This window comes from Arachis hypogaea, chromosome 4 (genome assembly GCF_003086295.3).
Source record: "Arachis hypogaea cultivar Tifrunner chromosome 4, arahy.Tifrunner.gnm2.J5K5, whole genome shotgun sequence".
Taxonomy (NCBI): Eukaryota; Viridiplantae; Streptophyta; class Magnoliopsida; order Fabales; family Fabaceae; genus Arachis; species Arachis hypogaea.
In genome coordinates this window covers 51,908,378-51,980,466 of record NC_092039.1, presented here as the reverse complement: position 1 = coordinate 51,980,466, position 72,089 = coordinate 51,908,378, and the positions used below count along the sequence as shown (strand labels likewise).

Genomic DNA, 72,089 nt, shown 5'->3' with positions numbered 1-72,089 from the left:
CCTTCCATGCGGCCGCATGCATGTTTTTCCTTTTGGAAAAAAAGGAGAGAGAGCCACACGTGTGAACGCACACTTCTTGTGCGTCCGCACAGCCTTGAACCACCCTTCTTGTAGCAGTGCACGCACAAGCTATGCGTGTGCACCCAATTCCTTTCCTTCCTTATGTGTGCACCCGCACCCCCTGTGCACCCGCACAGGTTGCACACACCTTCTATTCACAGCATCCGCACAATGCTGTGCGTGCGCACACTCTCTTCTTTCCCCCTTGTGTGCGTCCACACAGGTCCCTTTTCGAACGTTAATTTGAAAAGAGGGAGGGTCGCACTTCAGTTCCCCCAACCCTTTCCTTTTCTTATCTCTGAAGCAACACCACCACCCGTCCCCTCTCAACCCTTCTTCCTCCACTCCGCGACCGAACTCGACCGGCGACCACCACACCACCGTTGCCTCTCTCTCTCTATCTCTCTCTCTCTCTCTCTCTCTCTCTCTCTCTCTCTCTTCCATTTTTTTCCTCTTTCTCTCACCTACATTTCACCCTTATCCTTCTATCTCTTCCCTGTCTCTGCTGCCACATCGCCACCGCACCTGCCCTAGGCCGCTTCTGTTTGCTCCAGCGATCCCACCAGCAGTAGCAGAGCCTTCCACTGTTACTCCCCTCTCTGTTTCGCTCAACCTTCCCTCCTCATTCCCTCTCTATCTACTTTCAGGTTTCATTTTGTGCTCTGTTTCATTTCTTTCCTGCTTTCATTTTTTTCTTCTTTTCACTGCTTCCTTTCACTTCTGCTTTTAATTTTCTTTTAGTTACTAAATAATTTTAGGTTAGATGACTTATGATTTCTGGATTGAATATGTGATGCTGGCTGATATTGTGAGTATTGCTGAGACTAAGTACTATTGTTGTTCCTAACTGGACTATGACTACTGCTATCTAGATTGAACTGTGATTTCCGTTGCTGATTTCTGCACACATTGTGCTTGGTGAAATGCCTGAATGAAGTTTTTGTCTGATCAGCATAAACGATTGGATTTTGCTTTTATTTGGAATTTTACTTTCATGTTGTGCAAATTTTCTGATTTTGAATACTGCCTGATTTGGTTAATGCACTTGGTGTTCATTTAGCTGAAGCATCAATCTGGACTTGACCTTCCTTTGTGATTATCCTGTCTGATGCCAATTTGGCTGTGCATATCACCCTTTAACCTACCAACTATACACTCATGATTTTGCTCTTAAATCCAAACCGGATTGAAAATCATAGCTTTCATCATTCTTTTTGGTACTTTTACGTGAATAGCATGCCGAATTACTGCAATATGTGCTAACTACCCATTACTCTTTGCTCACACACCAAACGAGAATTAAACTTCAAATCTTAAAATTTGTTTGGTGCCTTTTGCAGCAGTACACATCATGTTATTTTGTGAATTGATCAAATACTTATTCATGTATCTTATACATCAATGACCATATACATAATAACTTGTTCCTTATTATTTTTGAGCAATGCTCATTGGTTTTCAATCGAGCATTGCTTTGGACACGGGGCTATATATATGTGCTCATTCCTTACTTCTCAACATGAATATATGCATTCTTTCACTATGACTTTGATTTTTGCATATTGTGCTAATTTTTGCATACTCTTTTAAATTTCCAAAGCACAATTGGAATAATCAATTCCTTTTCAAATCAATTCACTTACGTAAAGCACCTAAATCACACATATGCTTGATTTGGGGAAACACATTTCATTTTTGACCATTTCACTGCTGCATACATGTTTCTCATTTGATTTAGTATCTGTTTACCTCACTGGCTCTTAATTAATTGTTTGATTATCTCCTCTGAATTTCTGTGACTTTTATCTGTTCTCCAGAATCATATTCTATTTTTCCTTCTTCGGGATGACTCGCAAGGGGAAGGAAAAAGCCAACCATTTGGCTCGTCCTCCTCCCGCGCCCCAAGTGACCAATCAGACATGTTCATTAACTCTGAAGCCCAAGAGCAATATAAGAAATTAGAAAAATGTGCCTTTTATTATGAGAGAAAGCTAAACCTGCCTGAGAAATATGCGGATGCAATCCTTAATCGACTTGATTTTTATCATTGGGGATTCGTAAAATCCGACCTGGTGGAAGTAAATGAACACCAGGGCAAGGAATTTTATGCAAATCTCCTAAAGAGGGATGCCAAAACTATTTTTCTAAGAGGTGTCACCTTGGACAACTCTGATACTGCTTTAGAGGCCCTCTTAGATATTCGACATATTCCTCCGGCTCGCGACGCTTACACTCAAGTAATGAGGGACGTCTCAACGGGCACGATTTCTTTGGATGTGGTCCTGGAGAATATAGGCCAGCCTGAAGCTAGATGGGAGTACAGTAAAGGGGATAATGCGGTTTCGTTGAGCATTGTGTGCACTGACCTCAACCCAGAGGCAAGGATCTAACAACAGATCATCGCCGACTATATTCTTCCAAGCACGCATGCCACGCATATTAGAGTCCGAGTGGCAGTGTTACTTTGGGTTATTCGGAAGGGGAAGCAAATCTCTGTTCTTTCCCTTATTAGAGAGCCGATGATGAAGGTGAACCAACAGCTGAAATTCAACGTTCCCTTTCCATCATTGATCACCAGATTTGTAGCCTTATCTGGTGTAGAATGACATCCAATGGACCGGACGTCTGTCTACAATAGTAAGCAGCCCTTTCTGCCATACGGAGACAACGAAAGACCACTTCTGAAGAAGAGGAAGAACTCTGAGCCTACATCAGCAGCAGCAAAGCCTTCAGTACCTCCTTCAGCACCCGCACCCGTACCCTGACTCCAGACACCTTATGAGTGAGGTCGGGAGATCTTGCAGACTCTGCACCGTATTAAGCGCTACAACGCTCGCCGCTTCCAGTGGATAGTGGCGAAGTTTGACGGTCGCGATCCTGTGCCACCTCCTCCAGATATACCAGAGCCTGAGGTCGAGGAGCCTGCATTTGAGGAGCCAGCAGCTGAAGCTGGCCAGGCAGTCCAGACACCTGAGCCTAGAGTTGAGGAGCCGGCAGCTGGAGCCGAGTTGATAGTTGAGCAGCCGAGAGATGAGACCACCACACAGCCATCTAGCGCCATCATTGTTTACCAGCGTCACCACAACCCACCACCATCTTACGGTGGAGCTTCTCATGGTTGATTCCCCCCCCCCCCCGATTGACTGTTGTGGGCACTGAGGACAGTGAATGACTTAAGTGTGGGAGAGGATCTACGATATTTTGGGTGTAAACATTCTCTCCTGAACACTTTCAATTAGTTATTTTTAGTTTTTACTATGCTTTTGTAGATACTTTTAGTACTTTGACTTATGCACTTTTGCTTGGGTATATATATCAGTTACTTATAGTTATATCTAATATTGCACTTTTATGTTGGTATATATTTACATATTGCATTTGATATTGCATGTTACATATTATAGATATGGATTGTGATTGGATGTTGTGAATAGATTATGCCTAGCTCATTTTGATCCTAATTGTTCATATTACTTTTTGCTCGTTGAAAATTAGGAGAAAAACTAAGAAATTTTGAAAAATTTTGCATCCATCACAATATACATACATACATATATAGGAATAATTTTGGTGAAAAACAACATGACTTTCCAACAATTTTGGGCTTTCTATTGAATTGATTAGAAAACTATTTTTAAACTTGCTTGAATGAATTTTTATGGAACATAGAAGAGTAAAGAACAATTACCTTGTGAGATTTGAGCCATAATGAGTGGTTACACATTTTTAACCACTAATTTTGTTCATTGTGTGATATACCTCTTCTATGATTGTGATCTTGATTTTGCTTGATTCTTTATTTCCAATGATTGATGTTTTGAATTGCATTGAGCATGATTAAGGCCATCTTTTTTTAAAGCTTACTTTTCCCATATAGCCTACCCTTTGCATATATCATTGTTAAACCCTTTTGAGCTTTATCTACCCCATTGTTCTTAATATCACCACATCACAACCATAAGCGGAAAACCATGAATAATCTTGGATTGTATCCTTGATTAGTTTAGGTTGGAGAAGTGTGTTTCATTTAAGTATGGGGGAATATTGCGAAACATTGGTAGTGATTGAAAATATTACTTTTGGGTATTTATTGAAAATCTTGGAAAATGGGTGCATTCATATATGAGCTACTAGAACCATATGCATTTTCACTTTTATTTCAAAAAAAAAAACATTATCATCACAAAGAGGGGATGAAAGTTACCCCTAAGTAAAGGAAAATGAGTAAGAAATGCATATGTGATGTGAATGATGAGCCATACATGTGTGATTGTGAAAAAGAATTGATGGAAGGTTAGGATTGCCTTTTGTTTTGATTTGGTTGATAAAGGTTGATGTGGAGACTTAAACAAATCAAGGATTCAACCATTTTAGTCCACTTAGCCATATCTATCCCACCTTTACCCTAACCCCATTACAACCGTATGAAGTCCTCATGATAATTGCAGTCATGCATCACTTGATTGTTGATTGTTAGACGAAAAGCAATTCCTTGAAAGCATGATTAGAAGAGATTTGAGTGATTGAAACCCTGAACACCGAGTGATCAGAGTCTATACACACCTAGTGAGGGTTCAATTACTCAACTCTATGTTTCTGTGCTTCTTATCATGCATTCTTGCAAGTTGCTTCGCTTTAATAAAGTGGATCAATTTTTTAGATTTTGGTTGCATTGGATTATTCCCTTGCTTTGCCCTAATCGTCTATACTTGCTTGGGAATTTGATTGTCTGTTTTCACCATTTTCATATAGATACTATAGATAGATACATAGGTATAGATAGTATTTACATACTTGCATGCATATAGATAGTTGCATTCAATAAATTGATTACCCCTTTTGGATTATTTTCCTTGTTAGTTTAGCATGAGGACATGCTATTGTTTAAGTGTGCGAGAATTGATGAGTCCATATTTGATGTTATATTTTGACTCAATTTGGATGGATTCTAGCACATGAACTCACACTTAAGCACCCAAATAGAATACTTTTATGTTTGATCCCTAATTTGAACATAAATGAGAAAACATGCAATTTTGTGCTTTAATAGAGCGAATTAATTCCACTCTTATGTCATTCGATGCCGTGATATAGTTTGTGAGTGATTTCAGGCCTTGAAGGCAAGAATGGATGGCCAAAAATGGAAGAAAGCATGTACAAGAGAGAAAACATGAAGAAAACAAGGAAAAGCACAAACAGCAACGTGTGCGTGCGCACAAGAAGCGTGCGTACGCACAAGACCGCATCAGCCCAGTGTACGTGCACACAAGCCAGCATGCATACGCACAAGAGAGAATCTGCATGCGTGCGTACGCACAAGTACCCGTGCGTACGCACAGGAGCCAAAACAGCAAAGTGTGCGGATGCACACATCTGTGCGTCCGCACAGGACCCAACACGTGATTTCATTAATGAAACACGTGCAGTGCATATTTTGAGGGCTTTTGGCCCATTTTGGAAGGCTGAATTACTGAATTGAAGTGCTATATAAGGGGAGATTCAACACATAACAAAAGAGCTCACTTTTATTTAGGTAGTAGTATTATAGGAAGCTTCCGTAGGAGTAGGAGTAGTGTAGCATTGCTCTCTTAGGGTTTATGCAATCTCAATTGTAGCATTTTATAGCAAGCTTTAATTTTAGATGTTGATCAACTCTTTTGTGAGTACTCTTAATTTCCTCTTTAATTACATTGTCTTTATTTTCATTTCCTCTTAGTTCAAGTGCTTTGTTTATATTTGTAATTTTGAGTTCTTGAAGTTTTAATTGATGAATTTAGTGTTTTATGCTTCCTTTATGCTTGATTGTTTGTTTATATTTGGTTTTGTTGATAGTTGGTTATAGCTTTCCAATTTCCTTCGCAATTTTCCATACTTTACTTTTATGCACACAAGGTGTTTGTGAAAATGCCAACTTTAAGTTTTGAATAGATTTTCACACCTTGGCTTGTGGTTTGAGTTCCTAGGGTACTAGAGTCATAATGTCCAACATTTAGTGGTGATTCTTAGGTAGTTAGTTGACTCTTGTTTCCATTGACGCTAGCTTTTTATCAACTAGTTTGATAAGCTGGTTAAGACTTATGGATTAAGGTCAATTATGCTTGCTTGACTTACTCCTCGATGGTTGGGGTTGACTAGGCGAGATTGACTCATGACAATTACCATAGTTGTGGTTATTGAAATGATAGGACACCTTGGATCCTCATTCCCGAGTCAATGTCTCTTTTATGCATTAACTCACAATTTTGATCATTACTTAGTTCTTTGATTTCTTAGTTCTTTTAATCTTTAATTTCTTCCTCGAAAACCCCTTTTTTGCCTTAACAACCAAGGAAGTAACACTTCAATTGCGTTCCTAGGGAGAACGACCCGGGAGTCTAAACACTCTCAGTTTAAATAGAAATTGTAAACTCTGATCGAGCATCACTTGTCAGTTGAGAGCTATACTTGCAATGACGTTATATGTCTCCTTTACCAAGAAGGAATTCTTAATCAATGGTTTTTCTCGCGTCAATTATCTTCACATAGGGAGCACGTCAAACAAGACTAATCAATCATTTCACAATAACAAACAAGAATTTATCTTATTACGTCATCCCCGACGATGGAGGAAGGTATCATGTTATCCTCGCACTCGGAGAAAATCTAATAAGACTAGCTAATCTCAGTCCAAAAGTCCTAATCAACTTACTAATTGAATTAAAAAGACACAGCTAAAACAGAAAAGGATATATAAAGGTTTCCCTACTAGACCTCTAAGAAACCTGTTCTTAGCAATCTAGGTCACCCGAAGGGATTCGTTGCTAGACCTTCAAAGAACCTGTCCCTGACAACCTAGATTAGAGGGATGAAGTTGAGAAACCACCACACAGAATCACCATAGTGTTGGATCCTTCAATCTTCTTCATGCAACAAGCAAAGCAAATCACTCACCTCACTTAATCACAATAAAGGTTATGTAAATTGTCTCACCAAAGGTGTTTAAATAGGTCCCTAACAAACTAGCTAAAAGATAAGATAACTTAATTTAAATCTCCTGAGGATAAGATTACTAATTTAAATCAGATTTGATATTACTGGATTAGATCAGATTTTATTTAAATTTTAAAATCCTATGGATATGATAACTAATTTAAATCATATTTGATCTTATTAGATTAGATCATATTTGATTTAAATTTAAAATCTCAATAAATACTACTAAGCAAATCAGAAGTAAATCAAATCTTCCAACAATCTCTATCAGCAAAACAAATTAAAATAAATGCCATAAAAAATTCAAAAATTAATAATAATTTATGCTTCCCACTGAATTTGAAAAGAATTATTTGGCTTCTTGCTGTCTTGACTTATCCCAATAGGCCTTGTGAGTTGTCACCATTTTAGTACCACTGTTTTTGAGACGGACTCTTGGTCTTCTTGATGTCCAAGACCGGCATGGTATAATTCTTCTAGTGTTCAAATCCTTAAACATGACGAGATTACTATTCTGTCCCTTAGCTCTAAAATGATGAAAATGACCTCCTGACCACGTATCATCCCAAAAAGATTCGTCCTCGAATCTTGAATGAGAATCTCTTCTTCCCTCCAAGGAATCCAAACCCAATCTCTTGGTTCAAATACCATGGTTTGACGGCTCTTCTCTACCCATTGAATTGTGGCTATGTCCCTCATGTATGCAAGCTCAATCTTTCCAACCATACTATCACCATCTTGTCTAAGTGTGCAATTTGTCTTTCTTCCTTTTCATCCATATTAATGCCTCTATAATTGACCAGTAAATCTACAAAGCCTAGGAAAGTTGATACAAAAACACTAGGAATTTCATGGTTAGATGTATGAGAAACTAAGGAATCTGTGGAATTCAATGATACTAAGGCACTCTTGTCTAGTTGCATATGCTCCATGTCAATGGCCAATTGACCAAATCCTCCATGGTCGCTACTACAAGAAAAAAGGCCTGTTGGCACTCTTTTTTCTTGCCACGCTTTTAAAGCATGCCCAAAAGTTGTCAATGACCATGCTTTTGCGAAGGTGGCCACTAATTTGTGATTCGGCCATGCTTTTTTTTGCCACGCTTGAAAACCGTGGCAATAGAGGAAAATCGGCACGCTTTTTGAGGGTGGCCACTTATTTGAAATTTAAACAATAGCACAGGTGGTGAAACATAAATAGCATAGCATGGGCACAAGTGCTGATTTCCATTCTGCCTTGTGCGTGGGCACAGGCTGAAATGCTTTTCTCCTTTGTATTCTTCATGTTTTCTCCCTTTTTGCATGCTTTCTTCAACTTCTACCAAACCTTCTTGTCTCTAGGACCTGAAATCACTCAACAAATATATCACGACATCGAATGGAATAAAAGTCAGATTAAATTGCTTAATTAAGAACAAAAATGCATGTTTTCACATTTAGGTTCAATATAGGGATCAAACACAAAAGTATGCTATTTTGGTGAATAAGTGTGAGTTTATGTGATGAAATCCATCCAATTACAACCAAAATATATCGTCCAATATGGATTCATCAATTCCCCCACACTTAAACAATAGCATGTCCTCATGCTATCATAATCAAAGAAGGGTAAAAGGGCAAGCAAAGGGTATAGAAAATTGGGCTAAAACCCAACCAAGCATTTTATCAAACACTTGGTAGGTATGAAAAGAAAGCATAGTTAATGACAATAATTAATAAATTCTACAACTACCAAAAGCAAGGAAAACAAGAATAACAACTCAATTAAACAATAAAGAGACATGAAACATAAAATTACATTAAATGTAAATTAAAGTGACAAGAATGCAAATATATAAAAGTGACAAAAATGGAGAAAATGACAAGATAAAGTAATGAAATTAAGACAATAGAACAAGGAAAGGTAGAAGAAACTAGAGTAAAAGAAGAATTAAAAAGGAAAATTACAAGAAAAGTAAACTAAGAACCATAGGTTCTAGAGAGAAGGGGGATCTTCTCTCTCTACAAAAGTGAACTACATGACTAAAATCTAACCCTAATTGCTCCCCTTTCTCCCAGCTTCAATTCAGCATGAAATAACCTTAGAAATGAGTTGGACTGGGTCCTGGAGGCCCAGAATTTGCCCCCAGCGATTTGCATTAATGAGGTCACGTGACGCTTGTCACGCGTGCGCGTGGGCGACGCGTGCGCGTTGCTAACAAAATTCACTCCCACGCATACGCGTATGCGTCGCTTGCAAATCTTCCTTGTGCGTACGCACGCATACTTGTGCGTGCGCACACTTGTTGAAAGGCTCCAAATGCTCATTTCTTCATGAATTCTCATTTTGCATGCTTTTCTCTTCACTTCTTCCTTCCAATACTTGTCGCACGAATTTGAAATCACTCAACAAACATATCAAGGCATCGAATGGAATTAAAGTGAATTAAATTTAGCTATATTAAGGCTTAAAAAACATGTTTTCACAATTAAGCACAAATTTAGGGAGAATTACGAAATCATGCTATTTAAGGGAATAAGTATAGGTTTATGTGATGAAATCCACTCAATTCGAACAAAAAATTATCGTAAAATATAGATTCATCACTTTTTTATTGCCACGCTTAAAAAGTGTTCCCATAGAAAAAAATCGGCACGCTTTTACGAGGATAGCCACTTATTTCAAATTTGGCCATGCTTTTTTTTCATGCTTGAAAAGCGTGACTATAGAAGAATAACAGCACGCTTAAAAAGCGTGACTAGTTTATCTTTCAATGATTACCTTTTTAAAGGATGCCCATATCTTATGTTTATTTTGGCACCCTACAAAAACGTGCCAATAGAGTTCCTCCCCCAAAATTTAATTTCCCACCAATTTTTTTCGCACTTTACTTTTTTTTTCTAAGTTTTCAATTTGGCCAAGTCTCTGGTGACTATGGCTATAGTGGCTAAAAGTGGCTAAGGTCACACTTAAAAGCGTATCCTTTCGCAAAGAAAAGCGTCACCTTATGGAAAAAAGTAAATTAGAAGATTTAAGAGAAGAAATAATTAATCTATCAAAATTAATAGATCAAAAATTAATGATTTTGACCAATGTCAATTGTAATGACACTGAATTCTTAAAATCAATACAAAATGATTTTTCTCAAAATCTTTATTTTACTATAAGTTTTATTGAAGGATTTCAAAAACCCGAAAAAACTTACATTTCACATGGAGTTTCTAAAAAATGTTATCATGGAGAAAATTATCCCCATCTTCATCATACTTTTAATCCACAATTAAATTCTATAATAGATATGCTTGAAGAAATTTTAGTTTCTCAAAAATTTCAGAAAAATAAAGAAAAAGAAGAGCCTAATATAATAAATAAAATTGAACAAATTCTTGATAAACATTTCCAAAAAGAAATTCCTAAGAAAGAAGAAGTCCAAAATAAAATTGATACAACAAATCTAAGGGTTAGACCACCTCTAAAATTATGAATATTGACGAAAAATTAGAAGAAGTTACAATGCTTTTTAAACAATTAAAAATGGCTCAGGAAGATAATTCTATGGAGCAAGGTTTTCAAATTAAAGAAGAACCAGAAATTTCAGAAAGAGAAGAATATGTCTTAGACTATTCAAGTGATGAAGAACCAGTACATCCAGTGCAAGTAAAAGATGAAGCTGGAACATCTAGTAATAATAATCAAACCCAATTTAAATGGGAAACAGGTTTTGAAAATTATGCCTTCAAAAAAGGTTTTATAAGCAAAAATTCGAAGTATATTAAGATACCATCTAAATACGTTCCTAAAATTCAAGAACTAGAAGGAGAAAAAATGCTTGATCTAGATTGCAAAAAGAACGAAAAAGAAATTTTCGAAGATTGGATGAACTCATTTCTATTAGAAGCTTATACAAACCCAAAATTAAACGAATTATCTGAAATGGATATCTGGAATTTCATAGGATTCCATACTAAAGGAACTATAAGAAATTATATGTTATCAATAGATAATAAAATAATAGAAGAATTAGCTGAAAAAACAACAGCTTATGATAAAATAGCACATATAATGAAGGTTCTATACAAAGAATTTTTTGGAAAAAATGTCATAAATCATAGAAAAGAAATTTCTGAAAAAGAGTATTTAGAAGCAAAAAATCATTTGGCCAATATTCAGATATTTGATCTTTGCTATATAGAATCCTATATTTGTGAATATAGAATATATTATTATAAATTAAAAGAAGAAGATAAAAATCATTATCTTAGCATGTATATCACAAAACTTCCATATCCTGCTAATGAAATTATCATGGGAAGATTTATAAGAGAAATAAGTAATAAAACAATTGAAAATAATTTCGGTGGAGCAACATTTGCTATAAGAGAGGAAATAAAAGAACGTTGTATGCAAGAAGCTACTCAGAAAAGATTTAATAATATAATTAGAATTTGTTGTCAAGATAATGAGGAAATTCCTCAAAAATATGGTTCTAATAAAAATATTCGAAAATACCATCCTTATAAAAATATCCAAAGAAAAAGAAAATATCACTTTAGAAAAAGAAAATATTATCCAAATTGGAGAAAAAGAGATATTTTAGGGAAAGAAGTATCAATAAAAAACAAAAGAACTATTGCCCAAATAAAAAAGAAAATTGTAAATGTTTGTATTGTCAAGAAGAAGGACATTATGCAAATGAATGTCCAAAAAAGAAGGATAAAAAAGACCTAACTAAGCAACTGGAAGTTGCAAAAACTTGTTTTATGGAACCTCTAGAAGAATCTGATGATGAGCTAAAATATATTTTTGAATATGTCTCAGAAACAGACTCAGAAACAAACTCAGGAACTGAGTAATAGCGCTACGTTTATTACTGTAAAAATTACAGAAAAATTTATTAATGCCTTTATAGACACAGGGGCAACAAAATGTTTTGCAAGTTCAAATATAAGACTTAATTGGAAAAAGTTAGAAAATCCACTAAGAATTAGAATAGCCGATAAATCTATACACAAAATTAATTTAAAAGCAGAAATGGTTGAAGTCTTCATTCAAAATTACAGATTCATTGTTCCATCTATATATAAATTAGAATCTGGAATAGATCTTATTATAGGAAATAATTTCCTAAAGTTATATCACCCTTTTATCCAAGAATTAACATATATAGTTCTAAAGGCTCCATATGATTCCTCTTTAAATCAAAGGGCAAAATTAATAAAAATCCCAACTACTACTATAAATGAAATTTTAAAATTCAAAATATTTTCTATTTTAGAAGAATGTTATTTAAACTTATATTTCCAGATAAAAAGTCCAAAAAATGACCTTGAGATCAAAATAGAAGAACTTTTAAATGAAGTTTGTGCTGAAAATCCTCTAGATATTAAAAATACAAACAAAGAATTAATAAGCATTAAGCTAAAAGTTCCTACAAGGGAAATAAATGTTCCAAATAGAATTCCTTATTCAGCTAGAGATAAGGAAGAATTTTCATCTGAATGTAAGGATCTTTTGGATAAAGGAATTATAAGACTAAGTAAAAGCCCTCATGCGGCCCCAGCCTTTTATGTTGAAAACAATAACGAAATTAAAAGAGGAAAACGAAGAATGGTTATTAATTATAAAAAAATGAATGAAGCAACCATAGGTGATGCTCATAAGCTCCCAAGAAAAGATTCCATTCTAGAAAAGATCAAAGGAGCAACTTGGTTTTCATCGCTCGATGCAAAATCAGGATATTGGCAACTTCGATTAGACGAAGAAACAAAGAAATTAACTGCTTTTACTTGTCCAACAAAAGAATCAACAGGAGTATTACTCTACGAATGGAATGTCCTACCTTTTGGACTAAAACAAGCTCCAGGTATTTATCAAAGATTTATGGAAGAAAATTTAAAAGATTTAAATGAATTTGTTCTAGTTTACATTGATGATATATTAATCTTTACAAAACAAGATAAAGAAGATCATCTTCAAAAGCTACTAATTGTCTTAGAAAGATGTAAAGAAAAAGGTTTAGTCCTTAGTAAAAAGAAAGCTAAGCTAGCAAAACAAGAAATAGAATTTCTTGGATTAATTCTATCTACTGAAGGGAAGTTAAAACTTCAACCAAATGTACTAGAAAAAGTAGATTTATTTCCTGATAAAATGGAAGATAGAAAACAATTACAAAGATTTTTAGGATGCATAAATTATATTTCTGATCAAGGTTTTTTAAAGAATATAACAGACTATACTAAAAACTTATTTTCAAAAATAAGTATAAAAAAGATTTGGAAATAGGAAGAAAAGGATAGCATGCAGATTCAAAAAATTAAAGAACTTTGTAAAAATCTTCCAGAACTTTATATTCCAGAAGAAGATGACTATTTAATAGTAGAAACAGATGCTTCAGACAAGACCTGGTCAGGCTGTCTAAAAGCTAAAAAAGCTGAAAAAAGCTTGAACAAAGAAAAAGAATCACTAGATTCTAAACATTCCTCAAAAGAATTACTATGCAGATATATCAATGGAACATTTACACCAACAGAACAGAGGTATACTACCCATGAAAAAGAAACTCTAGCAGCAATAAAAACTATTAAGAAATGGAGGATTGATCTACTTCCCAAGGAATTTACATTACGAACAGACTCAAGTTATTTAACAGGTTTTATTAGATACAATTTACAAGCTGATTATAATCATGGTCGTCTGGTAAGATGGCAAATGTTTTTATTACAATACCCGATAAAAATCGAGTACATTAAAGGAAATAAAAATATTATTGCAGATACATTGACAAGAGAATGGAGTTCATTGTCAACACAATGAATCAAGAAATCCAGAAGCTTGAACAAGAGCTTGAAAAGTGCAATCACTGTCAGCAGCTAAGAGCTCAAATTCAATCCATCAAGAAGGCCATGGAAGCCATGAAAGTAACCCAGCAGGTAACATTACCTGCTCCAATACCAATGCTGGCAACACCATCAGAGTTTAGTCAGCTAAGCGTGGTGGACCAGCCACAAAAACCAAAACCAATTTTTTCTGAAAAAATCCCTGAAAATAAAACTCTGGCAGAAATAGTTAAAAAATCAACTCAGGACAAAAAATATTATGTCATCTATAATGGCCCAATGAAAGGAGTCTACGACGATTGGGCTAAAGTAGCCCCATTCACTCACCAGCCCAAAACTATTCACAAAGGAGGATTCTTGACAATAGAAGAAGCAAAAGAATCCCTCAGGGAATATGAAGTGCTCCACCCAGAGCAAATTCTAAGAAGGGCTGAAAAAGCTCCAGCCCAAATCCAAAAGACTCCAGTCCAAGTTCGAACAGGAATGCTGAAAAATATTCCCACAAAGGCCGAATTAAATGACAAGAAAAGGGTCTGCAGATCAAACTGTAGAGAAACCCTTAATCTAGTTCTAAACTGGACTCTAGACAAAAGAGCAATATTGGGATATTATCCCATTAACAAAGAACAGCTAACAAAGCTGGTAATATTTCCAGAGGCTTCACCCTCTGATACATATTAGTTTTTCCAATATGGGTTAATTGATACAATCCTAATTTTTGATAATTTAAATATTATTAAAGAATTTCCTGCAGGTTTTATAGATGCAGTGAAAAAATTTAAAAATATGATTGATACAAGAGAACCAAGGGATATATCCCTAAAATTTACAAGTAGTCAGCCAATCTTCAATGAAGAAGGAGAATGTTTGATCCCAGCATTCCAAGTGGTTTTCATGTCAGTCTTTCCAGGAGATTTTCAACCAATAGAACAAGTGCAAGATTTGGCAATTTATAGCGACGAAGGTAGATTAGCTAGCACATTGGCAAGAGTCTTCGAGAGAGCTCAAAAAATAAACAAAGAATCCAGAACAAGAATAAACTACAAAAGCAGAAACACTCTAATTGTTTCTAGTAAGAAAAACCAAATTGAATCAAGAGAGATGAGACTCCTAGTGGATTTTGAATCAGCGTTTTACAACTTTTCTGGATTACTGGAAAAACTTCCTAACAGGATAAGGAGGAATCTATGCCATTTACTAAAAGACAAAGAAGACCACAAGTGCCAGCTGTGCGCCTCAGAAATGTCTGAAGAAAGCAACAATGCTGAAGACCCCACCCACATGGGAAAAGAAGAGGATGAGACATCTGAGTCATCCATCAACATTATTGTTGAATAATGTAAGAGCTTACGTCACAAAAGCACCAATAATGTAGTTGGTAAAAACTGAGTGCTCAGTGACGCATGCAATGACGTCACAAGAAGGGTAAGGATGGGATTTGTCCATCAGACCCAACCATTATAAATAGAGTGCTAAGTCATTTGATAGGCATCAGAAATCAGAAAGCAGGAAGCTTAGAGTACTCACAGGCCAGGAGGGCGAAGAGGAAGTAGCTGAGGCGATTCTGGAGTCTGATCAAATAGAAAAATAATTATAAGAAACTCCCCTCTGGAGTTAATTTGTAAAATCTCCCCTCTGGAGAAAGAATACCTATTGTAAAATAACATTAAATAAAAGTTCATCTCCAGAAAGGTACATCTTCATCTCAATCTTTTTATATTATGAATTACTTAGAAGATTTAGAAATAACTGAAGAATCTGATTATTATAAAATAACTGCTCTACTTGATAATGAAAAACAAGCTATTTTAAAATCAGAACTAGATCTCAAAGCAAATGAGAATTTCAAACAAAGCTTTTTAAAAGAAATTTTTAATAGAAAAAACATAATATATTATGGAAAAATGCAGTTTGAAGCACCTGTAAAAATAGAATCTGCTAATGGAGAACTTGAAATAGCTCTAATAGATGAAGAACAAATAAACGAACAAATAAAGAAAATTAAAGATCAACAAAAAAGATCTAAGATTGGATGGATTCATATTAGTACTATCCAAGTTTTAGTAAAATCAACATATATGAAAGGAATTAATTCACCAATAAGTTTAGCAATTTGTGATAAAAAAAATTATTGATCCCACAGATCAAATAATTGGAATTATTCATGGAAATTTGGCAAATGTAAATGTTAAATTTAATACCCATATTGGATATGCCATCCCCTTATCAACAAAGAATTTTGATAGATCCATAAGCTTAGCTTATAAGTTTCATAAACAAAGTTTAATGGAACAAAACGACGAACCCTTTTCAATTACATATGCAATAAACTATGCATTAACCAATAGTCATCATAGTATAGAATTTAAAAACAAAGAAGGAATTTATATTGATGATTTATTCCAAAAGGTTGTTAAAACTGAAACACCAAAACGCAAGCCTATTGAAAAACCAGTTTTATTATTAAGAGAACCATCAAGAAAATCGTGTTCCTCTAGTTTTAGAATAAGAGAATCTAAAATCAATAGTCCTTTAAGTCTATCCCATTTAAAAAATGATGACAAAGATTCTGAAATAAGAGAATTAACAAAAAAGATTGAAACTTTAAATGAAACTTTAAAAAACAAACTATGACAATAAATAAAGAAGAAATATATGTGTCTTATCAAAATAAGAAACAAGAACTCTTTGAAAGAGAAAATCATTTAACATATTTAAGGTTTTCTGAAATAAATCAAAGAGCTTTCGAAGCTCTAGTATTACTTTATAATAATCTGAAAAAAGAAGTCGAAAATCTGGAAAGAATAATAGAATCTTTAGAAAATAACAATGAAGCTATGGCAGAAGATGCAGAAATTTTAATATGAAAGATTTTCAAAAAAGTCTTATTTCTTTAAAAACAATTAAAAGAAATATGAAAACAAGAATAATGGCTATAACCATGAAAATAAAAAATTTGACAACTGAATCTTTAGATTTAGAAGCAGAAATCAAAAGGATAAATAAAAAGATGATTAAAACAAGAAAATTAATACAACGTTTTAAAACTAAAAAATCAATCAAAAATCTAAAAGAAAATATCAAGAATAAACAGATTTATCGTGCTCGTAGATTGCATTATCTTCACATACAAAATATGATTGCATTACAAGCTTTTGAATCAAGAATACATGTTCAAAATATTCAAGTTATACAACCTCTACAGGTTGAACCCCTAGAACAAGTACAAATTGAATCTGAACAAGAATTACAAGTACCTTTATCACCTTTACAAAATCCCATAATCTAAAAAACATATAAAATGCCCGGTTTAGCAAATCAAACATTACAAGATTTAAAAAATGATTTAGATCTTCAGAAAAGTCAAAAAAGATATTATGAAGTAAGATTACAGAATAGTAATATTTACACAAGAAATAGAGAAGAAGTAGAACAATTCTGTAAAAATTGTATAGAATGAATAACAAAAGAAATAGAAAAGTTGTTAAAAGAAATAGAAGAATTTAATAATGCAAACCCAACCCAAGAAAGATATTTTAAAAATTAAATTTTCTAATATGAGCAAAATAGAATTTTTATTTGCAAAAATTAAAACATTAAATGGTAAAATTGGTATCAGAGCCAAGTTAACGATTAAAGGAAACATTTTCTCTTTAAGTAACACTTTTAGTGATACGCTTTCAGTTGCCAAATAGCCACAACTAATTGGTAAACCTATTTGTGGTCACCATAGCCATGCAAACAATAAGCCACCACAGAAGGCACCTTTCAATTTTAATCCTAAAACGGATAACATCTCATTAGTTTTACAATGTTACCAAATTTACTTTTAACCCTAAAAGTGAAGTCGCGCCATCATCTTCATCTTCACCTTCGAATCCTGCCTTCATCGTTCATCGTCATCTTCAACGTTCATCTTCATTGCACCCAGCCTTCATCGTCTTCATCGTCATCTGTGTAATTAGGCAATGATCGTCGCACCCATGCCCTTCCTCTAACTCTCGCACCCGACCCTCCCTCTGTCGAACCCTATAGCTATTTCTCAACCCTCGCACCCAACCCTCGCCCATCAATGCATCCCTCGTTGGCCCTCTGTCTATCGCACAATCAACACATCGGCATGGCCTCCTACTCCCTCAGCGGTATCTCTCTCGTAAACCGTCTTTGGATTCGGAACCCTCAATCGTTGGCCCTCTGTCTGTCGCACCATCAACACATTGGCATGGCCTCCTACTCCCTCAGTGCAGCGGTCTCTCTCTCTCGCAAACCCTCGTTTGATTCGGAACACTCAATCGTTGCTGTCTCTCCCTCAATCGGCACCGTAAGCACTGGTAAGTCTTTCTTCCCTCTGATTCTCCATTCTTCTGTTTCTCTGTTCCACTATTTTGGACTACTGAGAATTTCAGGTCCTTTCCTTTTTTCGCTTCACTTGTTTATCTGGTTTTGAAATTGAAAATATAGGAATAGGAGTAAGATTCTTGGGAAGTTTATAATTCTGAAATATTATACTGTTGCTTTGGAGTGTAACCTAAAAGTACTACGGGATTCTTCAAGTCTCCTCTGCAATTTTTTTTATTTTATTTTTTAAAAAGATTCCTTTATATCCTTTAGTTGAGAGCAACATGGCAATGGTAATAATAGTAATGATGAGAATCAATGAGGAAGTTAATATATAGTAGTTAAGTTGGTATGACCTTCTAGGAACTAGAGAACCCAGATATATAAAATAAAATAGAATTATTCATGATCATTCTTTTGAAACCGAAAAGATCTTATTAACCTATATGAAGTTACTCTTTTCTGGCGGAAGTATTTCCTTAATTTTAATTTTCTACAATCTTGATCATACTTTGTATGTTTAAACTTGATGCTATTGGTAAATGATTCTTGGTGGCGAATTCAGTATGTTAATGGTTTCAGAATATTTTCATACTATTATTTTGATTGCTACTTAAGAGCAGGAATTGGAAAGCGTACTCTAAAAGACTTGCCATTGTTTTTCTTCGTTGATGTGCTCTTAATGTTTCATTTTTTCAATGTTAAAACTTAATTTTATGTATTATATTTAACTCAGATACACGGATCATCCAAGACATATTAACAGAAAGAGAAGGCGTCACTCCTTTGCATTTATTATGTCAATTTGGTGTACCTGATAGCTTTGTTCCTCTATATTTTTTGCTTGTAGCCTGTCTAGATTCTATTGAAGATGTTAATGTGAGAAATGAGACTTGAAAGCCTTTCGAGTAGTGCTTGGCTGGCTTAAGCGGAAGGATTCAGCTGGCAACACTCCATCTGAAAACTCCATCTGAAGTCTGATTCTTTAGAACACTCCATCTTGAACTGGAAGGATTCAGCTGGGAACACCATTTTGCACAGAGCAACACTCAATGATAACAATCAGGTATTTGTGACTACTTACATATACATCTGAAAAAGAAAAAAAGAAATTTGAATCTGAAAATTGTTTGTTATTTATTATTATTATTATTATTGCAACATTAGTTGAGTATTGTCTTTGAAGTTCTTTCTGAAAACTTATTTAAATGCAGCACTAGCTTAGGGTTCTTTTCTGCACATTTTTTATTTTCGGTATATGATGATGATATGATTGTTGCTTGTGGAGATGAGAGTTGTGTTCTGTGTTCCAAGTTATTTAAGTTATTTTGTATTGTTGGAAATATAGTTAGCTGAAATGCATTTGTTATTTGAATTGAAGAAAACTAAAATAAAAAGAAGGAAAATAGTTTGGCCTTTAACTAATTATGATTTACAGTGTCACTATAGCTATAGTGCTTGCGGACTTGGCTCTGATGCAACAGACAAGCTTGTACACTTGGTGTAGGAGGTACAGCATAGTACTGCCTCTAAAGCAGAAGACACATTATGTGGAGCAAAGATCACTGGTGGAGGTTCTGGTGGACCGTTTGTGTAATTGGTAGAAACTGTCTCAAGAGCGGTGAACAAATTATTGAGGTATCTTAGTTTAAAATTTTATTATGAATATGGCTGCATTTGGGTAAAATTTTATTTGTGTGTGTGTAATTTATGACAAAAAAGAATTATATTGCTACAATCTGCATACAAAAAAAAGCCCAGATACAATTTGGAACTGTCACTATGTGTAATTATGTCGAACAAGAATTTCGCAGGTCAAAATCTTTTGATTGGTGCCTCATCTCATATACATTAGAATTCCTTAAATAATGAGGCTTGTTAAATTTAGGTCCTCTGCATTCACTGAACATGAAGCTTACCTATTTTTGAACAAGTTTGTGCACCTTAAATAAGAGAATAACATTCCATACCAAAGCAATAACATTAGCAACAAGGAACTGAAATCATTTCCACATGCTTTTTTAATCTCAGCAGTAGAAAATGTAGCAAATCTAAGAACATTGAAGAAAACTTTTATGTGCTACAGCCAATGAAAACTGTTTGGGAAAAATTCACTACGTTAAGTGTCAAAATTTTGATAACTCCAATTTCAGACACATGATAATTCCTCAATGAAACTAATTCAAGAATAATGGTATATTGATATCATGCTGATTTGCGTTCATTATGCCAGGGGTACTGAGGCAGCTTAAGCCCCAAGTTGAAACAAGCATATGTCATTAACAAGGCAGACCAACCTCTAAACCCTGCTGATACAAGATGATTAATGGTGTTATTTCCTTGTGTTTCAGACTCTCTAGATATCAAATTACAGACCATCCAGCAGTTTGAAGATTAAGGTATAATCTTAACAAAAGCCTGAGCTTTAAATTCTTAGTCTCTTTGATACAGTTGCTAATGTTGTCATTTTGAACCCTATATCAAGAGTGAAAACACCAAACTTTGAGTACCTAGTATATATTAGTAACTAATATCAGTTGTTGTAACAAGCCACCAATACCAGATTGCTGTAGGCCAAGGTTGGCAATCCGGCCGCCATCGGGTGTTGGTCAAAGGTAATTCAAATAATTGATTCACTGCATACATTCCATTTCATTGGTGTAGCTGAAATATATGCTTATTTGAATTGTGACTATTCGATGAAAAAGTATAGGGAACCAACTTTAGGGTTTAAGATTTATAAATTAGAGTGCAAGGTTACAGGTTTATAATTTAAGGTATAAAGTTTAAAATAAGTAAAATAATTTTAGATAGTGCTGCTGCTGGATCTGGTATTCCTGAAATCAAGGGTTACTTAAATGGTGACTTAGACTTTTCAACTGTTTCTGGGGTTATTGGGTTGAAATTTTGTCCAGCTTGCGCAAAAATCCTTCGTATGATGATAGTGTGGATGCTGAATAATGTTCAGGGGTTGATATTGGGTTTCTTCTTTTGAGAACTTTGATTGGAAAGGTCAGAAGGCTGCATTGATTATTTTGCTTTTTTAAGTTTTAGAAATGCATGGCTGTTTATTAAATGCAAGAATTCTTCTTATGTTCAGATATTTGGCAGCATTGGATCAGTGGGAGGAGGCCTTGCTTTAGGTAAAGAGGGTCCTCTTGTCCATACTGGTGCTTGTATTGCTTCTTTGCTTGGACAAGTATGTACTACTCAGTATTTGGTAGTATCTAAATTGTATGTTAAAGGTACAATATGCGCATAGTATGTGTTAGATCTTTCAGTATGTCGTTTCAATGCTTTGTTTCCTTAAATAAAGAGACTAAAATGCGGCGGCAACATCACATAAAGTGTCCATTGTATTTTAACTGACCATTTAAATGAACCTTGCTTTATAATTTATTAACACTTGCACATTATATTACCTGAATTATCCTCTGTGCTTCTGTGCATTACTTTTTTAAGACTAGTTTTGTGTGATTTTCACTGAATATGTATTTTATATGGAAGAAACTAATAAAATCTGCTGGTGTCATGTCTTGAGTAGGGTGGTTCCACTAAGTATCATATAAAATTCAAGATGGTTTCAGGTATTGAGAAGTGCTCGAGATCGTCGAGATTTGGTAACCTGTGGGTGTGCAGCAGGAGTTGCTGCTGCATTTAGAGCTCCTGTTGGTGGTGTATTGTTTGCATTGGAAGAGGTAACATCTTGGTAAGGAATTCTTAGTGACATGGCTCTTTTTTATTAGAAGGGGAAACGTGGTGAATCATTTATCATATATATTTTTGTTTTGATTTGTTTCCTATGCTCTTGAAGGTGGAGGAATCAACTTATGTGGCGTGTCTTCTTTACTTCTGCAATTGTTGCTGTTGTAGTGCGAACTGCAATGGGATGGTGTAAGAATGGAAATTGCGGATATTTTGGGTCTGGCAGATTCATAATATGGGATATATATCAGAGTAAAGATCTGTGCTTTTACCTTTTTCACTGCCAGTTGAGCATTAAGGTTTTATTTTTGTCCTCTTCCCTTGACTGGTTTTATTTTTAGTGGTCAAGAGGATTATTCCTTTGTAGAGATATTGCCAATGGCTATTATTGGGGTTATTGGAGGCCTACTAGGTTGGAGTTTTCACCTTTGTTTTGCACTTCAATGTATCATGAATTTTTTACATTTTGTAACTAAATATAAGGAAATAGATGTGACACTTGGAATTATAATTCTTATTTTGTTCTTATGACTTTGATTTTTGGTACTTTGTGATCAAAGTCTACTTTTGTGGTGACAAGTTTAAATATAAGATTTTTTTATGGGGAAGTTTATATATATGTTGGATTGGTTAATATATACAATGTAAAATTAGTCTATGATTTTAAAATTATATATGAATTTTGCACAAAATAAATGAAAAAAATGTTTGACCTAATTTATTGGCACGCTTTAAAAGTGTACCCATATTCTCATTTATTGGCACGCTTTAAAAGTGTACCCATATTCTCATTTATTGGCACGCTTCATAAGCATACCTGTATCTTTCTATAGTCATAAATAGCCACACTTACCAAGCATAGCCATACATCACCCTATTAGCACGTTGAAAATGTGTAACCATATTTTACTCTATCGGCACGCTTTAAAAGCGTAAGCAAAACAAACAATCTAGACACTTTAGAAGCGTGGTGATATGTGAATTTTTCGGTATGCTTTTCAACCCTAGCTATAGGTTAACACCTATGGCTACGCTTTTAAGCGTGGCAAGACATATAAGCGTGGCAAAAAAGAAAGTGTGCCGATAGATCCACAAAAGTGTGGCGATAGAGTAACCGGTACGGTTGCAGATGTGACCCTTTTAAAAGCATACCGATAAACTCAAAAAACATGGCGTAAAGCTATCGGTATGCTTTTAAGCACTTTTCGGCATGCTTTAAAAGCGTGGAAGAAAGCTTATTTTCTTGTAGTGCATGCATAACAGTAGCGTTGTACTTTATCTGCAAGTTCTTCGCGTAATCCAAACAAAAATCGTTCCATAAGATACAAAACTCGTTGTGGTACTCCATCACTGATTGTGAACCTTGTTGTAGCTTACAAAATTTTCCAAAAAATTCATTGTGGTATGATAATGGCACAAATTGGCTCCACATGATTTTCTTCATCCTCTCCCAACTGCAAATTGGGCTTTTTCCGTACCGTCTTTTAGATCTTCCTAATTTAGTCCACTATATACGGGCATCATCAGAAAAATTAGCTTGTACCAGTGGATCCTTCTTTTCATCTAAAATGATACAATTTGCAAAAATTGACTCTACCTTCCTTTCCCACTGAAATAAGCTTCAGGATCATTCCTCCCATTTTTGCATATGAGATTCCTTCATCATCACTATCGTAATACTCGATCATTTTTTTTTTACTCTTTTTTTTGTGGACTCTAAAGTGAATTTGCAGAAATTAAAGAGAAAAAAAAAGAAACTAAACAAGACCCATGGAACGTGTAGATAAATAAAAAATTACCTACGACCTGTAACTGATACCAGATGATAAGAAAATTAGAACCAAGGATAAAGGGATAAGAAAAAGATAGAGAAAAGACGCAACAAAAAAGACACACTCGAAACATAAAAGGATGTATAAATGTTTGCTTACTAGACCTTGAAAGAACCTGTTCTTGACAACCTAGATCAGAGGAATGAAGTTAAAGAAACCACCACGCAGAATCACCATAGAGTTGGATCCTTCAATCTTCTTCATGCAACAAGCGAAGCAAATCACTCACCTCACTTAATCACACTAAAAAAACGTGCATAAAGCACTAAGGAAATTTTATTCATCAAAAGTTATGTAAATTGTATCACCAAAGTTATTTAAATAGGTCCCTAACAAACTAGCTAAAAGATAAGATAAGATAACTTAATCTAAATCTCCTAAGGATAAGATAACTAATTTAAATAAGATTTGATCTTATTGGATTAGATCATAGTTTATTTAAATTTTAAAATCCTAAAGATATGATGACTAATGTAAATCAAATTTGATCTTATTAGATTAGATCAGATTTGATTTAAATTTAAAATCCCTAAAAATACTACTAAACAAATCAGAAGTAAATCAAATCTTCCAACAAACTTTATCAGCAAAACAAATTAAAATAACAATTTTAGCTTCCCACTTAATTTGAAAAGCATTTTTGGGCTTCTTGTTGTCTTGACTTAGCCCAATGGGCCTTATGGGTTGTCGCCATTTCAGCACCACTGTTTTTGAGATGGACTCTTGGTCTTCTTGATGTCCAAGACCGTCATGGTATAGTTCTTCTAGTATTCAGATCTTTGACCGTGACGAGATTACCATGCTGTCTCTTAACTCTAAAATGACAAAAATGCCCTCCTGACCAAGTATCAAATTCTCTCAAAAGGAATCTTGTTGCAAGTATAGTTCTAAACCAACAAATGATCCCAATCAGAGTTTAGTTTGTTTGTCACAAATTCAGTTAAAATAACTGAGAGTTTTAAATCTCGGGCCATTGATAGACCATTATTTTATGATTTATATTGTGTTTAATTGAGTGGTTTTATCAAGTCTTCACCCACTTATTCATATGATTTGCATGTATTTACAATTCCTTCCCAAAAATTGTCCATGGGTGAAAACTTGCTTCCTAGAGATCTTTTAATTATGTATTTTTGTTCTCCTTTGTACCATTCGATGCCGTGATCCGTGTGTTAAGTGTTTCAAGCCTCATAGGGTAGGAATGGCTTAGCGAATTGAGAGGAAGCTGGCAAGGAGATGACCAGCAAACACCGACGTGAGCGCATGGCCCACGTGAGCGCGCGGAATGGAGAATTCACAAGCGACGCGAATGCGTGCCTAACGCAATCGCGTAGATCGGAGTCTGCACGAACGACGCGAATGCGTGACAAGGAAAACCGCTGAATAACGCGAACGCGTGGACGACGCGTACGCGTGACCTGCGCGATCTGCAGAAATTACAGAATACACTGGAGACAATTGTGGGCCGCGTTTTAACCTAATTTTCGGCCCAGAAACATAGAATAAAGCAAGGGAACATGCAGAAACTCAAATCACATCGACACACATTCATTTACATTGATATTAGGATAGTTTTATATCTGAATCTTACTACTCTTTTAGGTTTTCTCTATGTTGATAGGATTTTAGTTTATTGCTTTTGCTTTGGATATTGAAGAGCCATTACCTCCGTGGAAGTACTATTCTAGTTTGTTTCCCTATTCTCCTACTCTTTTGGTTATTTATTATTCCTGTTCAGATACTTATGTTACGTTTGGATTTATCAATACAATTCACTATCTTTTCCCTTAATCAATTTTCAATCCTTATTTTATTTATCATGTTTTCTTCTACTATTTCTGCAAGCGTTTTATTCTTGTCAATGGAGTAGAAATTCCACTTGACATGGGGGTTAATTAAGAGAAGACACTTGAGTTAGAATGCTCAAGTGCTTAGTTAAATTGGGTGCTGTTAGCTAATTCTATACCTACTAACGCTAAGTCTCTCCAAGGGAGAGAACTAGGAATTGTGGGTGAGAGTTAGTTTGATCACCATACTTTCTCTTACTTAGTAAGGGTTAATCGAGTGAGAACAACAACCTCTCTACACTACACTTGAGAAGATCCCAACAAGGATAGAAATTCCAGTTAATTATTCCCCCAGTCAAGGCCTTTCATTTAAAGTATCAATAACTATTCTTAGTTTATTTTTAATTACTCATTATCAAAACCCAATTTTTCTGAAAACCCCTAGTTAATAAAATAGCACTTTTTCCTGCAACTCGTTGGGAGACGACCTGGGACTCATACTCCCAGTATTTTTATTTCTAAAAATTGTGACAACCCCTTTTAAATTGGTGAGGCAGATTTTAGCTGGTTAAGAGCTATACGTGCAACGCTGTTCTCTTAATTGGAATCTCTTAATTGGTTAACTTCTACCACGCATCAGCCATCTCTCAAAGCAATTGCATTGAGGTGTGTGTATCATTGGTTATGAGAAAAAGGGGTTTTAAAAGCAAAAGACGAGAAATTAAATTGCAAGAAAGTAAAGAGCAAGCAAAGAAATTCAAGTACTAAACGACATCATGGCAAGGATTGAGAGTTAAGGTTCCCTATCAAAGTCATTGACCACAAACATGGTAATTAAGAAGAGAATCCCACTTCGTCATCCCTAAGCATTGGGGGAAAGTTAAATAGGCATAATTGATCTTAATTCACAAGTCCTAGCTAACTCACTAATTAGACATAGTGAAAGACTAGTGTCAATGGAAACAAAACTAACTATCAACCCTGAATTACCAATCAGTATTGGACATCAATGACTCAAGGTAACCTAAATTCTCAATTTCAAGCCAAGAATACAAAATTTTACTCTAAAAGTAAAGAAGGCATTTTAGCAAACACTTAGCAGGCATAAAATGCAAACTTGGTAAATTGCAAGAATTAATAAAAATCTATAACTAACCAAAGCAAGAAAACAATAATAGAAAAATCAAAAGAACATCAATAAATATAAAAACATCAAATTGTATTAAAAGTAAACAAGAATTCAACAAGTGTCCATAAACTAAAATTGACAAAAATAAAGAAACTAACAAGTAAAACTAAGTGAGTTAAGATAATTGAATAAGAAAATATAAAGGAAATTACACTAGAACAAGAATTAAAACCTAAATCTGAGAAGAAACTAAACTAAAAATCCTAAATTATAGAGAAAAGTTGGAGCTTCTCCCTCTAGAATTGACCTAAAATATCATTCTAAACTACTACTATCCTCCTTGGTTGATTTCCTTGAGTCTTGTCTCCATATGCATTAGAAATGAGTTAGATTGGGCCAAATTGGGCCTGAAATCACGATCCATGTGCCGCCACTCGTGCATGTGCACAAGCCATGCGCTGATGCGCATGCTCAAATTAAGGAGATGCATACGCATAGGGCATGCGTATGTACGACCATGAAAATATCCAATCTTCATTTCTTTATGAATTCTCCACCTTTACATATTTTTTCTTCATTTCTTCAAGCCATCATTGCCTTCTAAACCTTAAATCACTCAAACAAACACATCAAGGTATTGAATAGAATAAAAGTGAATTAAATTTGACAATTTTCAAGCGTAAAAAAATATATTTTTCATAGTTAAGCACAATTAGAAAAAAATTCACAAAACTTTGTATTTTTATGAATAAATGCAAGATAAGTTGATAAATTTCACTCTTTTTAACCCAAAATTCATCATAAAATAGGGATTTATCAGGCATGTTCAAACATTCTGAATTTATTGAGTTCTTACGAACGCATCAGTAGTCAGAGGGTGAATCTTAATAAGTCTGCTGTATTATTTAGCCACAATACTCCCACTACTAGTCATGCATAACTGGCTAACTCTATGAATATTGATCACATTGGGGCCCATGACAGATATCTTGGTTTGCCTTCTATAGACTCTAAATTGAAAAAGGCTTCTTTCAGTATGATCAAAGAGAAGGTTCAGAAAAGAATCCAAAGGTGGAAGAGCAATCTTCTATCTTCGGGTGGTAGATAGATATTGCTTAAGACAGTGAGTGAAACTATTCCTATTTATACATTGTCTTGTTTCAACTTCCCTAATGGTTTAATTTCATAAATTCACTCTCTACTTTCTCAGTTCTAGTGGGGACAAAAAAGTTTTGAAAGGCAGATTGTTTGGATTAGTTAGGACACTATGACTCGTCTAAGAAGAGAAGGATGGCTTGGATTTAAGGATATTAGAATTCAGAAAGTGGCGCTATTTGACAAACAGTTTTGACGACTTGTAACACGGCTTACTTCTCTATTATCCAAAATCCTAAGAGGTAAATACTTTAGCAATGGTAATTCTATAACTGCAGAAATTGGAGTCTTACCTTCTTGGGATGGAGGAGCATACTAGAAGGCCGAAAGATTGTTGAAAAATGTCTTAATTGGGCTGTGGGTACTGGAGAACATATTCAAACCTTTGAGGATCCTTGGCTGCCTCCTTCGTATCCTTTAATGATTTCTAAAATGCCAAATAGACAGGTTATTTTCGAAAGTTAAAGACTTAATTAATGAAAATAGGAATCAAATCATAATCTCATCCAGGAATTATTTTTCCAAGATATTGCAGATAGAATTTTGTCAGTTAAAATTCATCAAAGTAGGGACGAATTGCAATGGGATTTGAACAAATCCAAGCATTATGATACAGTTTCAGGTTACAAAATTGGCTATTTATTTCACCATCTGCCTCTAGAACTTTGCTGTAATTAAATGCAGCAAAAAAAGCCGTGGATTGAACTATAGAAGTGGAACTTGCCGAATAAAATTAAGCTCTTTATTTGGAAAGCTCTCCATGGTCGCTTTTCGGTGGTTGCTCAGATTTACCGCTGCTTCTTATCTACATCGCTAATATGCCCCTGCTGTCATGAAGCAATAGAAATAATCACTCATTGTTTAATCGACTACTCTAGAATTAAAGAAGTATGGTCTCAGAGTTACTTCCATGACTGTCTTTTCCCTCAGAGTCCTAACGGTTTTTGGACATGGTGGACTGCATCAACAGAGCTACTTCACCTATTAAAGAATGCTAACCGAAATTCTCAATTACTTGCCATCATTTGCTAGAACTGTTGGAAAGCTTACAACTAGTTAGTCTTTGAAGGTTTTATTTTAGTGCCGCCTGCCATTCTTGCAAGCTCTGTCATGTTGTTCCCTGAAATCCAAAAGACTCCCATTTTAGATTGTCATCTTCATGAGGCAAACTTTAAGTTTCATTCAATTCGACTTATCATTTTTTCTTCTTTTAGATTCTTCTTAGTTTTTCGACCTTACACCATAGAATGAATACCATCAATGTATTGTTTTGAGAAATTCCCACTTTTTATTATACTGTCTAATTTTTGAACATCTTTATATTTTATTTATCAATAATTAATAAAATATAACCTACTACTTTTTAAAAAGAAAACATATATCCTATTTACAAAATAAAATTAAATCACAATTCCACTGTGAACTTTTTTTTTTTAAAATCCACGAGACTTCGATTTTAGTGATCCTTGAGACCCTCAACGTTGAGCAATGAGCAATAAAGGCTCTTTGTGTTGATAATTCAGGATCATGTCAAATGAAGATCCTTGGCAAGTTGGCAACCAACCTTTTTTTTGCCTTAGTTGGACGGGCTTAGTTGGACGGGCCATTGTTGGAACTGGAGCGGCGACAATCAAGCTTATCCGCCGGCTTAATTATGGAACCTGCATCTTAAACTATTCAGATTACAATGCATGCTTTATAGGAATAGATGGAAAATATAGAATTGAGTAAACATTTTTGTAACTTTATTTGTTTATTGGATTAAGTTTCTTTAAAGTTAAAAAAATTAGTAAAATAAAAAAATGAGAGTTTAATTATATTTGAATTAAAGTAGTATGACTTACACATAATAAAAATTATAAATTCAATTATAATTAATTATTTATTTTATTAGTTTACAATTTTTTTCCGTTTATTCTTTAAGAGAAATTATTTTCCTAATCATTCTCCTAATAACTAAACTAGAAAATAATTGATTTTCTTTCAAGAGTATCCACTGTTCTTTATAAATTATGGTATCTACTTATATTTTTTCTTTTTGATATAAAGGTTTTTTTAGTGTGTATGTACAATACACTTTTAGACCCTACACCACCATAATAGTTTTAATAGTTAAAATTTGGAAAATATAATAAAATTATTGTAAGGGTCTAGATTGACTTCCAAAAGATTTTAGATTGAATATTTTGGTTTCCAATAAATTTTTATTATTCTAAAAGTCTTAATTTCTTATATAATACTTATCAAATAATAAAGATTTATTAAACACTAAAATATTCTGTCTAAATTTCGTTAGACCATATAGTTATCCTTAAATTTCAAACTTACATGTTTTTAATGTCAATGTGCCAAAAGATATACACTTCCAAAATGGATTTCTTTTCCCAAAATGTGAAATTACATTCGGGAAAGTGCTGGTAAAGTTTGATTTCTCTTTGCAAAAATCTCTTTTCTATTCAACTTTAGTTATATGCCCCCCTTAATAAGATAGAAAGGTAGGTTGACATGTCGGTAAATAAGTCTGCTCAAATAATACACCTTTGCAAGAATTTTCCATTTGCTGCTTCATTTGTAGTTTTGAAACTTCTCCCCTTTTTTTCTTTTTTAATACCATTTTTTTCCGTTGTCATTAATCTTTTTCGTTTATGTTGCAAAGGAAACCAAAAAACTGGACTTGGATTAAAATTAAATTTCTTTGAACTTAAGCAACAACAACATACTTTATACTTTCACATTTCTTTTTCTTTTCTTTGTATAAAGAAGAACCATATATAATAAGAAAGAACCAATAACTCATCTGAAAGTGAGGGGAAAGAAAGAAAGGAAAAAAAAACAAGAGAGTTCAGTCTAATGCACAATAATCGTTCAAAGCAGATTCAATGTTCAAACCATAAATGACTATCCAAATTAAATTACCAACAACTTAATTTATATATTAGCTTTAATTTACAATAATCCAAACAAATTTGTGGTGTCCTTTTTCCTCTTAATTGTTATGCTCACAAGCTATACATGTTAAAATATTCTGAAAATTCTGATGCTCAATTTCTCTGTTTTCTTCTTTAATTTTCCTCTGCTTTTGTCCTTCCCCTGAATAATAACAAAAATCACTGACACAACAGAAGATTCTCCTCCTCATCATATACAACAAAATCTCCAGTAATGATAATCATCAATTATATACTATTAGAAATTTGAATAACCACTAATATATATAAAAATTCTCATCTGAAGTAGTAATATAAAAGTCTTATGATTACATAATAATAATAATAATAATAATAATAATAATAATAATAATAATAATAATAATAATAATAAAAGTATTATAGCAAATAAAAAAAACTAGTAGAAGAAATTGCAACAATGATCATCACTGTCCATTTTTGCGTAGTAGCCAATGAAGAAGAAGAAGAGTCTTCTGGCTTGTGAGGTGGCTTTCTATAGTAGAATGGAAAGTAAGGTAGAATAGGGTCCGGTGGTGGTGGAGTAGCGCCACCATAACCGCCGCTGCTGTCGCCGCCATCTCCGCCACCATAAGGTGGTGTAGGGTTATAAGGGTAATTATTGTTATTATTCCCGCCAGAAGGTGGTGGATATCCGTAACCGGTACCGGATTGCGGTGGTGCCGGCGGTGCTGTAGGGGTTGTAGGAGTAGTAGTGCCGGTGCCGCCGCCAGGAGCGGTGGGTGGAGGGTAACATGGATAGGGACAAGGATCGTCGGTTCTTGTGGTGGTCGGAAAACTGATGAGGAGTGTTATGGTTATTGGGAGAAAGAAGAGAATGGTGGAGGACATGTTTGGATGGAAGAAAAAGAAAAAGAGAGGAATTACTAAAATTTTAGAAAGGGGTGATAAATGGAGATGAAAGGGTAAGGTGGTGGTGGTGGTTGTGTGAGTGATGTATATGGGGGGTGTGGTGGTGTCTCTTATTAGAAAGCTACGTGTGTTTTTGTCACATCTTAATAATAATGATGAAATTATGAGCAGGGGTATGCATTCAAAATAAATGGAAATATAATAAAGTTTTAGCTATTGTGTTAGTGAATATATAGTTGTGTTGATTGGTGATAAATGATCATCACAATGGAGAAGTCAAAGCAGGGCTTCAGTGCAATTAGAAATTTCTGGTCTGAGTGTGACTATAAGCTACTTAGATGGCTTTTGGTTTAATTGCATTTATTCGGACAGATAGATGAGAAACATTAATCCTGATTTTGGATATTGTCTTTCAGTTTATTTTTTATGTATAGGAATGGTGTAAAACGTCTTATACGATTGGTCAGTTATATTTATTATTTAAGATGAGTATTCACATTAATAATATTAAAAATAATTATTTTTGTTGATTGGACGTTACATAATTAATATATATTTATATAAAATTATTTTATATTTACAGTATATTAAAATTAAATTTTATTTTTTAGATATAAATTTAATCTTTTTAGTATGAAAATAGAAATAGAAATCCATTTACCTAATTTAATTTTCTGTTTTATATAAACATTTTTTTTTATGTTTTTATACTTTTAAAAGTGAAAACATAGAATATCTATACGTAAGTTGAATAGTTAAATAATTAAAAAAAAACCTTTTTTTGGGTATTTTTGAACCATTTCTTAACAAATGTCTTAATTATAAGCCAAATTCTCAAAAAATAAAAGAGTACTAAAAAATAAATTTTAAAGAAGAGAAAGCACAGTATAGTTTTTGTTGGCAAAGAATAACAATGAATTGCACATGACATATCCTTAAAATAACAAGTAATAAGGTTGAATTAAGCTACAATAGAACTCTGGTCTCAAATGATGACGATGATTGAGAGTGACTGTATATATAGTACTCTGGTATACTATTAGGGAGGATAACGTAAACGGGATTATATCCCCTTGGATGATTGTTGCTTCAAACAAAAAAATAATATGGATATATATATATATAATTAAAATAAGTATTTTATATTAATATACAATATGTTAGAATGTTTGTTTATTTTTTAAATTATATTGTATATTTCATTTAAAATTTGATAATTTGACTTTACCTAGTTATAATATATTATTATATGAGATAATTAAAAACATTAAATTTATTTTAGGTATGTTAAATTTTATTTAATTTTATTAATAAACATAGTAATTCATGTGGAAATCCATGGAATTATATTTTTTTTTCGTTAAAAATGAAATGGAGAGAAATTTTCGCTTATGAAAAAACAGATCCAACCGGTAAAAAGTTTTATAGCGTGGGATGAAAGCGTTGAAAAGGATTGTTCCCAATCTCCGCTCCCTTACATTATTACGTTAATTATTTTTTTTTTATAATAGATGAAGTTGTATAATACGCTAATATGAATTAAATTAGTATATTTTATCAATACAATGACAGTAAATCAAATAACACAAATTGTAGATACAATTTGTATATTAAAAAAAATCGTAATTCTTGTTTTAATAAATTATAAATTTTTTAAATTAAAAAACTAAAATTGTGACTTACATATCAACGTATTATATGAAAATATTACAATATTAACGAAAATTACTAATAATAATATAATATAAAAAAATTATATATATAATTCCTAAACCATCAAAGGGGCATATGCGGTTTTCCATGTTTGGCTTTTGTTTCTTTCAGTGGTCGACGCGACCAAGTGCCAAAGGCCAAGGTTAAAAAGAACAACACACCAAACAAAACTGCCTGCAAAGATTCTTTCTCAAAACCAACCAAACATTTAAGATCAGAGGAAGCTAAGTTCCCCCTCAAATTCCACTAGTCATTCCATATTTCGCGATACCCTAGCTAATTGCATTTTTCTTATTTACATGTGAAACCGAGAGATACTATTTCTTACTTTGAAGAATATGTATTAATTTGTGACATTGGAGAATTTGTTATGTTCCGTCCTAGCTAGCTAGAAGGTGAAGAAAAAGGAAAAAGAGAATATCCATTAATTAGTTTCTTAGACATGTTAAGGAAAGTTAAGTTTTAAAGGAAATTTTGAGATTAGCTGTATATATTAAAATAGTTTTGAAAATTTCAGTGGTACCAATAATGTCTTTAGGAGATTGACAAAAGTATAATATTATTTTTTAACGGCGTGACGAGTCACTTAATGAAAATCGATCTCAAAAATGTAATTGATACAAATAGAATTTTAAAGATTATTTTAATATATACGGTTAACCTAACAATGAATTATTAAGACTTAATTCTATTAAGAGCAATACTACGTGATCAATAAATATTATCATTTTTAGTCAATAATTAGTCAGCGATAATTTATACTCAATTATAGAATTTTTTCACACAAAAAATATATAATTTATATTTATATTTATTAGAATTTACACAAATAAATCAATACAATTTATATCTATATTTTTTAAAATTTATACGTATAAATTAATAAAATTTATTTATTAAAAATAATTTAATATTTGTATTAGTCAAATAATGGTCAAAATACTAAACATTGATGGCTGTTAAGAGTTTCTCTTCTATTAATCCAAATAAATGTATGAAAAAGAAATTGTGAGTTGTATAAATTGAAAGAATTCTTTTATGTGCTCCGAATATCTTCGTATAAGATCAATTGCTAAAGAAGTTGTTATAGCTAGTTTATCAAAGGTGAAACACTTTAGAGAGACTTAGGATGTAATTAGATATTATATTTTTGAGAAATATTGAATTTGTAATATATAGAATTAATATTGAATAAACCTAATTCATTTCAAAAGTTAGCTTAAGATATAAAAAATATCACTTATTAAGCCACCGAAGCACTTCTTTAAAAAATGTAAGACTTATAATACACGTTTCTTATATTAGGCATAAATATTTGGAGTGTAAAATTTATAGACATAATCATCTGCCGTAAGTAAATTGTTCAATTATATTGAATCAGATAGACTCGAAAATTATATTAAAATTTTAAATTTTGTTAGATAAACAACGAAAATTATAAACAATGTGAACAATGGACTTTAATTCTTGTCTATAGAAAGTAAAGAATAAAAATAATCCACTCCAAATTATCCTCCTAAAAATTCTATTTTCACTTTTACAATTTTACCATCCACCTTTTAATAGCAGCACTATCCCTCCCAACACCCTTGTAGAGCTATCGTTCCCTGCCGCTCCAGCAAGCCTCAGTGCCGCCAATTCTCTTGCCTGTTACCTCCGTCGATGCTGTGCCAACCTTCCTGCCAAACACGGCATTCCGCCTCTGTCGTCATTTTCACTCTCCGTTTCCTCCATGCAAACACACATGTTGTCGTAGCACCATTGCATTCCACCAGTGCCATAGAATGAGCTGCAGCAGCAAAAGGAATAAGCCCTGGGTCGGTTCCATTGCCGGCTATACTACGCCGTCGCCGTCAACTACAGTAAGATCATTGACAAGGGTAACGCGAGGCTTATCTCACCGTGCCACTGTGCTTCTTCACCCATTAGTCTGCAAGAGGTAAGTTGATAGTTAGGGTTTTATTTTTTCATAAAATGTTTATGCTATGTATTAGGTTTCTAGTAATAGTTACAGCGGTTCGAATTAGATCTTCTTTGATTTGGTTGAATTAGTGGATTTCTATTCTGTATGTAAACAATTTTAGGTCTTTTAATAATTGGTATCAAATGGAAAGAAAAAATATGTGACTATTGCTTATTTTCTTAGTTTCTATTTTGTTCTATACTATATGTTTCTCATATTGGTTTGATTGAATTGATGTTGGGTGTTAATCTAGGTTTCAATTATTATGTACAAATGTTTGAATTAGATGTTATTTAAATTGGCTGAACTAGTGGATGTTTATTCTTGTTTTAAACCATTTTATATGCGTGAATATTTGGTTTCAACTGATTTACTCCATATTAAAAATAATACGGATGTTGATTTCATTATGTATGTGAATCGTTCATTTCATTAAAAAATGGATGTTTGTTTGGGTATGTGATTGGATTTTTACTTGATTACATCTTTGATTTGGGATTTAGTTAAACAATTAGTTAAAACTTAGTCTAATTGTGCTTGAATTTACCTAGTTAAATTTGGTACAACAGTATGAATGCAATATAAGTTTCTACTATGTATTAGGCTTTTGGTAATAGTTACAACGGTTCTAATTAGATGTTCTTTGATTTGGTTGAATTAGTTAATTTATGTTCTACATGTAAACAATTTTAGGTCTTTTAATAACGGGTATCAACTGGAAAGAAAAAAAGTGATTGTTGCTAATTTGCTTGGTTCTTATTTTTTAATTTTTGGTACTATATGTTTCTTATTTTAGGTTGGGGGTTTTGAAAAAAAAAGTTACAGCTAAGTCTTGGTTGAATTGATATTTGGTGTGAATCTAGTGTTCAGGTAGTATGCATAGATGTTTGAATTAGATTTTAATTGAATTTGTTGAATTTGATGATTATTCTTCTTTTAAACCATTTTATATGTGTGAATATGTGGTTTCAACTGATTTACCAGGTGCATGGGTAATAATTTGGAAAATTTGATAGTTGTTCCTTAAAAATTGAGGAGGATGTTCATGTTGGCATGTATAATGTTGGTTCTTTTATATGAGAAGTGCATATTTATTTGATTTAGTACCTGTTTTTCTATTACTTGAATTGCTGGCTTCGGCATGCACATGTTCCGCATGTTTATTTTGTTATGTACTTTAGAATTGATTTAGTTTAATTATGCTTGAATAGAAATTGGGTTTGATTTGAGTCATTTAGACCGGGTGTTGACGGAAAAAATTATTGGTTCAGAATTTTCACAAAATAATTCCGTTGAAGTATAGATCCAAATCAATAGATGACTCTCAATCAAAGTTTAATTTGTTTATCACTTAAGTCAAACCAATAAAATTGAGAGTATTTAAACCTCAGGTCGTCTTTCAAAGGAATTGCAGGGAAGTGTGTATATTATTGGTTATGAGATATTTTTGGGAATTTTGGAGTGATGACAATTGACAAGAAATATAAATGACAAGAAAGTAAAACTACAACTAAGGAACTATAAATGCTAAAAGAGCTAAGAAATCAAAGCTAACAAAAAATAATGACAATCAAATTGGTAGGAAAGTCAAGTGAGAATAAGAATTCCTATCCTCATTGTCATCCTCAATTGTGATAGTAAGTGTATATTGTTCTCACTTAGTCATCCTCTAAAAATGAAGGAAAGTCAAGTGAGCATAATTGACTATAGTCCACAAGTCCTAATAAAATCCTAGTGAAAGATTAGTTTTAGTGGCATTTAAGCCAACTAGCAACCTTCAATTACCAATCAACATTAGATTTTGACAATTCAAGAGTCTCCAATTACTCAACCCTCAAGCTAAGAGTGAGAAAATCTTCTCTAAAACCAAACCAAGCATATTGTCAAACACTTGGAAGGCATAAAATGAAAGCATGATAAAATAACAAGAATTAATAAAATCTAAATCTAACAATTGCAAGATAACAATAACAATTAAAGAAAGCAACAATGATCATGAAAAGATAAATTGCATTAAAGAGAATCAAAATCAACAAAAGTCTATAAAGTATAAAAGTGACCAAATAAAAGAAATAACATGTAAAATTAAGAAAACAAGGATGTAATAAAAAGAAATTATAAGAAAAACTAAATCAAGACAAGATTAAAACCTAAATCTATCCTAATTCTAGAGAAAAAAGAGAGCTTATCTCTCTAGAATATAACCTAAAACATGATTCTAAACTAAATCTAATTGCTCTCCCTTGTTCTCTCTTGAATTTGGCCTCAAATACTTCAGAAATGAGTTGAATTGGGCTCTGAAAGGCTGAAAATCATGACCCACGTATTGTAATTGATAAGTTTGGAAAACTCTAATTTAAATTGATGATAATCAAACATTATTAACAGCAAAATTATTAATTTATTTTTGATTAAAGTATGTTAATTATAATAATTTTTGCTGTGCAGTTTCCTTTATGGGCCGAACAGAGAAGAACAAATTTAAACAAAGCCCATTGGAATAATTTTCTTTCAGCCTAGATGTTAAATTATTGAGATCATGGTGGCGGAAATAGTGTTATTGTCAATTGGGCCAGCAATTGTGATAACAAGCCCAATTAAAGGTTTTAGGATGAGACCAAAAAGGCTTGGTAAGAAATTAAAAGGAAATGGGGCACAATAGTGTTTTATTCACTTAACAAATAAAACCCACTCCTTTGATCATGTTGCTGCATGCTTCAACGGATATCACTTTTATCCTTTGATGGAATCCAAATTTTATTAATTGGAGTTATTGCAGACATTGAAAACATGAGAGAGAACTTGACTTTGATTTGATGGGAATCATTATGATTAATGCTATACGCTACTCAAAGCAAGGGAAGTAAAAGCAATCCATCAATATGTTTCATTTCATTTAATTGCTTTTACTTTAACTTCACATTCTCTCTCATCTCTTTCTCTCTTCTCTTCGGTTATTGACCAGGAAGCCATGGAAGCAACACTCACCGAAAAGAAGAAGCTGCATCCATCAAGACTATCAAGCTAATGATGGCAAGAAAAAAGAAAACCAAAAGTATGTTATGGCTGAGATAATCACCAAATGTAGTAAGATTTGGTGAGGTAATCTCGGATCCTTCATACTCAAAAAGAAGGAAGAAGATTCGGCCAGCAAGGTGAGATTCTTTGAGGCATGGCTTGTCTCTGATTCTGCTCAACCACCACAGGAAGTAGCTAGAGTGGCGAAGTGATAGAGGAGGCAGAGATTGGAGCAGATGAAGCCATCATCATCATGAAGCATCAAGGGCCAGAAATCCATCTTGGGGAGCAAGCCAAGGATGGAGCACGCGGATTGATGAAGGGAGATGACCAAGGAAGGACTAGAGGTAATTGCATGTTGGGTTTTGCATGATTATCTCTTCTCTTTGTGTGGCCGAACCGGTTTTGTTTTGGAGGAAAAGAAGCTAAGCTCGGTTTTTGTGTTTCAACTATGAAGGCTTCACTTCTCTATAAAAGGAGTGAACAGTCATGGTTTGAAGCAAGGAAAGAAAGTGAGAGTGCAAGGCACAGAAGTCTCATAGCTACCTAAGCTTACAGATTTTCTTCTCCTTCAATGTATTCTGTTTAGTATTTTTCTGTTTAATTTTGTCATGTCTTGAGTCTCATGGAAAAAGGCAAACAAGTGAGGTTTGTATGAAAAAGTCATAGAGCGGAAAAAGGCAGAGAGTGCAAAATTAAAAGAAAAAGCCATAGATGTCTTAGAGTTCCTTTGTTCATCTATGTTGTGTTTCATGATTCTGTGGGAATCCCCTTGTAAGTTGGGTTAGCACTTTACAATTTGTAATATGGATGATTATAGTGAAATTCCATCATTGTTGTGATGGAGACTGGATGTAGGCTGCATTGCACTTAGCAGCTGAATCAAGATATATCTGGGTGTAATCTTCTGTCTCTACTTCTCTATTTCTATTTCTGCTGCACAGGAGCTAAAATAAAAAATGTCTCGTGCCAAGTGACGAGACAAAAGTAAAAAGTCTCATGGCTAGGGACGAGACAAAAACAGAAAAGTCTCCTCAAAGACCAGAAAGTGTAATCAAGCATTAAAAGGGGCTAAGATTCAACCCTCCTTCTCTCAACCACTGAAACCATCAATTAGTATCAGAGCTTGGTCTCAAAGAGATCAAGCTTTGCAGCTTGGAGAAAAGATCTACATGGCAGAAAGCAGTGGCTCAAATCTGGTATCGTACAATCTCACAGAAAGGCAGTCAAGCAACAGGCCGCTTCTTTTCAATGCGAAAATTATACCTATTGGAAGGAGAGAATGAAGATCTTTATGCAAGCAGTAGACTACAGATTATGGAAGATCATCCTAGAAGGCCCTCAATTTCCAACTGACACAAGTGCTGAAGGAGTAGTCACCCTTAAACCAGAAGCAAGCTGGACCGAGGAAGATAGAAAGAAGGTGGAGTTAAATGCCAAAGCTATTAATCTACTCAACTGTGCTATCAGCTTCGAGGAATACCGACGGGTATCACGTTGCACAACAGCAAAGGAAATCTGGGGCAAGCTACAAATCACTCATGAAGGAACTACCATTGTAAAGAAGACTCGGACAGACATGTTGAACAGGGAATATGAAATGTTTGCAATGAAGGAAGGAGAGTCCATTGATGAACTGTTCGAACGGTTCAACACCATCATTGTTGGCTTAGATGCTATGGGAATTACACATTCTGAATCTGTGCTAGTGAGAAGAGTGTTGAGATGTCTTACAAAAGAGTAGGAAACAAAAGCTTTAATTATTTCTTAGAGCAGTAGCTTAGATTCCATGACAGTTGATGACTTGAGAGGAAATCTTCTTTCTTTTGAAAACACCTATTTGAAAAAAGATTCAAAAAAGAAAGGAATTGCTTTCTGTTCTGTTACTAACCCTCTGGATGGTGAATCCAGTGATAACTCTTCTGAAAATGAGTTTGTGTTGTTTGGAAAAATATTCAGGAAAATGGTGAAGCTCAAAGGCAAAGGCAGCAGCTCAAGAAAGATGAAAAAAGACCTTAGCAAAGTAACCTGTTACAATTGCATGGAAATGGGGCATTTCAGATCCGACTGTCCCAAGTTAAAGAAGGAGGAGAAGCTGAAAAAGGGAAAAAAGAAGGGACTGATGGCCTCATGGGAAGACTTGGAAAATGACTCAGACAGAGATGAAGAATCTGAGACCAAGTCACAGCCTTGTCTCATGGCAAATCATGTAGATCAGGCATTTTTTCAAAATCCTGACACTGAAGACCTTCATCTTATGATAGATCACCTTTCTGAAAAAATAAGATGTTTTCTGACTGATAATCAAGATCTTGAACAACAAATTTTCATTCTTAAAGCTGAAAATAATTTTCTCAAAGAAAAGCTAAGGGAGGCCGAAACTGCTTGTGATCTTGTGGAAGAAAATAAGCAGTTGAAAGCTCAACTTAGAAGTTGTGAAAGTGATCACTCGGTAGTTGCATATGTAAACTGTTTTAAGGAAAATGAAGAGTTGCTGAAAAAGGTTAAAAGTCTTGAAAATGACTTAGCCAAATTTACTCAAAGTTCTGAAAATCTAAATCAAATTTTGGCTAGTCAAAAACCACTCTTTGATAAAGCTGGTTTTGGGTTTTATAAAGAAACCTTCTTTTAAAGATAAAGCTTCTTCATCCAATGACACAAGGTTTCAAGATCCCACCTACTTTAACAAAACAGCAACTCCAAGGTTTTGTAGGTTATGCAACCGAAGCGGTCATTTTCCTGTTCAGTGTTTCTTTGGTGAAAGAATGATTGGTGATAAAGTCTACAAAGTTGTTTTTGATTACAATGATTTGGGACATAGGAGATGGTTTAACGTAAAAGGATCCAAGAAAATTTGGATACCTAAGGTCACTTGAGCTTATTTTGTAGGTATGCCTAGCATCCAAGAGGAAGGAAAATATGTGGTACATGGACAGCGGATGCTCTAGACATATGACCGGAAAGACAACCTTCTTCATAAAGCTTGATGAATATGATGGAGGACTTGTCACTTTCGGTGATGATGGAAAAGGAAAGATAGTGGCTGTTGGAAAAGTTGGTAAAAACTTTTCATCTTGTATAAATGATGTTCTTCTTGTCAATGGTTTGAAACACAATTTACTTAGTGTAAGTCAATTGTGTGACTTAGGATTTGAAGTAATTTTTAGAAAATTTGTATGCTTGGTTGTTTGTGAAAAAACTGGGGATATTCTTTTTGAAGCTAAGAGATGCAACAATGTGTATGGATTAACTCTTGAGGATTTGAAAGAACAAAATGTAACATGTTTTACATCTCTTGAATCTGAAAAATGGCTATGGTATAGAAAGTTGGGTCATGCTAGCATGTACCAAATTTCTAAGCTAGTGAAGAAAAATCTGGTTAGAGGAATTCCTAAAATTAAATTTGATAAGGATCTTACTTGTGATGCTTGTCAATTAGGCAAACAAGTCAAATCCTCTTTTAAACCAAAAGATGGAATTTCAACCAAAAGGCCATTAGAGATGTTACATATTGATCTTTTTGGTCCAACTAGAACACAAAGTCTAGGAGGTAAACACTATGGTTTGGTAGTGGTAGATGATTACTCTAGATTTGGTTGGGTACTTTTTCTTGCTCATAAAAATGATGCTTTCCATGCTTTCTCAACCCTTTGCAAGAAAAATTCAAAATGAAAAAGATTTAAAAGTAGCTCATTTGAGAAGTGATCACGGAAGAGAATTTGAAAACCAAGACTTTGAAAAATTCTGTGATGACTTTGGAATTTCTCATAATTTTTCATGTCCTAGAACACCTCAACAAAATGGGGTTGCTGAAAGAAGGAATAGAAGCCTTCAAGAAATGACTAGGGCTATGTTATGTGAGAATGAGGTTCCAAAATTTCTATAGGCTGAAGCTGTAAATACAACATGTTATATTTTGAATAGGACAATAATTAAAAAAGGGTTGAAAAGAACTCCTTATGAGCTATGGAAAGGAACCCCTCCAAATCTTAAGTACTTTCATGTTTTTGGATGCAAATGTTTTGTGCTTAACAACAAAGAAAATCTTGGTAAGTTTGATCCAAAATCTTATGAAGGGATGCTTGTTGGATACTCCACCACTAGCAAGGCCTATAGGATTTACCTTAAAGAACATAGAACCATAGAAGAATCCATACATGTCACTTTTTGTGATTCTAACTTAATTCCCAGTACTATGATAGATAGTGATTCAGATTGTGAAGGAGCTGGAACAAGCAAAGAAAATCCCAAGTCTGCCCAAATTGAAGAATCTGCCAGTCCAGAATTGTCTCGTCAGATTAGAGGAGACATTTCCATTTTGTCTCCTGAGCCAGCACGAGAAACTGAAACAGTGAGACCAACAGAAACTCATCAAAGCTCAACACCACAAAGGAAGCCTAGAGAATAGAAGTCTATGAGGGGTTATCCTCATGACTTCATCATTGGTGATCCCTCCCAAGGAGTGACAACAAGATCCTCAACCAAAAGACAATCCGAACCAAGAAACTTTGCATTTTTGTCACAAATGGAGCCCAATAATGTAAAAGAAGCTCTTGAAGACCCATCATGGGTCAATGCCATGGAAGAGGAGCTTGCTCAATTCGACAAGAATGAGGTTTGGACTTTAGTACCTCATCCGGATGGTAAGAAAGTTACGGGTACTAAGTGGGTGTTTAAAAATAAACTTGGTGAGGATGGACAAGTTGTTCGTAACAAGGCTAGATTAGTGGCCCAAGGTTACGATCAAGAAGAGGGAATAGATTTTGACGAGTCTTTTGCTCTGGTAGCTAGAATGGAAGCAATTAGGTTGCTTCTTGCCTATGCTGCCCATAAGGGTTTCAAAATATTTCAAATGGATGTCAAATGTGCTTTCCTTAATGGCTTTATTGATAGAGAAGTGTATGTGGCTCAACCCCCCAGTTTTGAATATAAAGATTTTTCAAATCATGTTTTCAAACTTTCAAAGGCTCTTTATGGCCTTAGGCAAGCTCCAAGAGCTTGGTATGAAAGGCTTAGTGCATTCCTATTAGAAAATCAATTTCAAAGGGGTACCACGGACACAACTTTATTTATTAAAGCATCTAATGATGATATTCTTCTAGTTCAAGTTTATGTGGATGACATTGTGTTTGGTTCGGCCAATGAGTCCTTGTGTGAAGAGTTTGGAAAACTCATGACTAGTGAGTTTGAGATGAGTTTAATGGGAGAGCTTACTTTCTTTCTTGGCCTCCAAATTAAACAAACTCCTAGTGGTACTTTTATTCACCAAGGAAAATATGCAAAAGAACTTATCAAAAAATTTGGCCTAGAAAATTCTAAACCAATGGGAACACCAATGTATCCAAACAATAAACTTGAAAAGGATGATAATGGCAAAGATGTGGATGAAACACAATATAGGGGAATGATTGGTTCATTAATGTATCTTACCTCCTCTAGACCGGATATTGTTCAAAGTGTGGGTGTATGTTCAAGATTTCAATCTCACCCAAAAGAATCCCATCTTTCGGCTGTTAAACGCATCATTAGATATATTAAGGGAACATGTGATTATGGTTTGTGGTATCCAAAATCTGATGATTTTTGTGCAGTAGGGTTTTGTGATGCAGATTATGCGGGAGATAGAGTGGATAGAAGGAGCACCTCCAGCATGTGTTGCTTCCTTGGAAGCTCACTCAACATGTGGTCAAGCAAAAAATAAGCCACAGTAGCTCTATCCACAGCTGAAGCTGAATACATATCCGCTTCTGCATGTTGCTCTCAATTAATTTGGTTAAAAACATAGTTGGAAGATTACAAATTAAAAATCAATAGTATACCATTATTTTGTGATAATATGAGTGCTATAAATATTTCAAAAAATCCTATTTTGCACTCAAGAACAAAGCACATTGAAATCACATATCATTTTATTAGAGAACATGTGCAAAAGGGTACTATTGATATTCAATTTGTAAAATCTGAAGATCAACTTGCTGACATTTTTACAAAACCCCTCTGTGAAGACAGATTCTGCTCTCTAAGAAAAAGCTTGGGAATGTTTGATTTAAGTTCTGTTGAAAATCTGTGAAATTATAATTCTATTTGGTTTTGTCTCGTAGGAAAGCAGGAGACAAATTTCAGGATGTGTTAAACGGGCCATGATACAGGGGGAGACTGAACTGAAGTTAATTACTTTGGGCCCCACCAAATCTCTTTGACCTCACTCTGACCCGTTCCTCATTTTTTTAAATTATACTTTTGGGAAGTTGTCAAATCAAATCTTTATCCTTCCCCCATCCCTTGATTCTAGGAACTATTTTCACTTGTCTTGAATTAGTATGGATTGCATTGTTTTTTCCTCATTTTTTGCAGGGTCCCTCCTTGATGAAAAAAAAAAGAAAGGCTAAATTGAAACTGTTATGTTTCAGGCTGAATTGAAATTGTTATGTTTCATTGATTTGTTGTGCTATTTTGCAGACCTGTTTTGCTCTGTTTTATGCTTTGATCTGGATCTGTTTTGAGCATTTTGTGTTAGTGGATTGATTTCGAGTTGAGCTTTGATTGTCATTTGCTCAAATGCATGTGTGCTGACTAGACCATTGTGTTTTGGTGAAAAACAAATACTTTGCCTTTTGTATGTTGTTTTCACTTATTTTGCTGTACCCCTTGATGACAAAAGGGGGAGAAAGTGCTGAAAATTGAAATTATAAAAACAGGGGATGAAATCCTTGTGTATGGATTTATGATCACCCCTGTTATACATTGTAATGCATTTGTTTTAGTACTGTGCCTGCTGATGTTTGATTAGAAATATGCATTTGTTGAGGCAATTGATTTACCTTGATGAATATGCTTTGGATTAGGAATATACTTTTGATTTATCTTGGTAAACATGCTTGCTGAATACATTATTTTTTGGCAGTTCCTTTAAGCATTAATATGGAAATCAAATCTTTGAAAGTTGCTGTGATTGAAATGATCATGCGATGATTAAAATGTTTTCCTACCATAACTGTGTTGCTCTGATTTGTTGATTGGAAAATGTTTTTAAAACAGATTGAACAACAACTTATTTTTCAATATTTTGATTGATTATTTTGTGTGATTGAGCAGAAAATCAGATTACTGATAACAAATGAGTTTTGTATATCATTCAAATCTGCTCATAAATCAAGCATTTAGCAACATGAATAAAAATGCTAAATAACATTGTTACTTGAAACTTAATTCAAATGTTACAGGTTACTGCTTCCCTTGGTAAAATAGCATACATTAAGGGGGAGCCATGTGACATTTAGAAAGGGGAGAAATTCAAATTCAAAGGAAGTATTCCTTACTCAATCTTTAAAATTTCTTTCCATTTTAATTTTAATAATGTTTGTCATCAAGGGGGAGATTGATAAGTTTGGAAAACTCTAATTTAAATTGATGATGATCAAACATTATTAACAGCAAAATTATTAATTTATTTTTGATTAAAGTATGTTAATTATAATAATTTTTGCTGTGCAGTTTCCTTTATGGGCCGAACAGAGAAGAACAAATTTAAACAAAGCCCATTGGAATAATTTTCTTTCAGCTTAGATGTTAAATTATTGAGATCATGGTGGCTGAAACAGTGTTATTGTCAATTGGGCCAGCAATTGTGATAACAAGCCCAATTAAAGGTTTTGGGATGAGACCAAAAAGGCTTGGTCCGAAATTAAAAGGAAATGGGGCACAATAGTGTTTTATTCACTTAACAAATAAAACCCACTCCTTTGATCATGTTGCTGCATGCTTCAACGGATATCACTTTTATCCTTTGATGGAATCCAAATTTTATTAATTGGGGTTATTACAGACATTGGAAACATGAGAGAGAACTTGACTTTGATTTGATGGGAATCATTATGATTAATGCTATACGCTACTCAAAGCAAGGGAAGTAAAAGCAATCCATCAATATGTTTCATTTCATTTAATTGCTTTTACTTTAACTTCATATTCTCTCTTATCTCTTTCTCTCTTCTCTTCGGTTATTGACCAGGAAGCCATGGAAGCAACACTCACCGAAAAGAAGAAGCTGCATGCATCAAGACCATCAAGCTAATGATGGCAAGAAAAAAGAAAACCAAAAGTATGCTGTGGCTGAGATAATCACCAAATGTAGTAAGATTTGGTGAGGTAATCTCGGATCCTTCATACTCAAAAATAAGGAAGAAGATTCGGCCAGCAAGGTGAGATTCTTTGAGGCATGGCTTGTCTCTGATTCTGCTCAACCACCACAGGAAGTAGCTAGAGTGGCGAAGTGATAGAGGAAGCAGAGATTGGAGCAGATGAAGCCATCATCATCATGAAGCATCAAGGGCCAGAAATCCATCTTGGGGAGCAAGCCAAGGATGGAGCCTCGGATTGATGAAGGGAGATGACCAAGGAAGGACTAGAGGTAATTGCATGTTGGGTTTTGCATGATTATCTCTTCTCTTTGTGTGGCCGAACCGGTTTTGTTTTGGAGGAAAAGAAGCTAAGCTCGGTTTTTGTGTTTCAATTGTGAAGGCTTCACTTCCCTATAAAAGGAGTGAACAGTCATGGTTTGAAGCAAGGAAAGAAAGTGAGAGTGCAAGGCACAGAAGTCTCATAGCTACCTAAGCTTACAGATTTTCTTCTCCTTCAATGTATTCTGTTTAGTATTTTTCTGTTTAATTTTGTCATGTCTTGAGTCTCATGGAAAAAGGCAAACAAGTGAGGTTTGTATGAAAAAGCCATAGAGCGGAAAATGGCAGAGAGTGCAAAATTAAAAGAAAAAGCCATAGATGTCTTAGAGTTTCTTTGTTCATCTATGTTGTGTTTCATGATTCTGTGGGAATCCCCTTGTAAGTTGGGTTAGCACTTTACAATTTGTAATCTGGATGATTATAGTGAAATTCCATCATTGTTGTGATGGAGACTGGATGTAGGCTGCATTGCACTTAGCAGCTGAACTAGGATATATCTGGGTGTAATCTTCTCTCTCTACTTCTCCATTTCTGTTTCTGCTGCACAGGAGCTAAAATAAAAAATGTCTCGTGCCAAGTGACGAGACAAAAGTAAAAAGTCTCGTGGCTAGGGACGAGACAAAAACAGAAAAGTCTCCTCAAAGACCAGAAAGTGTAATCAAGCATAAAAAGCGGCTAAGATTCAACCCCCCTTCTCTTAGCCACTGAAACCATCAGTAATTAATGAAGTCACGTGCCTCATGTCAGGTATACACGCAAGGCACGCGTACGTGCGTATGCGCAACATGGCTAATTTCCTAAGCATGCGTATGCGCAAGGCAACCTGGCTAATTCCCAAGGCAAGCGTACGCATGACCATGAATTTCTTCAAATCCTCATTTCTTTGTAAATTCTCTACTTGGCATGCTTTTTCTTCACTTCTTTAACCCAATCTTTGTCTACTAAGCCTGAAATAACTTAAACACATCAAGGCATCGAATGGAATTAAAGTGAATTAAATTTAGCGAATTAAAGGTCTAAAAAGCATGTTTTCACTCTTAAGCACAAATTAGGAGAGATTCACAATACTATGCTATTTCATTGATTAAATGTAGAAAAAGTTGATAAAATTCACCAAATTCAATACAAGATAAAGTATAAAATTATGGTTTATCAAGTGTACAAGTGATATTTTTGTCAATGAGTTGGTTGTTAGTGAAGCACTAAGGAGGATGTTCATTTTACTTTGTATGTGGATGTTTGTCTGGGTTATGTGATTGGTCTTTTGCTTGGTTTTCTATGTGATTTGGGAGTTAATTAAACAATTAGTTGAAACTTAGTTTAATTATACTTGAATTTACCTAATTAAATTTGGTACAATAGTATGAATCCAGTATATTTTTTCAATTATAATGTGTGGTTATTCTATTACTTGTTGGATGTTTGATTTCGAATTACACTGTAAGTTCCACTTGTGTGAAACTTAACCTATTATCAGTTTTTAACTGCACCAAGCACGAAGACCATGATTCAGCGAGCTAAAGGATTACCTACAAAAAGACTGACAAGGGAGTAAAACATCAACAGAAAAAAGATGCCTAGAATGATGATTTTCTCGTAGAAATTTATAGATTCTTTGTTCTTTTTGATGTTTCTATTCAAACAAAATTAAGAAAAATTAATATTTACAAGGATCGTATTTTATCCCTAATTTCCAACCCATAAAACAAAAGAAACATGCGGAGCACGTGCATGCAGAATTTAGAAAATCAAGTAAACGACAAACAATATACCCAAAATAAATATTCATGTTAGAAAGAAAAAGAACCATCGGCATACACAGTAAAATAAACATCTTCATTAGTTGATAAGAAACAACTAACGAATTGACCACAAATACCACTCATGCACCATGTTTAAATGGCATAATTGAAACCCAACTTGAATTTAATCAAAATTAAACTAAATCTAATCCAACCCACAAAATAAAAGAAACTTGCGGAGTATGTGCATGAAGAATCTAGGAAATCTAGTAAAAGACAAATGATATATCCAAAATAACCATCCACTTTAGAATCGATATAACCATCTGCAATCATATTAAAATGAACATTTGCCTTAGTCTAAATGGCTTAAGTCAAACCAAACTTAAAATCAAGTTAAATTGTTTTTACAATCAGTTTTGTTTTAAGCATTTCCATCAATTCCAATCTTTATAAGATTTTTTCTTTCAAAAGAAATGTCATTTTCAATGTTAGAGCATGAATTCTTGTGTAACAAGGAGTCACAAACTCCAAATTATGATCCATATGTTCATTCAGAAGTGAATAAGTCAGAACAATATTTCTCAATAACTTATAATGTATTCAGATTATATATAAAAAATAAATTACTACCATTTAAATGTGAAATAACAAGTTTGATCCTACACATGCAATATTTTAGAGAACAAGATAATAAAGGTAATCAAAGATAAATTTAAATAAGATAACAGTTACCAAAATAATTGCATGATTTCTTCTTAAATTATTTTAAAGTTTTGAGCCTTATAAATAGATAAAATTAAAAGCACAATTTTGCTCTAATACCAATTCACTCAACATGAACTACATAGCCAAGTTCCATAATGAATTGGCATTACCACAAACTACATGAGTACAAAAGCTATAATTGAAATTTTTTTTTGGTTAGCAATTATTGTCAAAAATAACAATATAATAAATCCTCAAGAGTAAGAGCCACTTAATCCTAAACCTAACTATACATCATAAAAAATATTGAGAATCAAAACTCGATACATCAACCTTCAATTCAACTGTACAATATAAGTAGAAACTACAACTCATAAGAAATTCATCCAAAAGCTGGTTTTTAGATGTCTTCTTCCTCTTCTTATTTGCTTTTTCTTTGTAAATTTACAATACAAAAAAAAAACTTTAACAAGAAATATTCAAAACACAAAAAAAAGAAACATCCTAAACTTATGAAATAAAAACATCCAAAATATACAAAACATAACATTCAAACTATTAAATTATGGCACAAGAACAAGCTATTGCAGAAGCTTCCATCATTGAAATCTTAAAGAAATATACAGTGACACAAAAAATAACAACAAACACTTATAATAATAAAAGAACACCTTCTACTTCAAAATTGATTCTAGTAAGCCATCAAATTCAAAACAGTTTTGTGTTAAGTTTAGTTTCACCATTATCAGAAGAAAATTCTAGCTCCATGAGACACATTATTATAAGTATATTCTTCTTCCACCCATTCTACTAGTTCTTCTTGTCATGGAAGTAAATATCTTAATAATTTAGAAACAAACATCTATTTAACTATTGAAACAAATATCCAATTTCATAAAATTCTAAAGGAAAAAAAGGGAGAAACGACGACCTTGTTTTGTTTGAATGTGGCAGTGGCCAATGAAGATGCAATTGCGAGGAGAGAGGAGGGATGCAACGGTGATCTGCGAACCGCGAGGAGAGGGCGGCTGGTGATGAACTGTAAATCGTGAGTGGACGGACAATGCAGTAGTGGCGGTGTTGCGAATTGTAACAGGGAGGGCGCTGCGGTGGTTGGCAAGGCTACGAAACATTCAAAATAACATTCTAAAACTCACCACACATTCAAATCACATTCCCCTCAAAACTGAAAAATAAGAATTAAAAAAAAGAAAAAAAGACAGAAACGACGTTGCATCGACGTGGTTACCATATTAGTGTGAGTGATTCGGAGGGGAGGATGGCGAAGGGATGCAATGTGGCCGGCGTCGAGGTAGGGGGAGTCGTTGCGAAGATGGCACGAGCATTTGTGAATGGCGGTGGCTGCGGCTGATCCTGTTACGAAGGAGGGGTGAGTCGTCGGCAAACAATGGTGCAACGGCGTGATGGCGCGTTGTTGTCCTTTGCGTGGACTCCTGCGTCAATGGCGGTGGTTATGGTGGTCTGCAACGAGGATGGGGGTGACGAAAGTCTGGTCGGTACTGACGCAACATGGTGGCGGTGCAAAGAAACAATGCATCGGGTTTTTAGGAGCTAGGGTAGCATGGCATTGGGGTTTGGGGGAGAGGGAATAGGGTTTGAGGGAAAGAGATTAGGTATTAATATTAAAACTGAATTTTTTTATACAATGGGCCGTTTTCATTTTATAAAAAATCTGAATTTTAAAATTAATTTAAAAATAATTTTTATATTGTTGTTTATATTGTTCAACATGAATGTTGTCCTTCTATATTTTCTCTAGAATTAATACGTATTGATTAACTCACTCCAAAAACTAACTCATTTATAAATATTTTAGAATTATATCTTTAAAAATCTTAAAAGTTGCCAAAAGATGATAAATTTACAATTCACAAAAGAAAGAATAACAGTGAATAATATTGGATCAAAAATGACATTATGGTAGGATTGTCTACCTTTCTAATACGTAATCAACAAACCAACGTAACTATACTTAAGTATAATAAAATGTTTGTAATCGATAACAATAATTCAGCATCCTTAACCTTTAAGTTGCATTATTAACTTTGCATGATTAATATCTCTTTTTACATAGCTTTAAATAATCTTGACCTGCAAAGTTAGTGAGGTCTCTTCATGGGACAAAAATCAAATCTTGGTGACGTCAAAGAATGTTGATTGCCTTAGATGGCTAAATATATTTGTATGTATGTCTTATAAATGAAAAAGATACTTTCCTTCAAAGAAAGGAATGAAGTTCTTATTTCATCTTTTCCGGAAAAAATTATAAAGAATCCTTATAATATTCACATGTATATACTTTATCACTTACTACACTCTTCTTACGTTGGAATATTCATTATAAAATGGCCAATTTATCTGCAAATGAAAAAATGGCCATGGTGATATTATGAATAATGTCCAAAAGGGTAAATCAACAACATGCATGTGTATATGCAGTTGAATGAACTTCATTGCCTTTAAATTTTGGTAAAAGAATTTTCGGATAAAAGAATTTAAGAATATATATATATAATTACATACTATGCACAAGTCAGTTAATTAGAAGCCTATATTTATAAGATTCACATTTTTAAGATATAATAAATAACTAAGTGTGGAGGTAAGTTGGTTCGCAAAATTGGAACTCGCACAATTTTACCGGCAAGTGCATTGAGTCGTCTAAGTAATACCTTAGGTGAGTGAGGATCGATCCCACGAGGATTGTTGGATTGAGCAAGCAATAGTTATATTGCTCGACATAGTTAGGCAAATAGAAAAAGAGTTGTTGTTGAATTCGCATAAAACAAAATAATAAAGAAAGCAGTAAAGAATTGGTGTAGAAACAATAATGAGAAAACAGTTAAGGTTTCGGAGATGTTTATTCTTCTGGATTAATACTTCTTACCAACTACTTTAACGATGAATGATTCATTCTATGGAAAACTGTAAGTGATTAAAACCTATTTTCCTAGCGATTTAATCTCCTCCAATACTACTCAAAGTGCCACAGACAAGGTCAGATCTTTTGGATCAGAGAGTGAAGCTCAGTATTCTAGTTTAGTGCAACAGAAACTTCAATTACCCAAAACTAACCGGATTATATGTCACATATCTAATTAGCCCAGATAGATTGCTGTTTAGGACGAGTATTTTCAAGCTGTAGCTCAAGCGGCCTTGGTCAGAGTATCACAGGAACTTGTGTAGAAAAAGGAACATACCCGGTTTCATTTGGATGAAGAACAAAAACAAACCTTAGAACTGAATCAAGCATATATTAAAATATAAGAGTAATGATATTAATCCATAGAAAAAAAATAGAGCTCCTAACCTTAACAAGGAGGTTTAGTTGCTCATGACTTACAGAGAAAACAAAATAGAGTAAAGAAGATCTGTCTGGATCTAAATCTCTCCCCTCCTGGGAGGTGTGATCCTCAGCAGGAAGGAAGTCCCTTATTTATAGTAAAAACCTCTAAGACTAAACCTAAAAGATATTGTTTTTAATTAAAAATTACAAAAAAAAATAAGCTAAGAAGTGCTAAATCCACTTGAGAGGCTTAAAGAGGAATGATTTGGGCTGCTAGGGGCATTTAACTTCAATCATTGGCATTTAAATGTCCAAAGGGGAGTGTAATGATACTGACTCTGGCCCCTTACTGGCGTTCATCAGCGCCGAAGTGGGTGTTTAGCGACGGGAAGGGAAAGTTTATGGTCCCTCTTGGGCGCTAAACGCCCTAAACGCCAGGCTCTGTGTTTAGCAGCATATTTGGCAGTGATTCTGGAAAAAAATTATAGACTATTATATATCGTTGGAAAGATCTAGAAGTTAGCTTTCTAACGCCATTGAGACCGTGTCAATTAAACCTCTGTAGCTCAAATTATGTATGTTGGAATGCAAGGATGTCAGGATTGACAACATATTCTATTCTTTCTTCGTCTTTGAACAAGATTCTGCCAAATTCTCTCGAAATTCACCTAAAATCATAAAAATAACACAAAAATTTAAAGTAGCATCCAAAGATGAATTTTGCACTAAAACATAATAAAAATTAATAAAATCTAACTAAAAACAACTAGAAAATGCTAGGAAAAGGGTATAAGATGCTCACGCATCACAACACCAAACTTAAATTGTTGCTTGTCCTCAAGCAACCAAAAACAGGATAGGACCAAATGGAAGAGAAAAATACATCAGGTTAAAGTTGTCAATGAAGCTCAGGTCTAATTACTGAATGGGGTTATTAGCTCTCTATTTCCGAATAGTCTTGGCATCTCACTTTCCTTTGAAGCTCAGAAATATTAGCATCCTTTAGAATTAGAATCTGGATGATATTATTAATTTCCCTCTTTTAAGTTTTTCTTGATTCTTGAATACAATTTTTGTTTTCTTTTGGTGCTTTGCACCTTTGAGCCTAGTCGTGACTCTAAGTGTTTTGTTTTCAAGTATTACCACTTAGTACATAAACACCACAAGCACTTAACGGGGGGAACCCTTTGGATTCGAATTTAGCTTTGTTTAAATTCCCAAACAGTGGTGCTCAGAGTCTTAAGCATACTCTTTATAGCATTGGATCATAACTTTAAACACTCAGTCTCAAGATTTTCTTGACACCTTCACACCATAAGTATTTAGAGGTCAATTTTGACCTTCCTAACTTTTGATGCTCAAAGCCTTGGACCCTTGTTCTTTTGATTTTTCTTTTTCTTTTTCTTTTTTTTTGTTTTTGCTATTTCTTTTGCTTCAAGAATCAATATTTTTGATATTTCATAGAATCAATAATACTTCTCTAATTTCGCTGTTCTTCAAGAGCCAACATGCTCAACCTCAATATTAATTATGCACAGTTAATTCATACATTTAGAAAATAAAGATAAGGCCACCACATCATAGTACTTGGAATAACTCATGATATAACTTGAGACCTTGTGCATCATACTACTTCTTTTTCAATAAATTTTTTTCTTTTAAGCTTGATGTGGGATACATAAGGCATATTAAAATGAAACAAAGAAAAGAAAATAATACTCGAAATGAACAAAATCCTAAGTGTGATCATGCACTAGAATAGAAAACAGATAATAAAATAAAGTACAATGAAAACAGAGATAAAATAAATGAAGGGAGAATGAAACTAGACCACCTTAGTGATGACGGCTACTACTCCCTCCGGGGAATCCTCTGGAGCATTTAAGCTCCTCAATGTCACGCCCCTACCTTCTCTGTTCTTCGCTCATACTCCTTTGATCTTCTATCATCTGATGGAGGATGGAAGATTGGTCTTGATGTTCTATCCTCAGCTGATCAATAGATGAAGTCAGCTCCCCTAGAGATGTGGCTAATTGATCCCAATAGTCGCAGGGAGGAAAATACATTCCTTGAGGCATCTTCAGGATCTCCTGTGGAGGTGGTGGAATGGGTTCTTGCTGTGGTCCTTATGCAAGCTCCAGGACATGCTCCATACCCCTTCTTGTGATAGGTCTGTCCTTATCAATTAGGGTATCTCCTCCTATGCGAACTCTAGCTGCATTCCATAGGCGATAAATGAGGTGAGGGAATGCTAGCCGTGCTTGGGTGGAGTGTGATGACAAGTCATCATATACCCATTTTTCAAGCTAATTTCACTTGTTTTGTTAGCATTTATGCACTTTCTTGCATCCTAAGTAAGTGATTTGGAGTGAAAATGCACAACTTCTCTAAATCAAGCAACCACCATGAAATTAATGTTAAATCATGAGGTTTAATCTAATTTTAATTGCATTTTAATTGATTTATAAGCCTCTTGAATTTAGTGATACTTTGAGTGGTTGTTTGGTTTATTTTAGGTGAAGAAAAGAAAAGAAAATGAAAAGCGTGGCCTAAGAAGCGTGACACAAGAAAAGGAAAGCGTGGCCAAAGAGGAGAGAAGCGTGCCGCAACTAATGAGGGAAGCAACCTTGCCCTCCACAAGGGCAGACTGCCCTCTAGGAGGGCAGCATTAAGTGACCAAGCCAAGGAAGGCAACTCTGCCCTGCCCACTTCAAGGGCAGAGCACAAAATGATGCCTTGGAACCAAGAGAAGCAAACTCTGCCCTGCCCTTGTGGAGAGCAGAATCGGGCTCCATGAGGAAGAAAATCAAGAAGAAAATATCAACTATGCATGCTACAAGGCTCGAGCAAGGGACCATGAGGAAGCCAAAGACTAAGGGTGACTAGCGTGCCAAAAAGCCAAGAGAAAAGAAGCGTGTTTGCATCGGCCCAGGTTCGAACACGGGCGTGCAATATGGCAACCCTGCCCTGCCCTTGGCGCGGGCAGGGCAGCATTTGAATTGGCACGGTATTGGCGCACCATTTCTCACTCTGGCGCACCAATTTCCTCGTCCTGGCAGCATCTGGCGCGCGCGTTTCCTCCCTGGCGCACCAAACCGATCCTGCCCTGCCCTTGGCGCGGGCAGGGCAGCGTTTTTCATTCCTGGCAGCACCATCCGCACGCACTAACGCTCCCTGGCGCACCAAACTTTCCCGCCCTGCCCTTGGCGCGGGCAGGGCAGCCTCTGGCGCACCAACCTCGTGCCAGACTCGCACCAGGACGCGCCAGAATCACAACACGCCGCACCAAATCCATGCACCGAGCTTCATTTTTCTGCCCTGCCCTCCACAAGGGCAGGGCAGCCTCCTGGGAGTGGTTTTTGGGCCAAAATTCAAATTAAAAATTCATTTGAATTCATTTCTTCACCAATCCAAAAGCCCATCCAAATCCCATTATCCAAGAATAGAAAGTGTATAAATAGGACTTAGTTTGATGTAATTAGGAACTTTAGCTACCTTTACTTTGAGCTTTGAAATTTTGCTTTCATTTGGAGCTTTTAACTTTTGTCTTTGAGCTTTCTTGAGAGATTTGTCCGAGCACCAAGAGGATCAAAGGAGAATTGATTGATATCCTTCCTCACTTCTCTTGGGCAATTCTACTCTTCTGTTTTCTGAGCATTGGGTGTGTGAAATTGGGGAAATTCTGTCCCAATTCCCATTCAAGCTCTTTGCATTTTATTTTCTGCATAATTGAATCTCAATTCTGTTCTTCTACTGCTTTATCTTTAATTTTTTTTGTCAATTGCTTAGTTAATTCAGATCTGGGAAGGAAATTGGGTTTTAGGCTCTGCTACCTAAGCCCTTGGGATCCTGAGATCATAATTCACTCTTGGTTCTTCTGTGAACCTCTGCTGCATTTTATTTCAATTCTGTTTGAATGCTACTTGCTTCTGCTTTAAATTCTGCTCAATCTCTTGCTACAATTTACTTCTGCTTTGTTTAGATCTTGCAATCCCATTCCTGAATTCCCTTTTACTTTCTAGCAGTTTATCTTTCTTGCCATTTAAGTTACCGCAATTTAAGTTTCTTGCACTTTAAGTTTCAGTCATTTACTTTCTTGCTCTTTAAGATTCTGCACATTTACAATTCTGTTCTTCAATTTACTGCACTTCTCCTTTTCCCCTTTACATTTACTGTCATTTACTTTCTGTTAAACACAAATCACTCAACCAAAACTTGATTCGCTTGACTAAATCACCCACTAAACTAAAATTGCTCAATCCTTCAATCCCTGTGGGATCGACCTCACTCATGTGAGTTATTATTACTTGATGCGACCCGGTACACTTGCCGGTGAGTTTTGTGTTGGATCGTTTTCCACACATCAAGTTTTTGGCGCCGTTGCCGGGGATTGAAATAGATTGACAATGATTAAGTGAAGTGGAGGTCTAGATTAAGCATTTTTCTTTTCTGTTGTTCTAACTCTCACTAACACACTAACTGTTTGAATTTTTGCTTAAACTAACTGAACCTTCATTCTAGCTATAGATTGAAGTTTCATTGGCTTTCTGGGTTTGTGTGTTTATTGTTGTGTGTTTGTATGTCAGGTATAGGGAGATCCTCTCCTATCATCACTGAAATTGATCCAAGGACTCTTCGGAGAATAAGAAGAGCTGAAAGAGGGAAGTACATTGTTGGAGAAGAAGAAGAATCTGAGGAGGAATTCCAAGATATGGAAGGAGATACCAATCAACCAGGAGACGGAGCCAACAATAATCAACAACAGAGAAGAGTTTTGGCTTCATACACATTTGCAAATGCCAAGCATTGTGGGAGTAGCATTCTTCCTCCCAATGTCAATGCAAACAACTTTGAACTCAAGCCACAACTCATCACTCTGGTTCAAAACAATTGTTCTTTTGGAGGAGGGCCTTTGGAGGATCCAAACCAACATTTGTCCACTTTCTTGAGAATCTGTGACACAGTGAAGACAAATGGTGTGCCTCCTGATAGCTACAAGTTGCTACTCTTCCCATTCTCTCTCAGAGATAAAGCCACTCAATGGCTAGAGACTTTTCCAAAAGAAAGCATCAACACTTGGGATGACTTAGTGAGCAAGTTTCTTGCCAAATTCTACCCCCCTCAAAGAGTCCTAAGGTTGAAGACAGAGGTTCAAACATTCACTCAAATGGAGGCCGAGAACTTATATGAAGCATGGGAGAGATATAAGGCTCTATTGAGGAAGTGTCCACCAGAGATGTTCACTGAGTGGGACAAGCTGCAAAACTTCTATGAAGGCCTCACCCTTAAAGCTCAAGAAGCTCTTGATCACTCTGCTGGAGGCTCTTTACAACTCATGAAGACCACAGAGGAAGCTCAAAACCTCATTGAGATGGTGGCCAACAACCAATATTTCTTTGCTCATCAAAGACAACGCCAACCATCACAGAGAAGAGGAGTCATGGAGTTGGAAGGAGTTGATTCAATCTTAGCTCAAAACAAGATGATGCAGCAACAGATTCAACAACAATTTGAGCAAATGGCTAAGAGAATTGATGGCTTGCAAGTGGCAGCAGTGAACACCACAAGCCAACCTCCAACCACTTGGGTGCAAAATGAAGAAACTCAAGAGGAGCAACAACAAGAGCAAGTCCAATACATGCACAACCAAAATCCTGGAACAAATGAAGTCTATGGTGATACCTACAACCCATCTTGGAAGAACCATCCCAACCTTAGATGGGGAGACAACCATACCCAAAACCAACAACCATGGCAAAGAAACACAGGCCAAAACAATTGGAAAAACACAAACCATAACTCCCAGCCAAACACTAACCAAAACTCATACAGAAAACCACAAAACAACTACCCAAATTCTAACCAATACCCACCCAATAACCACCCAACTAACCAAAACACTTATATTCATCCATCAACACCCCAAAATCAAACCATCTCCCAAGACTCACAGAGAATCACCAATCTAGAGCTACTCTTGGAAAAACTAATGAAGAGCCAAGAATTGACAAACAAAAATCAAGAAGCCTCCATGAAGAACCTAGAGAGGCAGATTGGACAAATCTCTAAGAAGATCTCTGTTGAGAAGCCATCAAGTTCACTACCTAGTGACACCATTCCCAACCCAAAGGAAGAATGCAAGGTTGTGCAACTAAGAAGTGGAAGGGTGTTGACAGATGGTAACCAAGGAGCAACAAAGAAGCTTATGGAGAATGACACTGAGCCAACAAAGAAGGATGAAACCATCAACCAAGACAAGATAAGCAAGAGTGCTTCAGAAAAGCTCACAGAGGAAGACAACAAGCCACAGAATTTAAAGAAAGGCAAGCAAATCATGGAGGAACCAATTCCAAAACAGCATCAAGTGGTGAAGAGCTCAACACCACCACTGCCTTACCCACAAAGATTTCACAAGGAAACAAAGGACCAGCACTTCCACAAATTTCTTAAGACTTTCAAGAAATTGGAAATTAACATACCTTTGGCAGAGGCTTTGGAGCAAATGCCCTTGTATGCTAAGTTTCTAAAGGAGCTCATCAACAAGAAAAGGGATTGGAATGAGAAGGAAACAGTGATGCTCAATGAGGAATGTAGTGCCGTGCTCCAAAAGGGAATCCCACCAAAACTCAAGGATCCAGGGAGTTTTGTAGTGTCATGCACTATAGGCAAACTATCCTTGGATAAAGCCCTTTGTGATCTTGGAGCTAGTATTAACTTGATGCCTTTGTCCATGATGAAAAAGCTTGCCATAGAAGAACTCAAACCCACCAAGATGTCACTAGTCATGGCAGACAGGTCAATCAAGATACCAAGTGGAATTGTGGAGAATTTGCTAGTAAAGGTTGGAGAGTTTATCTTCCCTGCAGACTTTGTAATCCTTGATACTGATGAGGAAGGCAACTGATGAGCGGATAATTTATACGCTTTTTGGCATTGTTTTCATATAGTTTTTAGTAAGTTTGAGCTACTTTTAGGGATGTTTTCATTAGTTTTTATGCTAAATTCATATTTCTGGACTTTACTATGAGTTTGTGTGTTTTTCTGTGATTTCAGGTAAATTCTGACTGAAATTGAGGGATTTGAGCAAAACTCTGAAGAAGGCTAACAAAAGGACTGCTGATGCTGTTGGATTCTGACCTCACTGCACTCGAAATGGATTTTCTGGAGCTACAGAACTCCAATTGGCGCGCTCTCAACGGCATTGGAAAGTAGACATCCAGAGCTTTCCAGCAATATATAATAGTCCATACTTTATTCGAAGAATGACGACGTAACTTGGCGTTGAACGCCAAGTACACGCTGCTGTCTGGAGTTAAACGCCAGAAAAACGTCATGATCCGGAGTCAAACGCCCAAAACACGTCATAACCTGAAGTTTGACGCCAAGAAATGCCTCTACACGTGAATTCATCAAGCTCAGCCCAAGCACACACCAAGTGGGCCTCGGAAGTGGATTTATGCATCAATTACTTACTCATGTAAACCCTAGTAGCTAGTCTAGTATATATAGGACATTTATCTATTGTATTAGACATCCTGGATTGTATTTTGATCCTGTGATCACGTTAGAGAGGGCTGGCCATTCGGCCATGCCTGAACTCTTTGCTTATGTATTTTCAACGGTGGAGTTTCTGCACACCATAGATTAAGGGTGTGAAGCTCTGCTGTACCTCAAGTATTAATGCAATTCTATTATCTTTTATTCAATTCTCTTTTATTCTTATTCCAAGATATTCATTCGTACCCAAGAACATGATGAATGTGATGAGTCAGATTACCCTCATTATCATTCTCAATTATGAACGCGAGTGATTGACAACCACTTACGTCCTACATGCAACAGAGCTTGAATGCGTATCTCTTAGATTCCCCAACAGAATCTTCGTGGTATAAGTTAGATAGTTGGCGGCATTCATCTGGATCCGGAAAGTCCAACCTTGTCTGTGGTGTTCCGAGTAGGATCCTGGGAGTCCGGAAAGTCCAACCTTGTCTGTGGTGTTCCGAGTAGGATTCCGATCATGAATGACCGTGACGTGCTTCAAACTTTAACCTGCTGGGCGTTGGTGACAGACGCAAAAGAGGGATTCTATTCCAGTAGGAGCGGGAACCAACCGGTGATTAGCCGTACTGTGACAGAGTGCGTTGCATAGTTTTCACTGCGAGGATGGGATGTAGCTATCAGCCATGGGTGATGCCTCCAGACTGGTTAGCTGTGCGAGTGACAGCCGCACAGGTTATTTCCCCGTGAGGAATGAAAGTAGCCACAGTTGATGGTGAACCCCTATACAAAGCTTGCCATGGAAAGGAGTAAGAAGGATTGAGTAGAAGGAGTAGGAGAGCAGGCGTCCAAGAGCTCTACAGCATCTCCATCCGCTTATCTGAAATTCCTACCAATGAATCTGCATAAGTCTTCTATCCCTTTTATTATTCCTTTTTATTATTTTATTTTGAATCTAATCAAGTATCATGTTTAATCTGCCTAACTGAGATTTGCAAGGTGACCATAGCTTGCTTCATACCAACAATCTCTGTGGATTCGACCCTTACTCACGTAAGGTTATTACTTGGACGACCCAGTACACTTGCTGGTTAGTTGAACGAGATTGTGAAGAAAATAAACAATGCCCTCAGAGTATACATCTTTTATAAATACATACAAGTGATCACAATTTCGTCCACCAGCAACAATTCAATCATCTTGGGCAGACCATTTCTAGCAACTGCAAGAGCCATTATTGATGTGGAAAAAGGGGAAATGATTTTCAGAGTACACAATGAGCAAATGATCATCAATGTTTTTAAGTCAATGCAACACCCCCCAGAGAAGGAAGATCATTTGAGGGTGGATATGATAGAAAGCTTGGTGGAAGAAATGTTAGACATTGATCAACATGAGCAAGAAAAGGACAACCAAGAAACAATAGAGGAACATGTGGCTGAAGCTTTCATAAACAAAGGAGTGGAACCAAGCAAGAAAGAAGAGGTGCAAAAGCAAGAACTGAAGCCATTACCTTCTCATCTCAAATATGCATTTCTTGGGACTTCAGAAAGCCTCCCGGTGATCATCAATTCATCCTTGACAAAGAAAGAAGAAGGAGAGCTTCTTGATGTTCTCAGAGCCCACAAGGATGTGATTGGTTCAAAAATTTGAAGTTTGTTACTTTCTTGTTAAGAAAGGTTCAATCTTTAAGTTCTAGAATCTTATCTTGTAGTTTCTTGTTAGTTAAGTCAATTTTAAAATTAAATCTTTTTCAAATATCTTTTTCAAATATATCTTTTTATCTTTTATCTTATCTTTTTCAAAATTTGATTTCAAAATATCTTATCTAACTTCTTATCTTCTTATCTTTTTCAAAAATTGATTTCAAAATCTTTTTCAATCAACTAACCAACTTTTTGTTTGTTTCTTATCTTTTTCAAAACCACCTAACTACTCTTCCCTCTCTAATTTTCGAAAATTCTCCCTCTCTTTTTCAAAAATTCTTTTTGTTTTAAATTTTAATTTTAATCTCATCTTATCTTTAATTTTCGAAAATTACTAACCTCTTTTTCAAAATTATTTTCGAAAATCTTCTTTTCTTTTCTTATTCTATTTAATTATTTAATTACTAACACTTCTCTTCACCTCTCCTCATCCAAATCCGAACCTCCTCCTTCATTCTTCTACCCCTTTCTTCTTCTACTAACATAAGGGAATCTCTATACTGTGACATAGAGGATTCCTTTTTCTTTTCTTGTTTTCTTCTCTTTCTTATGAGCAGGAACAAGGAAAAGGGCACTCTTGTTGAAGCTGATCCGGAACCTGAAAGGACTCTGAAGAAAAAATTAAGAGAAGCTAAATTACAACAATCCAGAGGCAACCTTTTAGAAAATTTCGAACAAGAGGAAGAGATGGCCGAAAATAATAATAATAATGTAAGGAGAATGCTTGGTGATTTCACAAAGCCAACATCCAAGTTTGATGGAAGAAGCATCTCCATTCCTGCCATTGGAGCCAATAACTTTGAGCTTAAGCCTCAACTAGTTGCATTAATGCAACAAAACTGCAAGTTTTATGGACTTCCATCTGAAGATCCTTATCAGTTTTTAACTGAATTCTTGCAAGTCTGTGATACTGTAAAGACGAATGGAGTTAATCCTGAAGTCTAAAGACTCATGCTTTTCCCTTTTGCTGTAAGAGACAGAGCTAGAATATGGTTGGATTCACAACCTAAGGATAGCCTGGACTCCTGGGATAAGCTGGTCACTGCTTTCTTAGATAAGTTCTTCCCTCCTCAAAAGCTGAGCAAGCTGAGAGTGGATGTTCAAACCTTCAAACAAAAAGATGGTGAATCCCTCTATGAAGCTTGGGAAAGATACAAGCAGCTGACCAAGAGATGTCCATCTGACATGTTTTCAGAATGGACCTTATTAGATATATTCTATTATGGTCTATCTGAATTTTCGAAAATGTCATTGGACCACTCTGCAGGTGGATCTATTCACCTGAAGAAAACGCCTGAAGAGGCACAAGAACTCATTGACATGGTTGCTAACAACCAGTTCATGTACACCTCTGAGAGGAATTCCGTGAATAATGGAGTCCCTCAGAAGAAAGGAGTTCTTGAAATTGATGCTCTGAATGCCATACTGGCTCAGAACAAGGTGTTGACTCAACAGGTCAACATGATCTCTCAAAATCTGAATGGATTGCAACATGCATCCAACAGTACTAGAGAGGTAGCTTCTGAAGAAGCTTATGATCCTGAGAACCCTGCCATGGCAGAGGTTAATTATCTGGGTGAACCATATGGAAATACCTATAACCCATCATGGAGAAATCATCCAAATTTCTCCTGGAAGGATCAACAAAAACCTCAACAAGGTTTTAACAATGGTGGACGCAACAGGCTGAATAATAGTAAGCCATATCCATCATCTTCTCAGCAACAGACAGAGAACTCTGAACAAAATAATTCTAATTTAACCAATATAGTCTCTGATCTGTCAAAGGCCACCTTCAGTTTCATGAATGAAACAAGATCCTCCATTAGAAATTTGGAGGCACAAGTAGGCCAGCTGAGTAAGAAAGTTATTGAAACTCCTCCCAGTATTCTCCCAAGTAATACAGAAGAGAATCCAAAAGGAGAGTGCAAAGCCATTGACTTAGTCAACATGGCCGAAAGCACAAAGGAGGAGGAGGGCGAAAATCCTAGTGAGAAAGAACTCCTGGGACGTCCTCCAAGCAAGAAGGAGCTTCCTATTAAGCATCCTGAGGAATCTGAGGCTCACACAGAGTCCATAGAGATTCCATTAAATCTCCTTCTGCCATTCATGAGCTCTGACTATTATTCATCCTCTGAAGAGGATGAAGATGTGACTAGTGAGCAAGTTGCTCAATATCTAGGAGCTATCATGAAACTGAATGCCAAGCTATTTGGTAATGAGACTTGGGAAAGTGAACCTCCCTTGCTCATTAGTGATTTGGAAACTTGGATTCAGGAAACTCTACCTCAAAAGAAACAAGATCCTGGCAAGTTCTTAATACCTTGTACCATTGGCACCATGAGCTTTGAAAAAGCTCTATGTGATCTTGGGTCAGGAATAAATTTGATGCCACTCTCTGTAATGGAGAAGCTGGGAATCATTGAGGTACAACCTGCCTTGTTCTCATTACAATTGGCAGATAAATCCATGAGAGAAGCTCATGGAATAGTAGAGGATGTGGTAGTAAAAGTTGAAGACTTCTACATCCCTGCTGATTTCCTAATCCTAGATACTAGGAAGGAAGATGATGAATGCATCATCCTAGGAAGACCTTTCCTAGCCACAGCAGAAGCTGTGATAGATGTCAACAGAGGAGAGTTAGTCCTTCAATTAAATGGAGAATACCTTGTGTTTCAAGCACATGGCAATCCCTTTGTGACAAAAGAGAGTAAGCATGAAGAGCTTCTCTCAGTTCAAGGTCAAGAAGAGCCCACACAGTCAAACTCTAAGTTTGGTGTTGTGAAGCCACAACCAAACTCTAAGTTTGGTGTTCAAGCCCCATATCCAAACTCTAAGTTTGGTGTTGGGACTAGACAACATTGACTTGATTGCTCTGTGGCTCCATGAGAGCCACTGTCAAGCTATTGACATTAAAGAAGCGCTTGTTGGGAGGCAACCCAATTTTATTTATCTAATTTTATTTTATTTTGTTTCTTTGTTATTTTTGTGTTTAATTAGGTACATGATCATGAGGAGTCACGAAAAAATCAAAAAAAATTATTAAAAACAGAGTCAAAAACAGAAGAAAAAAATTTTTCACCCTGGAGGACGCACGGGCTGGCGTTCAACGCCCAGAAGATGCATCTGGCTGGCGTTCAACGCCAGAACAGAGCATCTTTCTGGCGTTGAACGCCCAAAACAAGCTACATCCTGGCGTTTAACGCCAGGATGCGCACACAGAGGACAATCTGGCGCTGAACGCCAGAAACAAGCTTGAAACTGGCGTTCAACGCCAGAATCAAGCATCACATGGGCGTTTAATGCCCAGAACATGCACCAATGGGCGTTTGAACGCCAGAATGGTGCATGAAGGCAATTTACACGCCTATAGGGTGAAGGAATGGTATTTCTTTCCATCTCAGGACCTGTGGACCCCACAGGATCCCCATCTCAGGACCTGTGGACCCCACAGGATCCCCACCTACCTTTTCTTTTAATCCTATTCACACTCTCCTAATCCAAATCTCATTCTCAATTTCCCTTCCCAATTACCTCATGCACCATTCACATCAACCTCCTCTTCCCCATAAACCCCACCTACCCCCATTACATTCAAATTCAATTTCCCACCCATTCCCACCCAAAATGGCCGAAACCTAACCCTCCCCCTCCCTATAAATACCTCCCTTTTCTTCTTCATTTTCACACAACACTACCCACTCTTCTCTCACATAGCTGAACCCACTTCTCTCCCTCTCTTCCAAATTCTCTTCTTCTTCTTCTACTACTCTTCTTTTCTTTTTGCTCGAGGACGAGCAAATTTTAAGTTTGGTGTGGTAAAAAGCCTAGCTTTTTATTTTTCATTCACCATCAATGGCACCCAAGACCGGAGTTTCCTCAAGAAAAGGAAAAGGGAAGGCAAAAGCTTCCACTTCCGAATCATGGGAAAAGGAGAGATTCATCTCCAAGAGCCACCAAGACCACTTCTATGATGTTGTGGCAAAGAAGAGGGTGATCCCTGAGGTCCCCTTCAAACTCAAAAAGAATGAGTATCCGGAAATCCGACATGAGATCCAAAGAAGAGGGTGGGAAGTCATAACCAACCCCATGCAACAAGTCGGATTATTGATGGTTCAAGAGTTCTATGCTAATGCATGGATCACTAGGAACCATGATCAAAGTATGAACCCGAATCCAAAGAACTATCTCACAATGGTTCGGGGGAAATACTTAGATTTCAGTCCGGAAAATGTGAGGTTGGCGTTTCATCTACCCATGATGCAAGGTGATGAACGCCCCTACACAAGGAGGGTCAACTTCAATCAAAGGTTGGACCAAGTTCTAATGGACATTTGTGTGGAAGGCGCCCAATGGAGAGTAGACTCCAAAGGCAAACCAGTCCAACTAAGAAGACTGGACCTCAAGCCTGTAGCTAGAGGATGGCTGGAGTTCATCCAAAGATCCATCATCCCTACAAGCAACCGATCTGAAGTTACTGTGGATCGGGCAATCATGATTCATAGCATCATGATTGGAGAGGAAGTAGAGGTTCATGAAGTCATAGCCAATGAACTCTACAAAATAGCTGACAAGCCTTCATACATGGCACGGCTAGCCTTCCCCCACCTCATATGCCATCTATGTTATTCAGCTGGAGCTATCATAGATGGAGATGTCTCCATTGAAGAAGACAAGCCCATCACCAAGAAAAGGATGGAGCAAACAAGGGAAGTCCCTCACGGCCCCCAAGGAGAACATGAGGAAGTTCATCAACAAATGCCTCATGGAATGCACTTTCCTCCCAACAACTATTGGGAGCAACTCAGTACCTCCTTAGAAGACTTGAGCCAAAACGTGAAACAACTAAGGGTGGAACACCATGAACATGCCCTCACTCTCCAAGAAATAAGAGAAGATCAAAGAGCTATGAGAGAGGAGCAACAAAGGCAAGGAAGGGACATAGAAGAGTTGAAGAACATCATTGGTCCTTCAAGAAGAAGACGCCACTAGAGGTGGATTCATTCCTTGTTCTTTATTTTCTTTCTGTTTTCGGTTTTTAAGTGTTATGTTTATCTATGTTTTTGTGTCTCTACTTCATGATCATTAGTGTGTAACCATGCCTTAAAGCTATGAATAAAATCCATTAGTCTTTCACCTCTCTTAAAAGAAAAATGTTTTAATTCAAAAGAACAAGAAGTACATAATTTTCGAAATTATTAGTGAATTTAATTTAATTATATTGATGTGGTGGCAATAATTTTTGTTTTCTGAATGAATGCTTGAACAGTGCATATTTTTGATCTTGTTGTTTATGAGTGTTAAAATTGTTGGCTCTTGAAAGAATGATGAACAAAGAGAAATGTTATTGATGAACTGAAAAATTCATGAATTGATTCTTGAAGCAAGAAAAGGCAGTGAAAAAAAAAAGTGGCGAAAAAAAAAAAAATAAAATAGAAAGAAAAAGCAAGCAGAAAAAGCCAATAGCCCTTAAAACCAAAAGGCAAGGGTAGCAAGGATCCAAGGCTTTGAGCATCAATGGATAGGAGGGCCCAAGGAAATAAAATCCAGGCCTAAGCGGCTAAATCAAGCTGTCCCTAACCATGTGCTTGTGTCATGAAGGTCCAAGTGAAAAGCTTGAGACTGAGTGGTTAAAGTCGTGATCCAAAGCAAAAGAGTGTGCTTAAGAGCTCTGGACACCACTAACTGGGGACTCTAGCAAAGCTGAGTCACAATCTGAAAAGGTTCACCCAGTTATGTGTCTGTGGCATTTGTGTATCCGGTGGTAATACTGGAAGACAAAGTGCTTAGGGCCACGGCCAAGACTCATAAGTAGCTGTGTTCAAGAATCAACATGCTTAACTAGGAGAGTCAATAACACTATCCGAACTCTTTGCTTATGTATTTTCAACGGTGGAGTTTCTGCACACCATAGATTAAGGGTGTGGAGCTCTGCTGTACCTCAAGTATTAATGCAATTCTATTATCTTTTATTCAATTCTCTTTTATTCTTATTCCAAGATATTCATTCGTACCCAAGAACATGATGAATGTGATGAGTCAGATTACCCTCATTATCATTCTCAATTATGAACGCGAGTGATTGACAACCACTTACGTCCTACATGCAATAGAGCTTGAATGCGTATCTCTTAGATTCCCCAACAGAATCTTCGTGGTATAAGTTAGATAGTTGGCGGCATTCATCTGGATCCGGAAAGTCCAACCTTGTCTGTGGTGTTCCGAGTAGGATCCTGGGAGTCCGGAAAGTCCAACCTTGTCTGTGGTGTTCCGAGTAGGATTCCGATCATGAATGACCGTGACGTGCTTCAAACTTTAACCTGCTGGGCGTTGGTGACAGACGCAAAAGAGGGATTCTATTCCAGTAGGAGCGGGAACCAACCGGTGATTAGCCGTACTGTGACAGAGTGCGTTGCATAGTTTTCACTGCGAGGATGGGATGTAGCTATCAGCCATGGGTGATGCCTCCAGACTGGTTAGCTGTGCGAGTGACAGCCGCACAGGTTATTTCCCCGTGAGGAATGAAAGTAGCCACAGTTGATGGTGAACCCCTATACAAAGCTTGCCATGGAAAGGAGTAAGAAGGATTGAGTAGAAGGAGTAGGAGAGCAGGCGTCCAAGAGCTCTACAGCATCTCCATCCGCTTATCTGAAATTCCTACCAATGAATCTGCATAAGTCTTCTATCCCTTTTATTATTCCTTTTTATTATTTTATTTTGAATCTAATCAAGTATCATGTTTAATCTGCCTAACTGAGATTTGCAAGGTGACCATAGCTTGCTTCATACCAACAATCTCTGTGGATTCGACCCTTACTCACGTAAGGTTATTACTTGGACGACCCAGTACACTTGCTGGTTAGTTGAACGAGATTGTGAAGAAAATAAACAATGCCCTCAGAGTATACATCTTTTATAAATACATACAAGTGATCACAATTTCGTCCACCAGCAACAATTCAATCATCTTGGGCAGACCATTTCTAGCAACTGCAAGAGCCATTATTGATGTGGAAAAAGGGGAAATGATTTTCAGAGTACACAATGAGCAAATGATCATCAATGTTTTTAAGTCAATGCAACACCCCCCAGAGAAGGAAGATCATTTGAGGGTGGATATGATAGAAAGCTTGGTGGAAGAAATGTTAGACATTGATCAACATGAGCAAGAAAAGGACAACCAAGAAACAATAGAGGAACATGTGGCTGAAGCTTTCATAAACAAAGGAGTGGAACCAAGCAAGAAAGAAGAGGTGCAAAAGCAAGAACTGAAGCCATTACCTTCTCATCTCAAATATGCATTTCTTGGGACTTCAGAAAGCCTCCCGGTGATCATCAATTCATCCTTGACAAAGAAAGAAGAAGGAGAGCTTCTTGATGTTCTCAGAGCCCACAAGGATGCCTTAGGATGGACCATTGATGACCTAAAAGGCATCAGCCCTACAATATGCATGCATAAGATTCTTTTGGAAGACAATTCCAAAGCAGTAATTCAACCTCAGAGAAGATTAAACCCTGCAATGAAGGAAGTTGTCCAAAAGGAAGTGATGAAGTTATGGAATGCAGGAATCATATATCCCATTTCTGATAGCTCATGGATAAGCCCAGTCCAAGTGGTACCAAAGAAAGGAGGGATGACAGTCATTACTAATGAAAAGAATGAGCTCATTCCCACCAGAACGGTGACAGGGTGGAGGATGTGCATTGACTATAGAAGGTTGAATGATGCCACACGCAAAGACCACTTCCCACTTCCTTTCATTGATCAAATGCTTGAAAGGTTGGCTGGCCATGCTTATTATTGCTTCCTTGATGGCTATTCTGGGTATAATCAGATAGTGGTGGATCCAAAAGACCAAGAAAAGACTTCATTCACATGCCCAGTTGGGGTTTTTGCCTATAGAAGAATGCCATTCGGATTATGCAATGCCCCAGCCACTTTTCAAAGGTGTATGCTTTCCATTTTCTCAGATATGGTTGAAAAATTCTTAGAGGTTTTCATGGATGACTTCTCTGTTTTTGGTGATAATTTCAATACTTGCTTAAACCATCTAACTCTTGTTTTGAAACGGTGCCAAGAAACTAATTTGGTTTTGAATTGGGAGAAGTGCCATTTCATGGTACCTGAGGGAATTGTTCTTGGTCATAAAGTTTCAAGAAGAGGAATAGAGGTTGACAAGGCAAAAGTTGAAATAATAGAAAAACTCCCTCCACCAACTAATGTGAAATCTGTTAGAAGTTTCTTGGGGCATGCAGGATTTTATAGAAGGTTCATCAAAGATTTCTCTAAAATAGCCAAACCTTTGAGTAACCTTTTGATGAATGATCAACCTTTTGTTTTTGATAAAAATTGCCAGCATGCTTTTGAAACTTTAAAACAGAAACTCACAACAGCACCAATCATCACACCCCCGGATTGGAACTTACCATTTGAACTTATGTGTGATGCAAGTGAAATTGCAATTGGTGCTGTACTTGGACAGAAAAAGGGAAACCTGCATCATGTCATATATTATGCAAGTAAAGTATTAAATGAAGCTCAAAAAAATTACACCACAACAGAGAAGGAATTGTTAGCTGTGGTTTATGCATTTGATAAGTTTAGATCGTACTTGATAGGATCTAAAATTGTGGTTTATACTGATCATGCTGCTCTCAAGTATTTGATGTCAAAGCAGGATGCTAAACCAAGGCTTATCAGATGGATTCTACTCTTACAAGAATTTGATATTGAGGTGAGGGACAGGAAAGGCACTGAAAATCTAGTTGCTGATCACTTGTCAAGGCTGCCACCAGAGACAATTCAAAAGGCTGCATTACCTGTGAATGAAAGCTTCCCAGATGAACATCTCATGCAAATCCAACAAACACCATGGTTTGCTGATATAGCAAACTACAAAGTAGGGAGAAAGATACCACAAGAATTCACTAAGCAACAAGTGAGGAAACTAATCAATGAAGCAAAGAAGTTCTTATGGGATAAACCCTATTTGTTCAGAAGATGCTCTGATGGAATAATCAGGAGATGTATTCCTGAAAGTGAAACAAAAGATATATTATGGCATTGCCATGGCTCAGCTTATGGTGGACACTTTGGTCCAGAAAGAACAGCAGCAAAGATTCTACAAAGTGGTTTCTATTGGCCAACCATCTTCAAAGATACCAGGGAGTTTGTCCACTAATGTAATGAATGTCAAAGAGCAGGAGGATTAACAAGAAGGAACGAAATGCCACAAAACTTCATTTTGGAAGTAGAATTATTTGATCTTTGGGGCATTGATTTCATGGGACCCTTTCCTCCCTCCTATTCATTTAGATACATCTTGGTAGCAGTAGAATATGTTTCAAAATGGGTGGAAGCCATAGCCACAACTACCTGTGATGCACAAGTTGTCCTTCAATTCCTAAAGAAGCACATTTTTACTAGATATGGAGTGCCCAAGGGTCTCATCAGTGATGGTGGTGGCCATTTTTGTAATAGACAAATGGAGAAGCTTCTCCACAAATATGGAGTTATTCACAAGGTAGCCACACCATATCATCCCCAAACTAATGGTCAAGCAGAATTAGCAAACAGGGAACTAAAGAAAATCCTAGAGAAAACAGTTGGTAGCACAAGAAAGGATTGGGCTCGGAAGTTGGAAGATGCACTTTGGGCATATAGAACAGCTTTTAAAACTCCTATTGGGAAGTCTCCATTTCAACTGTTATATGGCAAAGCCTGTCATCTCCCTGTAGAGCTTGAGCACAAAGCCTTTTGGGCCACTAAACTTCTAAATTTGGATTCTGAAGCAGCAGGAGAGAAAAGATTGTTGCAGCTGAATGAGCTAGATGAGTTTAGGCTAGAAGCCTATGAAAATACCAAGATATACAAGGAGAAAGCTAAGAAATGGCATGACAGGAAGATTTTGAAGAAAGAGTTCAAACCAGGACAACAAGTACTCTTGTATAATTCACGGCTCAAGATATTCCCTGGCAAGCTTAAGTCTAAATGGACTGGTCCATATTTGGTGACTAAGGTTTTTCCTTATGGGAGCATTAAATTACTAGATGAAGCAACAAAGAATCAATTTACAGCAAATGGTCATAGAGCAAAATTGTACCTAGGAGGGCAATGGAACAAAGAGAAGGAGGTCCAGAACCTGAATCCCTCTTGAAGCAAAAATGAAGATGTCAAGCTAATGACAATAAAAGAGCGCTTGTTGGGAGGCAACCCAACCTGAGGTAGTTTCTTTTCATAGCTTTTCAATAAAAATGTTGAGTAATTGTTGTGCATTGCAAGGAGCTAAGTTTGGTGTTGCACACCAAAAACAATTTGAGGGAGAATGAAAACTTCTAAGTTTGGTGTTCCACCAAAAATATCAA

At 35.7% G+C, this 72,089-nt stretch overlaps 1 protein-coding gene and 1 non-coding gene across 30 annotated transcripts; one reads left to right on the top strand and one right to left on the bottom strand.

Annotated features, from left to right (window-relative positions):
- The first annotated feature begins 17,568 nt into the window (after window positions 1–17,568).
- On the top strand, window positions 17,569–22,401 carry LOC114927626 (uncharacterized). 29 transcript variants are annotated; one of them, XR_011881102.1, is made up of 9 exons: window positions 17,594–18,178; window positions 19,036–19,251; window positions 19,624–19,823; window positions 20,419–20,584; window positions 20,749–20,800; window positions 21,154–21,197; window positions 21,286–21,384; window positions 21,773–21,894; window positions 22,000–22,401. It is a non-coding gene; the product is annotated as an uncharacterized protein (transcript). The 29 variants fall into 29 exon arrangements; XR_011881089.1 differs by having other exon boundaries at window positions 21,101–21,197; window positions 21,763–21,894; XR_011881104.1 differs by having other exon boundaries at window positions 20,736–20,800; window positions 21,286–21,328.
- An 8,299-nt stretch (window positions 22,402–30,700) lies between these two features.
- On the bottom strand, window positions 30,701–31,813 carry LOC112796747 (uncharacterized). Its single transcript, XM_025839339.3, has one exon. The coding sequence runs from the start codon at window positions 31,588–31,590 to the stop codon at window positions 31,120–31,122; it is 471 nt and encodes a 156-aa protein (XP_025695124.1). The 5' UTR covers window positions 31,591–31,813; the 3' UTR covers window positions 30,701–31,119.
- Between the last annotated feature and the right edge of the window lie 40,276 nt (window positions 31,814–72,089).

Excerpts from the sequence above, each read along its gene's own strand:
- LOC112796747 (XM_025839339.3), bottom strand. The coding sequence starts at position 31,590 with ATGTCCTCCACCATTCTCTTCTTTCTCCCAATAACCATAACACTCCTC.